Below are 70,804 nucleotides of genomic sequence, written 5' to 3' on the forward strand. Positions count from 1 at the left end.
GTTGTAAAAGGAAGATCGAATTTGGAAATATTCTTCTACGTTGGGTACAATAATATAAAAGGAAGATCGTATTTACAAATGCTCTTCTTTACACATCGCACGTAACAACTTCAGGGTTAGGAACACGATGTAATCTTACTGCGCACAATGTTTCACCGTGTCCGAACCTTTATAAAATATTTAAGCCAAGTCCTGCATTTTTTAATATCTCGACTAAGCTTGGAACTAACATTTAGACGACTAAGTAGAGCGGCTTGTTTTCTCGGCTGTATATAAATACGCGCTTTCAAAACAAAAATACGAGGAATATATTGCTGTCATCTAAACGGTTTAAAACATGTGTAGTCTTCTCCACGGTCATTTTTTGGGTCGTGAAGCGAAGGAAATAGGTTTGGACACCAATCCTTTCTCTATGATCCGAAAACGGCCGTGACGAAGGCTGAATTTGTAGCGAGTCCAATTTAAATTAGCATGAAATATTCCCGAATTTATTACATTGCTGATGAAAACAATTTGAAAACAAACCGCTTACTAAAGTCAATCTAAAATTATTTACCAAAGCTTTATCAAAACCTTACTTTATTCCCATGTTGAAATGTCATTTCTCCTTACTAGCTACTGCGCGAATCCTAATGCACGCTTTGAGAATGTATAGTTTCATCACACAAAAAATATTCAATTTTCTTCAAATCTTCTATGCAAATCCAAATCCAATAATCAATGCGTGGCAAACGTATGGAGAAATAACAAGCTGATCACCCTTGGAAATACAAGAAGGTAGAGTACATACTCAAATCTCTCTTCCTTGCCTCCTCAGAAAAATGAAAACTTTTACGCTTCCTCACCCGGGTACCCGGGAGTGGGGGTGGGGGACGGGGGTTACTTAGGTTAATTTTTGCTGGGTATGTGCCACTGGCCTCTCAGAGCCCCTACCCCATTATAGTCTATTCTGTGGCCGACTGTATACCCCACCTTAGTCACTTCTGGGCACATATGTAATTTTTGCGATCCCAACTTTTAGATTGAATGAGGAACACTTAACTTTTCATCCCCAGTACAAACATTCTGGTACGTTTGTTAACTGCACTTTGGATGTGCAAGATATTATATGATGTTTTGATTTCTTAAGGAATAAACAATAAAAAAAATTTACAAACACAAGTCCAAAAAAATCTCACGTTAAATTCAGTCAAAACAGAATGTTTACCATGAGTACAGTTTGAAAAGTGCCAAAATTGTAATTGAATTCTAACAAAGTAAATTTGAAGATAGCCAAATTTGCTATCCAGGAAAATTAAACGCAGAGAAATGATTGCAATTTTGGAGAGTAAAATATTTGGATGTTGATTGGGAATCATTTTAAAACAATAGGAGACATTCTTGAAGATCTCAAATTGTAACAAATCCGGGATTAATTTGACAAGCAATCATTTTGGTTTTCTATTATCCATTTAAAAAGCTGCAATTCAAATTAATTTTAAACCTTTAATTGACATTTCAGTAGCTGTCTGAGAAATTTGGTTACTACATCACGATAAAATGCCTGAGAAAGGATTATTCAACTCCACAAGAAACTTAGGTTATTGGATAGGCTTTATATCAAGACTTTGAGATAAAGGGTACCCAGTAATAGTCTCTACCACATCAATAGGGAATTATTCAATGAAGCCATTTCCCTGGTATCTCTTCATTGCACGCCTTTTTTTTTTCAGTGGAAGAGTGGAAAAGCAAGAGAGATTTGAAATGCACCCAACAGTTTCCGAGTAAATAAAGAAATAAAATAGCACAGACATGTAATCTACCAACATCACAAATTAAGGGCTTAATTGTCATCTGAAAGGTAGTTCTGTAGTCAGTAATACGTCATTCAGTCAACTGGTTTAATCAGTCTTTCCACAAGTAATCTATCATCAGTTTTGGTCACGAAACCACCCTTTCTGACCAGTCAATTTTCTGTGTCAGTCAGAGGACAATGTAACATTTGATTGCTTAGCCAGTCATGAAATCATGAACGCAGCTACTACATGTAAGCCATTCCCTCATGAAAATGATTTTTTTTGACCAAAAACATCATTAATGAGGAACATTCTGTCATTCATTTATTCAGTCAAGCAGTCAATCTGCCAGTCAGTCAGCTAGTTAGTCAGACAAACAGTTAATCAGTCAGAAAATTCATGCAGTTAGTCATTCAGTCAGCCAGTCAGCCAGCTATTCTGGCAGTCAGTTGGTCAATCAGTCAGTCGGTCATTAAGTCAGCCAGTCAGTCAGCTACAATATTCTGGCAGTCAGTTGGTCAGTCAGTTTATTATCAGTTCATTCAGTCTGTCAAGCACTCAGTTAGTCAATCAGTTAGTTGGGCAGCCAGTTTATTAGTCAGTGACAGACAGTCATTGATGAGTCTGGCAGCAATTTTATAAGTCAGTTATCGGTGGTCAGTTGGTGAGTCAGTCATTCAGACATTCAATCTGTCAGATAATCAGTCAGTCAAGCAGTAATCAAGCAGTCAGTTAGTCATTCAGTCTGCCAGTCAGTCAGTTAATCAGTGAGTCATTCAGTCTGTATGTCAGGCAGTCAGTTCATCAGTCAGGCAGTTGGTCAATCTGCCATAAGTCATTCAGTCTGTCAGACATTCCATAAGTCAATTAGTCAGTCAGTTGGTCAGTAACACATTCAGTCAGTTTGCCAGTCAGTTTTTGGTTAGTCAGTCAGTCGGCAGTCAGTAAGACATTCAGTCAGTTAGTCAATCAGTTGGTCAGTCAGTTAGTCAGTAAGATATTCATTGAGTTAGCCAGTCAGTTGGTTAGTCAGTTAGTCAGTCAGTTGGTGGTCAGTTAGTCAGTAAGACCTTCAGTCAGTCGGTCAGTCAGTTGGTTAGTCAGACCTTAACTTCAGCAGCAAAAGCCTCAGAGCTCTCTAGTTTTATATCTGCACGTTTGAAGTCAATCGTGACAGTACAACTCACTGTACGAAACGCTGGTCAAATTGAACCTTAAAATTTTAAGGTAACACAGTGGTGAAAGTTAACGCACAAATAGAGGAAGAGTGCTGACAGACTATTTCCGATTTGAAAGGGCATTCTTACCCAAAACTTAACTGCAAGAAGCTGAGCAATCAGAAACATACAGTGAATACAGTTAGCACTGCAAGATGAACAACTTTACACTGAATGCGGGGTAGGTTAAAGTAATGGACCGTGTAAGAGGTAGGTACTGAATGGCAAAAAACAACTTTTTTTAGCTCTATTTTCCCCATTTCCCTGTCTTATACCTCATGACCAAGTTTCAGCATTGTTCTATGCGCCAATCAAAAGTTAAAGCGGAAAATGTGCAACACACGCAACCTTGTTAGAAAATTTGTCTTTTACCAGAAGAACTCTCACCATTTCTTTGTTAAAAATCTAATTGATTGAATATTTATTTCAAATTTACTGTACTTCATCATTGGAGTGATTGTCCAAATTCTCTTCAGCATGGTTTGCCACTGTCCTCAACATGCCAAGTCACCATATGGAAAATTGGGTCAGGTCTGATTAGGTATGCCTTAGGTATGCCTTACGTATCATATAAATAGCTGTCACTGGTGTTTGAGTTTCTGTTGATAAGGAAGATCTAGTAAACATGACTACGAAGCTTGCCTAAATTCATTTTTTCCAAGGAAGAGAGAGAATGTACCTTATGCAGTATTCTTGTCCATGAAGTTTACGATCTATTAATGGGAACAACCCTTAACAAAGCAACTATCTGAGTACCTCAAAAGATCATTAAACTAGCTTCAAGTCATTTATGTGAATCCTTAACCTATATTTTTAACAATCCTTACAACAGGGTGTTGTTCCTGATATTCTGAAAATTTCAAAGGTTACACCAATTATTGACAGAGGAGGGGAGGTTACAGATCCTAACAACTTTAAATATTTGAAAAACTTATACATAAGCAGCTTATCAGCTATATCGAGAAGCAAAAAATTCTTTTTCAATTTCAATTTGGCTTTTGAAAAGGACATTCAACTGCTGAAGCTATCACTGAAATCACAAATACTGTAAGGAAAGCCATTGACAATAATTTATACACTTGTGGTGTCTTCTTAGACTTTTCAAAAGCTTTTGATATTGTAAATCATAAAATTTTGTTGGGGAAATTGGACACTTATGGAATAAGAGGTATACCTTTGAATTGGTTTCAAAGTTACCTTTCGAATAGAAAAGAGTATGTGGAGTTGGATGGGATTAAGTCCCAAAATCAGACCATATAATGTGGAATTCCTCAAGGGAGCATCCTCAGACCTCTCTTATTTCTAGTCTACATTAATGATTTGCCAAATAGCCAGAAAAATTAAGTTTCAAAATCTTTGCTGATGATATCGATACTAATGTATTTTGCATCTGCAGGGCGGGACCTTAAAACACTTGAACACGTGATGAACTCTGAACTATCCAAGGTGAAAAGATGGTGTGATATTAACAAGTTATCTTAATCTATCAACATGAGCAAAACAAACTTCATGATAGTTAAATCCACTAGAAAAAAGGACGTCCCAATCAGTCTTAACATAAGAAATAGTGATGGGTCCTTTTATTCATTAGAATGAAAGCAATGTATAAAATACCTAGGTGTCATGATTAACGAGTCTTTAAGCTGGAAATATCACTTATAAGACTAATATTTTTTGCCACAGCATTTGGTAGTGAAACAGAGAAAGCCAAACCTTTGCTTAATCTACTGGGCCTTTTAACAGCTGATAATATTTATCACCTACAAGTCTCAAAATTTGTGCATTCGTGGCATAAAGGCTGTATGCCTGAGGTATTCGACAACATATTTCAATATGCTAGTGATATCCATTGCAACAACACGAGATATACAGCTAAGAAAAATTTTTATAACCTGACCATACCAACAAACGTAGGCAAACAATCAATCTCCTTTATGGCTATAGACATTTGGCAGGATCTCCCAACTCATTTAAAAAACTCAAGTGAGACTGCATTTCCGAAGAAAATTATACTCTTTCTACTGTCAGAACAACAAATGAAATAATTTTTCGTCTTGTTGATGAAGCAACATAGTTCACATAAATATAAGTTCAAGATTCCTACTTTGTTTTGTTTTTCTTTTTTTCTAGTTGTATTTCCTTTGATTTTACCTACTACCTCGAACCTAAATTGTTCAGGGAGCTAACAAGAAAACCAACTGGTTCATTTAGCTTCCTAGCTTGTACTTTATTCTTGTTACATTTAATAATTATATCTTGCAATCACTTTAACTTCCTCGGGTTTGGTGCATAGAAATCTTTTCAAAAAATTTTAGATATGTTTTTTTAACATAACAAAGCAATAGATGAAACAAAAAGTTGTTCGAATGAATCTAAAGCTATCTTTATTCAGTTCTAAAATTCGAATTTCCCCCTTTTTGCTGCTTTGTCATTGACCAATCAGAGCATTCAGATTTAATTTGATTAAAGAAATTAGCACCTGAAAAATAACTGATGCTATTGTTGCAGGCTATTGTTTTTCTGCTTCTTAGCTGAACCATTACTTAAGAACTTAACAAAGTTACTGTGTATTTACCCTTTTCTTTTCGAATAAAAATCTCAACAAAGAAAAATAATTATAGCATCTACGGAAATCTCTCACCAGTTTTTAGCACCAAAGGTTCCCATTTTTAGCAGAAATAAAATAAAGCCACCAACTCCAGTACTTCTAACCATCAACTTTTCAACTGCAATGACAACCCTTGTACTAGGTAACTTATTATTATTATTTTTTAGATTTGCCACCTCATTAGATGAGTGTCATATTTTTCTTCATCTTTATTGCCAAGTGGCAAACTTCCTGACTTCAAACTTGCAGATATAAAACTAGAGAGCCTGAGGCTTATCAGCTGAAGTTAGGAGAAAATCTGTCATAGGAATTTTGAAATTATTTACACTTTTTGTAAAAATCTGCTTTTAAATAATATATAAATGCTGATATCTCAAACGTTTTTATACCTACAAGACAATAAATAACATTTTCTTAAAGTTCCATTCTTTACTTACGACACCAAAAACCATAGAAATCGGTTAAATCCTTCCTGCTGAAAATGTGATTCAAAAATGTAACCAACATGCACATAAATAGGTTCAGGCCACCTTAATTTCTCAAAGTTTCCATCCTAACAACAACATTGTACCCATGGTCAGAGGATGAACTTGTAGTGAACTCAGCTGATAACAAAAATAATCCATGGAGTCTTAAATTTGCACTTCTACCAACCAAGCACGACACTTTACTGAGAAAACTATCCCTAAGTAAGCTTGAAATAGCCATTTGCAGTCCTTTCATTTTAAGTCCAACTGCCGGATTCAGTCAGTCATTCAGTCAATCAGTCAAAAAAGCAGTTAGCAGTATGAGTAATAAATTGTTTATGTCAAGCTGATTGGTTTGGTAGATAACACGTCTGAACTAAGGCTTGCTGCAGAACTTGGCTTTTGGTTATATTTTATTGGCAAAGCTGTTCAAAGTAAACCAATGTTAATCCAGTTTACAACCTAAGTTTGACCCCGGCATTAAACTAGCGAGCACTAATGCTGTTGCTGGTTATGATGAGAAAATGAATCAAAGGCTAAAAAAAACAACCTGGCGCATTCCTCACACTATGACTAAGGAAAAAGTTTGTCTCGATAATAAATTGTTATCCTGGACTAACATGAATAAACGCTGAACAAGCAAGACCAATTTTTTTTTTACCTGGTTCACTGAAGAGGTGGATTACAAAGTAAAATGTACAGCACTTACAGTACTGAAGATAAGCTCTATTAAAATCCTGGCTGTTGAAGTCCTAATCCTGTCTGTTGTGGCATCTGATCTGAAAACAAAAAACATTAATCCAATTGAAATTTATTATATTTTTATTCCTTCTTTTACAAATACAAATTACAAATTTAACAACTCTCCTAGATTCCCCAGCAGCAGTTTCCTTGATAGATGGAAAATTGCTGGCTGAGGGGGGTGGGGTACTCTACAGAGTTTTATACAAGGTGGCTCCACCCTATGGTCCAACCTCGTACCCATTTATAAACGACTCCTGATAAAAACAGTACCCCTTTCAAACACTTTCCATTGAAAAAGGGTGCCCCTTTCACATACCTAATATGTGGCATTAAGTGAATTAAAATGATACAGCCGAAAGATATCTGTTTCAGGGCCCTTTTAATACTTAAATGACAGATTTTTCTACCCTTTCAACTCATAATACATGTATTCCTACCCTTTCATATACCTGAAGCCTGAAAAAGATACCCCTTTCAGGTAGAGCCCTTCTGTAAAGGCCACCATAGAGAATACTTCCTCCCCCCTCCCCCTAGGGGAAATTAAGTTACCCAGTCTCTCATTACAGGTCACTAAATTACTGCTATGAGCAGGGCTCATCCCATAAGAACCTGTCAAATGCACAAGTGACAACAAAGACAACAAAGAAGTCAATGGAATGATAGAGGCAAGGAAAAAAAAAAGGTACAAAACAAAGAAGAACTTCACAAACCCAAAAGCTGCTTTTTGAGCTTTTTCATACAGGCAGTTTGGTAGTTAGACACTTTCTGGAACCCTTTTTTGTGTGTCTTTCACTGTTAGCAAAACCAGATTTTCATCCTTATTACAGTTAAACCTAGACTTACATTAACATTGTCATAGAAAAAAAAAATGAAAATGAAAAAAGCCACTTCCTTTTACATTTTTTTGTTAAAATTTGCTGAAACCACTGACACTCTCCTCAAGGGTATAAATAGTAAAAGAAAAAAAAACTGAAGACAAAAGGATTTTGAATCCCATGTAGGCTGCACAAAGCCAGAATGGGTTTCAAGAGCCAGATCAATTAATTCCTATTTGTTTCTTTTTTTTACTTGAATATGACAACATTAAAAAAATGACTTTTTTAGTTCATTGAGTTGTATGTGTATGGGGGTTGGGGTGATATTTCCAGTAGCCTTATAGCCCTTGAGAACCTCTAATTTAAATGGATCCATGGGTTGCAGCTCTTTTGTTATCCGGCTAGGTTCCATTGTCAATTTTGTTCATTCTTTGAATTCCCAGCCAATCCCGTGAGGACTTCCAAGGGCTGCAAGGTATACCCAGTGTTGACAATGTTGCAAGGGGTGGTAATTAAGTAAAAGAAAAAGTCTCCCACTTTCAGAACTTCAAGGATTGGCATCTCTGACACTTGCTCTATTGACAACCAATCAAACTGCTTGATCCAGCAAAAAAAATCCCTCATCCTAAACTACCAAAACATATATTGACCTTTCCTTTCCTTCTTCTACGTCCATTCACCTACGATCTCTCCTTTACTTGGTTATAAAGTACAGATAATTCTTTATAGATAATTCTTTAACTTAGAATGGTTATAGAAAAGGAAATATAAACAAACATATTAAAGTTATTTACCTCAAAAAAAGCGAAGAGTGATCACGTCCATGAAAGGTAGCATTCCAAACATCAGAATGACTGATCAGAAGCTCTGCTGCCCTTAAAGTACAACAAAATAACTGTTAAGAAAGAATCAGCTTTCACCTGGGATCATTTTCTCTTAGAGACAACCGCTACAAACCTTCAAATTCTGCAAAACTGAGGAAAACCATAACTCGGCGCCATCTTTGAATTTGTGATAGTTCCCAATGCCCTCACTATCTACGCGGTCACTATCTCGCGCGAACCCCTCTCCGCGCTTGGCAACGTTCGCGCAACTTTTGGCTTTTGGAGCAACTTTTTGAGGTTCTAGTACCCGTAAAATTTCTCCCATAATTGCGAGCATCTCTTTAAAGCTAACCTCAAACTATTTTTCTGTTAATTAATTATTGTGAAGAACAAAAATTAAAGATTTAAGTTGACGTTTTGTATATAAAAATATGCAGAATTTTAGGCAACAACTTTTGAAATCTACGAAGCAACTTTTTGATATTCCAGAAAGCAACTTTCCAGCATTTTACGAGCACAATTGGGACAGGCCTAGTCATGCAAAAAAAAAAGCAACAACAACAACAACTACAGTACCGGACAGGGCTTCTGTTCACAGTCTTCACACATGACGGAATGGTGATTTAGGCGCAGTTTCATCTACCGATCGAGGCCTCACCGCAACGATAGGTTTCTGTGCTGCTCTATGGCGCAGAGTGAACAAAAAGGCGTTCATGTTATAATACCACATAGCTTTTCATATCGGCATGAAGAACTATCCGATATACTGTAGACATAGCCTGAATCTACACCGTCTTTCTTTTTGTGTTATTAACACCCTTTGAAATTCCGCCTTTTTAAGACACATGTACACATAGCTTACCTGTATGCACAGAGGGGTGCTAACTCATGAAGTTCTTTCTATGTGATACTTCCTTGAACACAAAAACGCGAGTTGGAGGATTCCGAAATGTCCAAAACCAAAATAAAATTTCCACACTGGTATCTAATCCTGGTAATTAATTCCACGTGCCACTCCTGCACGTGCTAATTATGAAATCAGAAAAGAACAATGCGCTATAATTAAACAGCGTCCGTGCGGCTGTTCGTGCTGCACTAGTTTAATCACTTGCCAAAACAATCTTTGTTAGTTTTATTATTTTGTTTCTAGTATGGTAATGTCTGATGAGATTAAGACAGCCAGAAGATAAATTTCGTGGTTACAATTCTGGGCCACCCTGTATGCAGTTTTCTGGGGTTTTTGAAATCAATTAAGGGTAGGCCTGAGTAAAAGGTAAACTTTCTTAAAGGTTCTCACATGTTTTTTTCAGCAATTCGCTTTAAGGTTCCCGCGCGCGAGCCACGCTCTGCGAGTTCGGGGATTGGTATCAGATGACGTCATTTCAAAAAGTGACCCAAAATTTAGGATATTTTCCATCATCGTTTAATTACTGCAGCCTAGTCCCTAGGCGTTCTCTCTTGATCTGTTGTCCGCACGAAGTCTGGGAGAGAGCGAGTGTCTCTCAGTGACGTCACAGCTCATGGTAGAGTCCAGGAATGACCGAGCCGAAAACGCCTGGGGACTAGGCTGCCTTACTGTTGTCTGTGTGTGTTTTCTCTTTTACCACACCAATATTTTAAAGTATCTTTTAATTTGGACATAGCAGTTTGTATGGGATGGTAAAAGAACCTATATTGCTAGCTTGTAGCGACGTCATGTGAGTCACGTTAGTTGACGAAAACAAATGCGTTTACCTCTGCTTGGAACTAAACTCCTTTTTCATGCAAATTGAAGCTATTGATTCTTTTAAACTCCACGTCGAGCTAGTCTCTGGCTTTTATAAACTATGGATATTCATTGTGAACCTCGGGCTATTTTTATGTTGGTGAATAGAATCCTTCTAGTTGAAAGTTCACACTGTTTCTTATCAATATTGTAAGTGCCAGACTCTCTTCTCCGCAGAGGCTTCTACGTGAGGGAAGAATGGAAAGGAGAGAAGTGTTTGTACTCTTACGAGCAGTTTATTTCACCTTCCCCCAACCCTCCCAACCTCGTTCCCAGGTTCTCTCTACCTGTAAGAGAGAATCCTGGGAACGAGGTTGTCTCTCCCCGAGTGGGGAGGGGAGGCAGACTTTGGATACCTCTGAGAAGAAGTGTGGGGATGTATTTGCTGCAATAGAAATTAAGACAAATCGCTTTATTATTAAAGAGTTCCTTTTATTTTCAATGAAAAAAAATCATTGATTTAATATAAACCTCATAATAAATACTTTTGTTTCTCCGTCCGACTTTTGGTTGATCATGTCTGTGAACACTTTAGTGCTGATAAAAGTTTTCATATTTAAAAAGTCGACTTTCTCGAGGATTGAGACATTTCTGTCCTTTCTCAGTGCGAATTTGAAATGTATATTTTTCACGCTTCATTTTCTCGGTTAAGGTCCTCGATAAACAAACTTCTTGCACAACAATAATTCAAGGCAAGCTTCCAAGAAACTTATCGTGAGTGTACTTTCAAAAAAACATTTGACCTTGAAATCTTCGCCAGGCTGCTTTGAAGCACACATCAAGTTTTCGACCCTCTTCTTTTTTAAGGGTCGCGCGACCAGATGAAGCACGCACCGGGACGCGTGACAAGGGCAGAGCGCAAGCCTTCTCAATGCTCGTCTCACGTTTGCAAGCAGAACCGAGGAGGTTAAGGACCTACAAGCATGCTTGATGTTCCTCGTAGAAACCACTGCATATGATTGTTGCCATAACGCTCAAGAAGATCCTAAGGAAAGAGTAACAAAACAAATTTTAAGATCTGTTCCTTGTAGCCTTATTTACGGCTAAACATGACAAATCTAAACTTTAACGGTCACTAAGGCTTCTTAGATAGTCTTTAGAGGCGTTTTGACCCAAACGGCCAGATCTGAACACTTTTGTTCCACAAACAAATCGGTACGACAGTTGTCAACACTTTCGGATCAATTAAGGTTCAAGGGAAACTGCCCACCTACCCCCCCCCCCCCCTAAGCCAACATTTTACCCTAAGTGAGAAGTAAGTGTTAATGTTGTCTTAGGGGAGGGGTAGGGGGGTTTCGCTCTTTTTCCTGCTCGCATGTGCCCCTTCCCAACAATCAGTGAACGGCCGGAACAGGCGTGATCCTTACTGGGGTGCTGGTTGAGGACGAGGTTTTCTCCTCTTTCCCTCTCCCTCACTTCTTCCTTATTTTTTCCCGCTCTCTGACTTCGCGTCGCACCCCACTATCTGAGCGCCTGAAACAGGCAATCCAAAATCAGTGTGCACTACACAAGGAGTGATATATCACTAGGGTTTTGGAACAGGGGATGCCCAAAACGCAGAGATACCCATATCACTGTAACACTGGTCTACTAAGCAGGAGGCCTGGGCTCAACCCGGCCCGGAACATCAACCGGGGCCTTTAAAAAAGGTAAGTTCACACAGGTCACAGGGAAGTGAGGTTAAGCGGTTGGTCTTGTCTCCTTCATCTTTTGTTCTCCTCCATTAAACATAAAGGTCAGGAGAGGGTAGGAAATAACCCCTCAGTAAGGAATGTCATGATTGTTAAGCAAACACTCGCTAACAGTTCTATAAGAAATGTATGGAAGAAAGTGAAAACTGAGTCCCGCTGAAGAACACCTTCTTGTGAAGTGGGTTCCTTGCAAAAAATTATTACACGTTTTTGAGCGATGCACGTCAACCGGAAGTGGACTTCCTACATCATTTAACAACCCTTTTGCCCAAATATTTGGGCAAATCGTCTCTAAAAGAGTTAAGACACCTAGAATTACAAATTTGGTAATTAGGGCTCACTTCCGGTTGACTTGCGTGTCTTAAAAACATCTTTGCTTGAGCTCCCTATTATTCAATATTATACAGTGTGGAGAATATACATGCTGATGTTCGGATTAAACAGATAAATTTTATCAACCTGTTGGACTATCATCCAGTCCTTTCTGCTGGGTGAGGGAAGGTTTTGTTCTGCTACTTTGGTATTGAACTCTTTTCTGGTCAATGACCAAGATTTGCTGAACATATCCAGGACCACGGCTCGATACTAACACAGATGGCAAAAATACAAACGTTAGAATTCAGCTAAGACGGTGATACATGGTGCATTCTGGGATCGTTTGGGTAACACTGTGAGCTGTGATTGATTAATCGGTACCTATGGAAACCAGTGACCAATCAAAAACCCGAATCAAACCTATGGAAACCAGTGACCAATCAAAGACCCAAATGCTTCCAGACAGCCTAATGATGACGACTGTCTAACTATTGAAATTATGAATCTATGAAAATCATATATGTGAACTGCGGAGTGAAGAATTGTTTGAAGGAAGATCATCGCAGTTATATATATTGTAGGCAGTGTTTTTTGTTACGCTGTACACCATAGCTCTAACGACCAAGTACGTGCATAAAACACTTACACACTACCATTTAAACGACTGCTTTTCTACTCTACATTTCTTAAGTGCCGTTATTTTTACTAAATAGTATTTTACAAGCGAAAATTAGTATTTTTCTTTTACTGCAATGAAACAAGACGAATCTAACATAAGGATATGGTCGCAGTATATCGCATAGCTCTTACGCCGGCACAAAAACCATACCAGATAGGGCTTCTGTTCACATATAAGGTCGGTGGTTTTTAGCGCGATTTCTGTGACGGGGAGAAGTTGACCCGCGCCAACCTTGAGAGTGCATCGTCAGATATTAGAGTGATGGATAGGTTATGTGCCACACCTAGCCTGTTCCAGGCTCCAAGATGTGCAAGTGGTGCAGTCATTCAGTAAGAAGTTATGCGAAAAACGCGCGGGAGATGGCCCCTTTCACAGGTCGCGCGCGTCTTATTTTCGCTTTGTTTGTTTTATTTACACCCCCACTATACTATCTGAGAGCCTGGTAAAGGCTATGTTACACATTGGTACAGTGTGAAAAGGTATTCGGACAGTAGCGGAAGTGAATAAACAGGAGCACGCGCTGGAATCCGCCGAGACGGAAGTAAATGTACAGGAGTGAGAACTGGGATCTAGTTCACCACACCCTCTCGGATAACTGCTTCTGCAGGAAGTTCGATGTGTGTGAACGCTGTTGCTGTTCAGCTATCCAGTTTAGTGTAAATATAACCTAAATCATCATCTTCACCTGATCTGACGAATCTCCTATGCTTCTGAAGGCAAAGAATCTCCGTGACTGCGTGTCAATACTCAGAGCTGCTGGTGGCCACTGTAAATCAACAATGAAAGAACAAAGATCAACTCTCAAGCGAACCAGTGAAAAGTCTTTAGGGCCAAAGTACGTGGTTTGCGTGGATCTTCAACCGCCAAACGTGACTAAAGCATCATCCTTTGACGCGCTTCATGCTCGACCAAGGAATGTACAAAATTATCACCAGTTTTGCGAGCCATTCTTTACAAAGCAGGAAGTAAACAAAATAAAAGAAAACTTTTAAGCTCATAGTAGAGATTTCAGAAAGGTGTCTTGATTTTCAATTTGCCCTTTTAAGACGCACCATGGTGGGTGCCCAAGTACAGTTCATTTCTACAAGTATCAACAGACGATGACTACGACTTGCGCCTCCCTTTTGCAAACGTTTCGACATGCAGCCATTAACCTACGTGCAAAGGGAGGCAACAACTCCCACCATTGTAGGGCGGATGCAACAACTCCCAACAACGTTTGGACCTGCAGTGCATCATGGGAAGGGTACAACCCAGAAGACTTTGGAGATCACCTTTAATGCGCGTGCGTGGCCCCAACAATGTTGGAAGTGCTGTACAATTGGATCCAACATTGTTGCGCTCGCTACGCTTCGGCGATCACGGAACAAAAGAAATGCTGGGAGTTGCTGGCTTAGAAGTTTGGCCGGTTTCAAACTTTGCGCACCAACTCCCAACAACAAGCAACAACATGCAACAGGGAAAGCAAACGGATACAACGTGTAACATCAACAATGATGGGAGTTGTTGGCCAACAATGATGCGTCTGTTTGCACGGGGCTTTAGCCAGGACAGAGAAAAGTGGTTTACAGTCATTTGGATACAAAGTTGTTTTGATTGAAGTTTGTTCACGCGCAAACTATACTTAAAAAGATCAAAATTTCACCACTTGAGTTCGTATCGAAAAGACTTGAATAGAAACAACTTTGTATCGAAACGACCGATTTTCAGGAAAAAATACGCTGTCTTGGATTGAAGCCTAAAAAGTCAACATATTGACAGACCGTAATGAACCACTCAACTACAAAGTGACAAGTTTGTAGAGGTGACCCTGCATTTCTTATAGTAATGAATATATTTAACAATTTTTTTTCTAGTTCTCAGAAGGGAACAATATCCATAAAAACGTTCTGCGCTACCTTCAGGTCAATCTCTGTCGCTCCAGCATTGATTATCGCTTTCTCAAGTAAAACATCAGGTACTCCAGCACACAGAGGATCTCCAGGACTGCTTGCTAACAAGAAAATAGCCACAGTAAGCATAGGGTCTGGAAAGGGAGTCATGATCCCGCATACCCGCTCTTTTTTTACGGGAATCCCGATTCCCGAATTTCTGTCATCGCTATCCCGAAAATGTTTTTCAGTTCAGTAGCTGTTGGGTTTGGTACCTCGTAATAAACGTGAATTAAGATATCTTTCAAGATAGAAGAATTTTCTGAAATTTGAAGAAAATCAAGGCAACCTAAATACCATAGGATTCTTTGGCAGCAAGATTCACTCTAGCAATCGTGAGGAAGTGAAGGGAATGGAATGAGGATAGGTATTTGGTTCACGGAGGAGGAGCGTTGCGCGACGACGCTAAAGGATAGTACTTACCTAATCAGAAAATAGAAAAATTACCACACGCAACTCACCTGTTTGCCGAAGAAGCAAAAGCTTTTTAAATTCCGCAAAACTTAGAACAGTTCGGTGCAATTTTTCTCGAACAAATTCCTGTAATACTTTTAATGCGTCCGCAAAATGTTCTCCATTAGCCACTGGCATGGGCTCTTTCTTGATCGCATGATTAACATTATTACTAGTCACTTCTTTGCAGTCTACTTCCATTGGAGAATGTTCCTCTGAATTTGGTCCTTCGTTCGTTAAATCATTGTTCATAATATGATTCACTTTAGATTTCGACGGCTTGGAAAGTTTTTTATTTTCTGTGCTGGTAGAAGGATCAGCTGAAACGGAAAGGAAAAATTGTCCTGAGAGAAAACTCTCCAATCTGGAGGTGGGGAGCTACCACGTAGGTCATAACGGGAAACCTTAATATAATATGACCTCGCCTATTTAACTTACAAGATAGCTGTGCAAGATGTTGTATGCGGTTGCATTTCCACAACCACCCTTGGGGACTCCCATATCGAAGTGACCGGGTTGCTTGTCGTCTCGCTTTGGGGTGTAAATTGCAGATTTTGGTCTCACTTAGGGTGTTTGGGATGGAAAGTCACTGTATTTGCCCATTCAGGTATCCCTTAGTACTGTGCATTAAGAAATTTACAAAAAATGCCCCGACACTAACCACAATGCTCAAAACTAAGGTCGAACACCACGGGTCTCACTGCCAAGTTTTGAACATTTTGACATCATTTCTATGGTCTGTAAGGGCATAGACTATGGAAAATTAATTGTCGTTGATTTGTTTTGACATTGACGGTGCTTGGTGTCGATTTCCGTTAAAGTTTCTGGGAAATTTGTGAGCTCAAGAACGAGAAAAAAAAAAAACGCGTCAACATAATATCATTTCTATGGTCTGTACTCTTGTTGACCGAAGCTCTCCAGCAATCAGCGCGTGAGAAATCGCCAAGTTATTGTAAAATTTAATTAGAAACCCGTCTAACAAGCACCACATTATAAGACCAGACACATTCGACTGTACTGTACAGAACTTGACCAGGATTCAAATTAACACTTACAACTGTTTATCCGTTTGATGTCTCCTATCTTTTCATGCTTTGGGAAATTAAGCTGTTTTTGAAGCCTATGGGAAAAAAGAACGATAAAATTTCACATCCCAACAAACAAAACGTTTCAACATTTACAGGTCTCATGTCGAACTAAGTGAATGAAACATGTACGTTACAAATTCTCACAAAATACGGTTGAGCCTCTATTTAAACAGAACCTCTTCATGTCGGTGAGCACTAAACAGAGGTTTGACCAGGATTTATACAAAAAATTGCAACCATTTTTTTAAGGACTTTTCAAGGACCACATTAGATTTTCAATCACCACCTACCAGGACGGTAATTTTACAGATTGTACAGAAATGCCTATTCCTAGTCCATTCTAACAAGACTTTAAGGCTTGAACTGTTTGCTTAACCAATTTCTCTACATTTTTCAGTACACTTGTCTTAAATTCATGATAGTTAATTCTTGACTAAAACAAAAAACGCGTTATGTAAATCACCCTTAACTTCTCTTAGTTATGATTTATATTCTGTTTTGGACAACCAAAAAGCATTTTAAAAAGCACTAAGCCACTACGCTGAAAGTTGAAGAAAATTCAAGTACTTTTCAAGGACTTTTACAGAAATGTAAGGACTTTTCAACGAAAAATGGAATTGTCAATTCAAGGACTTTCCCTAAATTTAAGGACTTTTCAAGACTGGGTGAACACTGTTGACTGTAAAAAACCAAAATGCACTAAGAACTGATGCAAGGCCAGATGCCTCTTCAAAACACAACCTTGTTATGTTATTATATTCCTGTAATTTCCTGTAATGTCCATCACATAGTAACATCAATAACTAAATTCTGAAAACAAAATTAGTAATTCTTACGCTTGGCATTTGGCTTCCCATAAGGTAAGCTGTTGTTTATATACATCTGGATGTCTGTTGAAACCAAAAAATAAAACAAAAAATCCCTTCACTTCATATTTATTCCAGGGAAGAAGAGTATCCCGGATCTATCCCCCTTCACATCAAAATGCTACATTTTTTATATCATGTGGCTAAATGTAATTTAGGAGAGGTTAAACAAAAGACAAAGCTGGCCAGCAGTCTTAAACTCTTATAAGACATGTATGCAAGACAGTCTCAGGACATTTGCAGAACCTCAGTAAGTTTACAGTGATTTTAGTGAGGTCAATTCTTTTTGCACACGTTACCTTTTGCAGGCATTTACTTCAGTCATTTTGCTCCAAGTGCTCTATCACTCTGGACATGTCTTGGTAAGTACCTTGTGGTACTTAATTTTGTGTTTTTCACAATTGTAAAAAAAAAATCGCTAAATTAAAGACCTGGGAATAAAAATCCTTGTGAAATTTAAACACGCAAAATTTAATACCCAGAATTTGCAAAGAATGCTGATTTCACATATGGAGTACATAATCTAGCTATCATCTTTATCTGAATCGCTAGATTCATACAAAAAAGAACAAAACAAAGAAATATGCATTTTTTTTGTTCCAGTTTATCTAGGAAGTTTTAAAGTTGAGAACAATAATAATTTATTGAATCTCGAAATTTAATGCCCCTTTAATGCCCCTACTTGAATTGCAAAAATAAACCCCCTGCAAAAAGCTGTCATTCCAAAACTGGAAAATTAAGTACCAATAAGAAATCTACAAAACTCTTGGCTGAAGTTTTAAGTGCAACAGTGCCTGGTGGTTGCCGCTCACAGGGTTTATTTTTATTTACTTATTTATTGAAATCAATATTTATCCAGGAGCATCCAAGTTAGCAGACCTAGTTTAAATGGAACCCTGACACAAACAAAACAAAGACATTAAAACATTTAAAAAACTGCATTATTCTAAAAGATTTCAGCTGCTGTGGGTCTCTGGTGAGCACCAACAAGTATAATGTTAGTTTTCTCGAGATTGCATTAAAAAATTGGTGTGAAGCCAGCCAAGGACATTAGTTAGGCCACTAGTTAACTGAGTTTGAATTTCACTGACAGACTTGATTAGATAATAAATACGAGTATCATCAGCATAAAGCTAGTCAATGCTACATCCTTGAACTACCAGAGGCAAGTTATTTATATATTGATAAAATAGTAAAGGGCCAAGTACGCTAACCTGGGGAACCCCGGAAGATATAGGCAGCGGCTGAGGTTCAGACAAGACCCCATTGGTGCAAACACTTTGGGTGCGCATGGTTAAATAGGACCTAAACCACTGGACAGCAGAGGGACTCATTCCGAGTGAATTTAACTTATCTAACATGATGATACACGTGTAAAAGGCTTTGCTAAGGTCTAGGAATATTATGCCAGCTAATAGTCCTTTGTCAATGTTCTGCAGCAGAGTGTTCGTCACATAGTTGTAACTTACAGTTACCTTCCACGCTGCCTTGTAGCTCCCTTACTTTGCCCAGGCGCCTTTCCACCACAAATAATGTTGGTGATAGGTTTAAACAAAAAATGACTGGCACAAACGCTTGGGAAAGTAACTCTCGACAATGTTTATAGTTCAACAGTAACAACCAGCTTTGTATGTAGTAATGGATAGCACAATGATGACTTACTTTTGTATAAACTCCACGTCATGAGGTAGCACAAACTCCCAACCCACTGCAATTCTCATTCGAGCCATCTAAATCACAATAACAATAGAAAAATCAATCAACAAAGTTTCAATAACATCCATCATAGCTAATGTGTGTGTGTGTTTTTAAATCGATTAAAAGTCTTTCTACAAACCTGATCTAACATTTCCTTGATGTCCTCAGATGGTAGCTAACCAAAATAAAAGACAAAAAATTAATACATTTTTATAGAGTAACCTCTCAGCTGGAAAAGGTATGATTTAATGTTTAGTCTACCATGTTAAGACTTATTTATTGTTGATAGAGATTACAGACAAATTGAAGAATTGAATCATTAAAATATAGCAGTAAAATGCTTAAACAAGCAACAAATTATTCAAACATTTAATTGTTCATGACGAGATCTAAAAATTTTTCAAGAGGCAATCCATTTACATCTTGGCCTTCTTAAGCCAAGATATGCATCAATAACATAGTTGCAGTGTTACAGAATAACTTTTTTTGTATTGCTACCAACACTGAACCATTACATTACTGTTTCTTTTGACGACACAGAGACAGTGTACATCATTTGGTCTTTCAAAGTAATACTGATGGGTATGATGGGGTTATAGTATCTTTACATGTCTTACCTTGGTGACTGTCTTTATGTCTTGCCGAACAACTACTCTACTCTGGTTAAATCTCCACATCTACAAAGAATTTACAATTCAGGATTTTTTTTTTCGTACCCAGAAACCTTACTTCATGTTATGGCAGGGTAAAAAAAAAATAAAAGCTGACAAGATTAAGGAAAGAGCCAATGGACTAATTTATAATGGCACATCATAATTATTTTAAATCAAATTCAATTACTTCTGTTAAAACCATATTTAACTTACAGCAGACCATGTTTAGCTGGATTATTTTTGCAACCCCATTCTAGACTAGAGTGCTTGAAAACTGCATGCTTTGAGTAGTTAACTTTGCATCTGATAATTATCTTTAAACACAGAGACTGAGCGAACCCCGGTCACTATAATTATGCTGTTAGTTTGAAGGTTGAAAGAGCTGGTTACTCACTATATAATCTCTTCCTCTGCATAGAATATCTGCAGGTATTCCACTGTTAGGACTAATGCTTCCCTCAGGATACAATAACTCACTTTAGGAGAAATCCAGAATTACGTCAGCTCAGATATAATTTTATACATATGATACATTATTATATGTTTTGACATGAAGTACTACTGAGAGTTTTAACAAGTTGTGCTGTACTTGCACTCGTACTTTGCTGTACCACATTCAAAGTTGAATGAAAATTCAAGGACTTTTCAAGACTATGCAAACCCTGGTCACCATAATTATGCAGTTAGTTTGAAGATTCAAAGAGCTGGTTGACAGATTTGGTTTTTGTAATATCAACAATACCATACACCTTTCAATTAGTAACTTTAGTTTCAATTGTTAATGTTTAATTTTACCTTTTAACCACCCAACAGCCCTGTACGAGAACAGCATACTGTTGAACACATTTCAGCACTACAACCTCCTTGGCTGCTTGAGACAGTGTTCGAGCTGGAGACAGCAATCGACAGAGCTGAGAGAAGCTGATTACTTTAGCTACAGAATGTAAAATCCATCCACCAATCAATAAGTCAATATAATAAATCTTTTTGTTTCCTTAACTAGAAATGAGTTATCTAAGCTGAACTGAAAAAAAAGGTTGACTTGTAAGTGACTGAGCATCATTTTAACTGGACTAACAGAGTTTATTAATATGTTTTAACCACAAAGATAAATCATGTGATGTGTTGTGACAAAACTTGTCTGTTGAATAGTTATTATTTTTATCAGGTGGGTAGTGTTAACTTCCTTTTGAACAACAATAGGCTTGGTGGAGAGAGACAACATTGTAGCAAAATAATATTCACTTCTTGTCCACCAAGAAAATGATATGACAGAAGAGACTGGTCAATAAGCAAACAAGCTGTAGTTTTTTTGAGGTGACACACGTGTGCAACACCAACAATCTTCCTCCACTTTATTGTGCTTTGACTGGGGAGAGTCAATTACTTTATCAGATGCCATTTAATCTACATGAGTATTAAAAAAGGTGCAGTCTGCCTATACTACTATCCTGATTAGCCATGTACAGGGTGTTTCAAATACATGAAGGCAGATCTAAAAAAGGCAATGACTTAACACTGTACTGTTTCAAATAACCTCACCGTTAATAAGAAGGGCTTTGACTTGATCAGGTAAATCCATAGTTTTAAGTTGTGTCATTGACAAAACATTGCTTGGTAAACGGGGTTCGGAGCTGTTGGAAAAATTTATGATAGCAACAAAGTTGTAAAACTAGCAAAAATTAGGCACAAAGGTGAGTTATTTCAGTGTGAATGTCAATGTCAGCATTGTAAGGACAACAAGATCATAGCAGACAATGAGACTGCAGTAAAGATTTTAACCCACTTATATGGAATATATAATATTTATAGAGAGCGGCAACTATTCATAGGTATTTGTACATATGTACAATGCCTAAAACATTTTCAAAAAAAAATGTAATCCTTCACAGTACAAACAATAATCTTGTACATAACCTAAACAAAATCAGCTGAGCATTATGCACAACATAAATAAAAACACAACATGAACATATGCAAACTGGAGCCATCAAGAGGTAGTAAAAAACCAGGGTTTTGGTCATAGAGGGGCAAATCCCTCACCCACAAAGCCAAAAATTCTTAAACCCCAGGATACAAAGAACGGCATGCTACCTTGTTAATGCTTCTGACTTAAAAGTAGAATTCAAGAGAAAAACTTATTTTTACCTTTCTTCTTGACTAGTAGAGGGTGTCAATACCTTCAAGTAATCGCTAAAATAAAGAACTCTTTGTCAGGTCAAAGATCATTCAACAGCTTACCAGGTTTTTCACAGGAATTCAATATAGCTGGCTACTTCATATCATGCTTTTATTTCTTTTATACTGTTATTGCTTTGTACATACAGATGACTCCTGATAACATGAACCCTTGCTAACTCAAACCTTGCGCTAACCTCGAACCAAAATCAATTTCCTCTGGAAAAACTCTAACTCTAACCCTTGATAACTCGAACCTCCTGCTAACTCGAAGGAATTTTTGTTTCCCCTCAGATCATTTCCAAATAATTTTACCCGCGATAACTTGAACCATGTTTTGAGCACTTCCAAAGTCGGGAAAAAAACAGTGTGTCGTCCGAAACATTGATTTTGAATTTCCCATTGACGTGTTGTAGGCACATAGTTTACAAATGGAAGCAGATGTTTTTTGTCACAAATCTAACGTGAAACAGCTTTACTACTCAAACGGTAAATGCATGCTCTATTTTTAGGCTATGTTTGTTACGTTACATTCTGATTCATAATCTAGAAGTATCTTTCAATTTTCACTTAATATTTCTACAGTTAAAAGTGATTAAAATGTTCACTGTACAGTAAAAACTGGTTTTTCCCTAACTTCCAGCTATTTGCTTCGAGCTCCCGATAACTCGAACTTTTTTTTTATTTCCCTTGAAGGTTTGAGTTGTCAGGAGTCGACTGAATTTCATTTATTCATTTTTGCAACTATACTTTCATTGGTGGGTCCACACCAGCTATTACACGTAGCTGTCAGAAACTCATGAGGGGTTGAAACATGTAACTCTCATATGTTTGCTTTGTCCGATGCTTGTGAACATTCATTTTTGCATGTACACAGTACAGCTGTACCATAGTTGGAACAAGAAGAAAAGATAACTGACGTGATGTAATCTTGCTTCACGTTCCCGCACCCACTCAAAAAATTGAGAGATACAATGATGGCGACGGCTATGATAACGTCACTTCAAAAGTACATTAGCACTGCTTTAAACTTCACCACATTTATTCCACCTCGTTCAAATCATCAAATGTTAGCGAATTTTTCTGGAGTTGAGTTCTAAAGGACTGTATCAAAATTCAGGAAAGGGAAAACAAGGTCATTGTCCTGTGTTTTGCCCCTATGCGGCCGTCCTATGTAAAATGTGAAATTAGGCATTTTCATGTCGTAGTTGTGCAGTGTCATCTAAAGAACAAAAACAAAAAAGCGTGATGCACGTGCAAAGTTGTTGTTAAACTATTGCTTTTTTGAGGCCATAGCGAGGATTTCCAAATATGGTACTTAGAAAATGAAAATTCACGAGCATTGAATGAAAGTTACACATTTCGACCCCTTACGAGTTTCTGCTGCCATTTTACTGATGTACATAACAAATAAAGTACATTTGAAAGTGTACCTTGCATTCACTTGGAACTCAGGTGAATAAGACTCCATATTTTGGCAGAAAAGTAGGCTATGCTCACTTGCAGCCTCGTGATCCTTGAGGTTTAAAAAATTATAATAATTATCAAAAAAAATTCACCACAGTACATACACCATAATCCTAATTGCCAGCAATACTACTTTCCTATCACATTTACATGTGTATTAATTAGCCCTCTTTGCCTTGGTTGCGAGAATAAGGTGTATGAGCAGAAATTGATTTGTGTGTGGTTGTAACAACATATGTAGTACACTCTGTTCAAAAGATTTGGAGCAGATAATTTTTAACAAATTACTTCTCTATAAAAGGAAATTTTAGCAGTAGAGAAGCAAAAGAAAGTTGTTTTGAAGTCCATTGATGCAAAAATAATACACAGTGCAATGAACATTTCAGTGACAAACATGGTACCAGCAAACAAAAAAACTGGACAGTACGGCATACATTACAAAATTAATCCAGGACCAATGAAAAAAAAAACCCTTTTTACTAGCTTGTATAAATAATCAAAGGGATATTAAGCAATACTCTTGACTTATAGATAGCTCAGAAAAAGCTTTCTTGGTTGGCTATCTGCTCAGCTTTTTGGACCTCCCCTCAGCTAATGACTTCACCTAGAAAAGTGTTACCTTACTAAAATACATGATGCTATGTTTGAGGCCAAACTTTGGCAGTTATGTTATCAATTAGTTTTGCATGCTATTGAGGAGCATTTATGATTTTCCAGGATTACAATACAGCACATACCTGTGGATTATAAAATTGAACTTTTCTCCACGGCTCCTCTGCTTTTTTCTTTTCCAGGTATTTGAAAGACGACAAACGTTGAGCTTTTGCCCGATCTGTTTCAGGGCGGGCAAATTTGACCTAAAGAAAAAAGCTCTTAGTCTTAATCTTCACTAATTTGTTCTTTTCCTATTAAAGTCTTGGAAAACCACTTGATGTTGTGCTGAGTTCAGATTTGCACCATAAATAATTAACCTTCGTGACTGTCTACAGAGTCACACTTAACTATTGTACATAGCCAGCTGGTTTGCCTCCAGCTGGTTGGGATTCTTAACCCTGTTATGTTTGATTTGAATTATTTGTTTCAGTCATTTGCTCAGCCTCACTAGCATAAGTGCTATAAATACTGTTGAGGGTAAATAAAGGAGTTATTATTACTTAACAAAATGAACAGTAAAGAGCAACATACAGAGCTCGAAAAGGTACTGTCCAGTAGTCCAGGACGAAAAGATTTCTTGCTGGGCAAGTAACCTTTAAAGCTTACTTGCCCAATGGGCAAGGGTACGCCAGGCAAGTCATCTGCTAACATAATCATTAATTGAGATGAGCAAGAAGTGGCCTTTGGCAAGCAAAATCTTAGAGCGGCTAACCCAAAGGACAAGCTGGAACTCAAGTTTTTATCGAGCCCTTAACATACAAGTAACTGGCTTACTACAGGCATGTTGAAATCTAATTCAATTTCCAAAATATTTTGTATGCAGTCTTCAGTTAATTCAAAGACAAGGCTGTGCTCAAGAAGAAAATGAAGGAAGTCAAGTGCTCTGAAGCTATGAAATTCAAGGTGCCCAGAAAAACTTAAGATTTTCTTGTCACCCACAAGCAGAAGAACAGCACCACACGCCAATGGGCACTGCAGCTAAAACTGAGACCAAACAGCCATCATTTCGCGATGCCAAGACTGGTTTCTCCATGAAATGATGTCTGAGAAATGAGCACAGAATTCCATACTGATGATGTGTCCCTACTCAAATCTGGGTAGTGCTTCCAATTAGCTGGAGGAAATTCCCTATGTGGCACGTGTCAGCTGTTTTCTCAGGCTACTGTGGCTAGAGAACATCCCTCAAAATGGATGCTCTAAACTTAGAGTGGTTATTCACTCAGCTGTTATTTGAAAACAAGAAAATCAAAACTAGAGCATTGAAGAGTAGTTAACTAAACATACTGTTAAAGGTTTGGCTTCATCTTCCTCATCTTGTGAATCACCTGTTGATAATTTATAGACAAAAACAACAAAAAATTACTCAAGATAGTACTTAAAAGTCTGTTATTTTCCAATACAATCACCAACTATAAACAGGGCTAACACCGCGCCAAGATTTAAAGTTGCTGGGTATATGTAATTAGCAGATGGATTAAGATGTTCTCTTTTTTTTGCATGCATGAAGGAAGCCAGAGGTCATCCTAATAGTAACCAGAGGAAGTCCCTGGTCCCAAGATGGGGAGCACTTTGGAGAATAAGGGGGTTATTAACCCCATTTTCCACAACATTCTTTCGACTAGAGACTAACAAACTAATAATAAAGACATGCGATGGCTAGAGATTAATAAACTTTAGTTGTTCAAAAAATGAGTTACCGGTATACAGTATTTTGCACCTGGCCTTCAGTTTTTTAATTACTTACAGACCTGGTTATAAAATGGTCGTAAAGTGATTCCAGTTTCTACATGGCAACTGTTATCACGAAAACATTGCGTAACATTTAATCTTGTAATGCATACCTTCTTCTGTAAGGCTGGTGTTCTGCCGTACATTTGACTCGCCTTTGTTGAGATACTCAAAACTGGGTCTGAGTTGAAGTGCACCACATATGGGTGTTAGATGAAGCTCTCCTAAAAAACGAAAACATGACTAAGCAGGGTTTTCATTAAGAATTCTAGTAACAGGAGAAACGTGTAACGTTACAGGGGAATATCTTGAAAAAGGCTCCACATCTGAATAAAAATAGTCATAGGCTACCGAACGTTAGCTGGAGACTTTTGTGTAGTTCTCCGATCTGGCTAATGAACACCCTGCTAAGTTAACAAACACTACCATGGAGAACTACTGCTAAGGAGGTTCACTTGGATGATAAACAAAATAAATGATAACTGCAGTAGTAATAACTGAAGGTTATAGACTGCGGGCGACAATGAACCAGGGTCAAAACTCTTTTGCTCCAATGCTGTGCTTTTTATGTGATAGAGGGTCACAACAAGCATGATCAGATTACGAGAAATAGAAGGTACAAATGTGCATGATAAGATTGAGTTCTATCTGTGCCATTCATTCTTAGTGGAAGTCCAAATGAGACTGGCTACATATTATGTGGCTTCCTTCTCTTGCTGCCCACAAAAAAATCAGTTGATAAAAATTAATAATTATAAATAACAATAAATAATCATTAATTTAGTAATTAAATATACTTGGCTAACCGGAAGTGTTTAACAGAAAATTAGTGACCCAGTCTACTGTAAGTTGCACTTATTTATTTTTCACATAGAACAACAGTTACTGTTATCCTACCTTGTCTTAGAACACCAACAGCATAACGATTGGCATCCTCAGTGGCCAGAGATGATGTAAGAACTTGCTTGTCCATCTTATCACTATGATAAAAAACAAAACTTTTGACAATTTTTGACAAATGCATGTAAATTTTAGTCATGTTAAGAGTGATAATTATGCTATTGAAACTGTATAGTTATTATTTAAGACCAAATTTCTACAAGGTCTTCACTGGCAACTGACTGTGAGGATCACATACCCTAGTGGTCATACAATCTCAGCAGAAAATTTTTATCTACTAGCAGGTCAAGCCCCTCTTCTCATTTCAGAGATGGTATCCTTTGTTTTATACGGGGCTTCTGATATTTTGCGCGGTCGCAGACCCACGAAATTCAGGTATTTCCGCGAAATTCCCCAAAAAACGCGAAATACTGCGAAATCCACCAGAAATATTTCCAAATACATGTCAGCAAAACATATTTAATACTTATCTTGGCCATGAGACCTGTTTTATTCACCCCAAACATCCAAATTTATCTTGAAATTTCGTCACTGCAACGAGTAAACAACGTCCCAAAACTACCAGGCGTTTTTAGATGAACGTTGCGAAAAACTGGGCACTAACCATAATGTTAATAGCTTTAGCATTCGCTCATTTCTCGAGCAAACTTTTGTTGAAAGAGCAAATAATTATCACTGATAAAAAAAACGTTAAACAACGCTGGTCATGTCGACGCAAAATTGATCGATTTTAGCGAAATTTGCCCAAAACAATCCAGCGCAATTGGCTGTTTTTTACTGATTGTTTCTTAGCGAAGTTCCTCCCTGAAATTTCCTACGAAATCGGCCAATTTTTCTTCGAAATTTGACTTTTCTCCAGCGAAAATCCCGCGAAATTGGCCGATTTTTCTGTGAATTTTGACTCTTTTCGTGCGAAATCGGCCGATTTTTCCGCAAATTTGCCCCTGAAAATCCCGCGAAATATCAGAAGCCCTGTTTATAGCACAGGCAAAGGACAAAGGAAACCGGAGTTGCAAGCATTTACACGTAGCTAAGCCAATGAAGTTCTGTACAGTACCTTGTAAAAAAGGAACTTTTCTCTTCAGAAGTGGATGATGAGCTAAGGCCATCAACATCGTGAGCAATTTGTTCTCCTCTTGGTCCGTAATAGTTGGCACCACTTGTGTTTATTGCAAGTTCAACTTCAACCTACAAAAGTGATAATAACTGAAAAATTATTAACCTAGCTTATAAGACCACAAAAAGTTAACATTTCAAGTGATAGTCCTTCATTGCAAAAAATGACCAAATATCACTACATGTAAGCTTTGAACGGTCTCTACATCATCCTGCCCTTATTATGATAATTGCCTGCTTCTTTGTAGGTCAAATTAATATTACTGACCAAGCTGATAAGACCACAAAAAGGTTAATATTTCCAGTAATGGTCCTTTATTAAAAAAATGACCAAATACACTGTATCATTGAGCTTTAAAAAGTCTCTACATCATCCTGCCCTTTTCTACGTTGTGATTATTAGCTGCTCCTTTGGGAAGTATACTGCTTGATTTGGTTTAAACAAGCAAGTTGCACAAAACCATGCTTAGTTATTCTTCTACTTCACATGTAATTAACAGTAGTGATGTTCCAATAGTGATATTGTTACAAATAGTTGTGGTAAGTCCTGCAACTCATCTTGTGAAAAAACATGCATCCCAGTCCACAACCAATGAGTCCCAGTAAAAAAAAAGAGTCTGAAATTAAAAATGCTTAGGCCTTTATGTAACCAGACAGTTAATCTGAAGACCGACTCCAAAACTGCGTATTACAGTATACTGAAATTAAAATACAGTCCCTCTATTTTAAAGCACAACAAAGGATAAAGGAAATATACGTTGTTAAACAACAGCCATAATAACTGCCACAGAAATTATGCGAACGGGCCGGATATCTCTACAAATACAGATGTTCAGATCAATCTATCGATCTTTGTATCATACAGGACGCATGCCATGAATAATTTTGCACCTTTGGGGATTTTTAGGCATCAGGGATGCAGGATGCCCACGGCAGGTAACAAAATCACTGTTCCGATCATCAATTCTAATGGATCATCAATCCAAATTTTTAAGCAATGTGATAATTATTGATTGGGGAAAATGTTAAATTGATTATCGTTGGAAAAAAGTAAAATCCCACACGACAATCAGGGACAAAATTGGTTGAGACAATTTGCCCTAAAGGACATTTCAGAGGTCTGCTGGCTTCAAAAGGAAAAAATGAAGCTATCCCTTCCCAACTCCTTCCATTCAATGTTGTACATGTAGCTACACTGTATTTTATAAGAAACAACAAACACCTCTACTTTGAATGGATGGGAGGGGGAGGGATGTGGATTGATTTGTTCTCCAAAGTTTTACCACATGAAGACAGTGTCTCAACAATTTTGCTGCTAATTGTAGCCATCACCAACACATTTTGACAGAACTACATCAAGGTATAATACCTTTTGCTGTTCAGGTTTGATTCGGGCTCCAATATGTGGAACATTATCATAAGTCATGGTTGCTGGACGAACAGGATACTAAAGTAAAAAAAATAAAGAAACTTTAGGTTCATTAAGACTTATTGTTTTACAAGGCTTACTTTATTAACTGCCTGGATATCTACAGGTCACAAAAAGGTAGCTCCAAGTTTGGACCAAAACCAACTATATACACTTGCATGGTAAGATGTGGTCTTTGTGTAAATGCTATGGAATATTCTTAGGTGAATGTCAAGAAGCTCTGCCATTTGTTCTAATGTATTGGTAATTCACTAAAAATAAAAATCAAGGGAGCCCGTTACTTATGAGCCCAGTGGTTACTCTTGGAAACAAATTCTGTCAACTATTTCTTTTCAGGAAGTGGATGGAGATCAGTCTGAAGCATTTGTGTGCAGATATTGTGGCTCAAAGGGTAAAGTACTGACCGTAATAGTGTAACAGACCAATCCTAAGGTAACTGCACTAAATTCAGACGTAAATAATTTCTTTCGTTCAAATACACTAACTGGGCCATTGGTCATGAGTTTAACTCAATCCTTCACCCCTCAAGCAAGGCCTCGTTAACTTTTGTCTTCTTTTTGATCAAGAATGAGAAAAGGAGGCAGTGCCTGAGTTGGGTCAATACTTTCAAGTCACCACAGCTAAAACTTCTAATAATCAGTCTAGTTTTCTCTTATCAAACTAGTGTTTTTCAGTGCGAGCATCTGTTTACTGATAAGCCAATTATCATAACTGAGCCGGCTATTCCAAGCACACAGCTAAAAGGCCTGGGTTTGAAGGACCTTAGGCCCGGTTCAGACGCCGCTCCACTCATGTGCCGAACCTAACTGATGAATTAAGTATGGCAGAAAAGCAGCATCTGAATCAATTTGGTAGTGCAGTTTTAGTATGGTGTGGCAAAAGCATTAAGTTTGACAGAATCTGTCGAACTTAACTTAGGCTTGACACATGGAATGCCATCTGAATCAGATGTTGTGCCAGTGTAGCTCCAAAGTCGAACTTATTCAATTACATTGTAGGTTCAGCACATGAAAAGTACAGTGTCTGAACCAGGCCTTAGTTGAACCATGCAGTCTTCCCGGGGTATGTCAAAATCAAGCAAGCAAAAGAAAGGTCCTGCTAGCTGGATGCCAATACTTCAACAGACTGTTAAATGATAAAGCATGAACTTTACTCTGGTGTGTTCAGCTCTTTCAAGGTTACATTTTAGCCCAACACAGTTCCCATGGTCCATATCCCCCCCCGGGTGGTTACTCGTCATCTCGCCCCCACGTCATTTCACCCCGGTTACTTAGCCCCCTATTCTAGAACGAGGAATATTATATTTGAAGCATGCATGTTTTTGTTTACGGCTTAAAGAATGAGGAATATTACATTTGAAGTGCGCTTGCTTTGCTTTATGGCTTATAGAACAAGGAATATCATGTAAGAAGCATGCTAAATTACTCGAAAATAGGGGGCTAAGTAACTGCAGCAAAATGACTTGGGGGCAAAATGACTGGTTACTCCCTGGCTTAACGAGGTTCACACTTGCTCCTTTCAGCTTATACTGTATGATTATTAAAATAATTACACACTTTTAATATCTTCTGTAGCTGTACAGCACATGCACAAAATGAGATGAATAAACTACCACAGTATTCTTTTATTGCTGTCCAAGATATCTACTGAAGGCTAAGGAGGCTAAAGCCTCTTAAAACAAAAAGCCGGTAACGTAGGATTGACGTGCAATTTTGTGCAACTGTTTTATTTAGGCTTTAGCTTATATAACGTAAGGAGTAAGCGAAGCATCCTAACTATGCTAATATAATTAACACTTAGCTGTAAAACTGCATTACTAGACTTCAAAGCGGGAAAAACAAAATAACATGCTCAAAGCTGCAAGTTTAATTTCCGCATGTTGCAAGTTTGGGAAAGAATTCAGCTGTCCTTACCTGAAACAAGTAGAGATTGTTGGCCAAAGCCTGGGCCAAATAAACGTCCACCTGTTAAAGAGAGCAAGATATATGCTTTATGAACAGTACTGTCTCTTTAAACTGTGCAAGGATCTTCAAAATCGTGAGATAAACAAACCTCCGCAACAACGGGGTCGTCATCCTCTTCGTCCGCCATGTTTTTTCACCATTGTGCACAACACATGCGCAGTACCCACGTGCAAAATTGTTTCCAGACGCTCGTCCCAGTCTACCCTGGGTTACAGAGGTTATTTTTCTCTTAACAAACAGTGAGCACGGCTTAATTCATGCTAGGTATTTCTTAGGTATTTCGGGGCGGCTGTACACAGGGTAGTCAAGTATGAACTCCAGCAACAAGAGAAGAGAGTTTTGGTACTCATCCATCTCACGCAATTTGCCCAATTTTCATATGAATTGGTTGTGCTAAGGGTTCCAGGGTTACAGCGGCACATCCCCACCCAAAATTCCTTAAGTACTCCCCAGGGACTAATTGCTTATAGCTTGCCTGGTCTCGGATAGGTCATCCAAACACGTGACCGTAGATTGCCGCTCAGCGGCTGCTAGTGCGAAAGCACGGCCACAAAGAGAGGCGGCACCCACGTTCCAATGGTCTTTCCTCCCCTTAACTACGTCATATTACGTCGTCCTAAAGTTGTCAAGGGAAATATTTTGGGATTGGGGTTGGAGGAGAATGTACCAATGTAAGGAAAAACGAAAGTCACGTTTGAAGAATTTCGATTGATATATTACTCCTGTCAATCCATTTAGCCAAGTCACGTCTGTGGACGAACAGAGTTTTCAGAATCACGGGGTTTTGCTTCTAGTGTCCCTCTCTCTTCCCTTACCGCACTGAGGTAAAAGTCATCAAGTTATGAAACGTTAAAACGTCAGGTGGGACAGAGATCATAGAGTGCTTTGGCATCAGCGACGGCAGAGAAAACGTCACTTTTAAACTGAATTCGGGTTTTTTCAAACTTTGCCGCGTTTATTCAATTCGCTGAAAATGTCAAATGTCGGCGAATTTCTCTGGAGTTGATTTCTTGGGGACCGCAGTCAAGTTTACTAAGAAAAAGAAAAATTCGTCCGTCGACGCTTGTTTACGTCCTCCAGAAAACGTAAAACTGGCATTTTCACGTCTTAGTCTTGCAGCTACCGCAAAGAAATGTACAAAAAAGTGAGATGCAGGTGCAAAGTTGTTGTTTCGATCAACAAAAGTATTGCTTTTTTACGTTCTCGCTGTCCTCATCGTCGTAGTTGCTAAAGCCCCTCGTTATTCAAGACAGGCGGCATGAGGCATGTTGGTTGCTAATGAAAGGTTAATTTAAAAAAAGCAAAACCTAAAACTGCCTCGAAAAGAAAGAGTTTCTCTCAAATAAAACAACAACAACAACAAAAATTTCAAATAGATGGTGCAAACGGTGCACAATAAACAACTGAAAACTCACTGTATTTTCGGCTAGCAAAACAGTACAAGATATTTTTCTCCAGAGGGAAAACACATTGTAAGCGATGACCGAAAATTGAAGAATCGCTATCTATGGTACCAATGCATTTCAAAAGTCCTATTTTACGCCCGACAATCCCAGTTTTTTCATGTTCTTCACTGAGAAGCTTCATGTGATGGAGTCAACTAGCATAGCCTGCATGTCTTCCAGGCTAAGTTTTTTTTTGATATTCGATAAAAGAAAAGCAGGGGGTACGCAGGTGCTTTTTAAACAGTTGTTAGTTAAACAGTTGTTTTCTTTATAGACTGTCGTTTAGCGCATCCCCGTCAACTCTTCTTACACAGGAACACCAATGCTTTGCAGTCCAGTATCTCAAAAATGGGTTTGTCGCTGTTTTCTTTGCCCTGTGACATTCACCTTGAGCCTTGGTTAACAGATGCTCTCATTGCTGCTTTCTGTCTCTTTTCTTGTCGGACATGAACTTCTTTGCTCGAAGACGCTTTTCATTGGCGTGTCGCATCCTGAAAGATAAGCAGAACGCAAGCCTTAGCTCCATGAGGCAAGGTCACCAATTGGGTTCTTTAATACCGTCAACCCGACCTAAATTTTCGCTCAATCCAGTAATCCCGCGTGCATAATTTCAATCACGAATATCACCCCCATTTTGCCTTAAAATTCTGAAGCCGGCTTTCAAATAAGCCAAATACCGGATCTCGCGGTTTATTTTGGGCATCCCGCATTCCGTGCATACTTTCGATCCCGAATTACACCCCCATTTTGCTTTAAAATCCCGAATCAGGTCCCAAATCTTAAGCCCAGCCCCCTTTTCTTGTCTATCACCTCCCGTAAGTGACCACTAAGCATTGCGCGTTCGGTCGTTTCGCCCACTACTCGTTTCGCTAACGTTCTGTTCACTAACTTTAGAAGTCGTTCCGCGTACGTGTTGGGTCAGTTCCCTAACTGCCTTCGCCTGATAAGTGGCTGAAAGAACGAAGTATATGCATGCGTATCGCACTTTTTTTGTACCATGGCTGAGAGAACGAAACATATACATGCGCAGCGCTCGTTTCGCTTCTTGGTGAAACGGCATAAGTTGTTAGCGAACGGGACGTGAGTGAAACGACTCATAGGCGAAACGACCGGTCACCCATTTTTTTGGGTGGCCGCTTTAAGGGAAGTTCCACGTAGTTTTCGTGGCCGCTTACTCGAGCCAATCAAACAATCCCTGTAAAGTTCATGCTATGCCCGTAAGTGAAATCATAGATATAAGGGTGTACAGAGTAGTTAAAAGGGTAACAAGAAGAGAAATAAATTTCTTACAGTTTTCGTACATAAGCCTTTTTCTCTGGTGTGGTTTCTTTGGGAACAAATGATGCATCCTCAATGATGGTTTCCAGTTTCTGAATAGCATCTTCCAAGTTTTTAAATTGGGTTCTGTACTTGGTAGAGCTTATAACTAGCTCACCCTCCTTGTTGATGCGATTCTTTTCCTGTTGGATGTAAAAAAATTTTGGATTTATAGTGCAACCTGTATTAGGAAGCCTGTGCCACGGATGAAACTTATGTCTGCGAGCCAGTACCAAACCCTGTTATGAGCCAGGATTTTAGTATGCACAGTGATTGCCCCATTAGAAAAACCATTGTCGATTTGCCAGTCAGGTTAAAGGACCTTCAAAACGCACTTCTGGTAATTCGTTGAGTCCGCTGGGAGCCCAGAACAAGGATTTCGGCACTGCTTTGCATATGTTACTAGCTACGGTTAGACAACATCTGTAATGTATGCTGGTAATAGGTAGTCACATGTGGGACCTATGCTGGCATGCAGTTACTACTATGGAACTGCAAAGCTCTTGGAGACCTATATTTTTATTGGCCTTTGGAACACAGCTGTTTATGTTTTTAGGGCTAGGAACATTGATTGGGTCATTCATCTGTTGCTTTGTTAGCTAAATAAATAACTCATTCTGAGAGCTTTGCAAGCCTATTATATCTTTGTTTTTGGCAAAATTTCCACTGCATACAGAATAGTTCTGTGTTCTGCTAATCTGACCAGCAGTAAGGATCACAGTTTCAAACCTCATTTATGACCTTTATGAAGAGTGATTGGGAAGTGGAGAGTCGCTCAAAACATCTTCCTTACTAACTGGCAGTAAAGCCTTAAAGTATTTTAATATTTATGGTCAGTGAACAAAATTACTTAATATTACATGTTTTTACAACGGTTAGAATGTTATAGTGAGGGGTAACCAGGATGCTATAACATGGTTTGATAACGATGAGGTTTATGTAACTATACTTTCGTCTTACTCTCTCCAAAATCTTTTGCTGAACATTTTCAGGTATCCAGTCTGCACTTAACAAATGAAATCTCAAGTCTACCTTGGTATTAACTGAAAAATATCACAATTAAATGAGTCAGTAAAAAAAATACTCGCTCTTGTCGAGTTGCTTTATCATACTGAAAGTGGGTTAAGTTCTGGCCACATAGGCCTCCTAATGATTCTGTATGCATAAGTTTGCAAAACCAAAAAAAATTGGGTTCAGCAACTCAGTTTAAAAGGTGGAACAGTCACTCTTAATTGAGAGGGCGTATCAAAAAACCCTAAGTGACTACAGAAAATTATCTAATTGATGCCCCCTCTCCAAAAAATGCCTCTTGTTTTTTAATGTGCACCCCCCCACCCCAACCCCCCAGCCCGAATGCCAAACTCCTCCTCTCTATTAACCACCAAAAATTAAATAAAACTGGGTGTCTATTAGATCATATACGATATTGTTTAAATGTTATATTCTCCTTCTAAATTGCCTTGTATTTGCTTGTGAAACAAAAGGAGAGTTTGGCATTACATCAAAGGCCTCCTAGGGCCTCATTCGAGGCACTCTCTTCAATTGTAGCCTTGTTACCTACAGTATATCCTCAGTTGTCTCATTTTTGCAGCCAGACAACACACACCTTTGTTTACATTTTGTCCCCCAGGACCAGAGCTTCTTGCATACTTTATTGTCAATCTGTCTGCAAATCAATTGCACAATAACATCCATTTTAAAACAGCTTTAAATTTCAACCTAAACCTTAAACTCAACAGCCAATGGTTTAAGTTGAGTATTCAATTTTTGTCAGTTTGGAAGGCAAATAGATTCCTCTACCATACTGTCTTTTCAGTTATCGATCACAGAGAAAAATCATAATTTTGGTACGAACATCCATGACCAACACACTGCTGCTTTTTTGTTCTGACGATACTGTTGCAACATTATGATGTCACTCGGGATATGTACACCGTAACTGAACAGATACACAGGAAATTGTTACCTGTCTGTTAAAACATTAGTTTTTGTTTTATATTATTTGAATGGGCATTCAACTTTCATCTGTAGCTCTTTACAAACACAGATCACAACACAGGAAAATAAAAACAAGGACAGCAGGTTTACCAAGAGGAATCTTTCCTTTATAGCTTATACCCAATCCATTTCGATTCTGAAAAACAAGGACATGACAGAGTTAAGAAAGACTCGCTTAATACAGTCAAACTGTATAAAATGAACCTGTATTAACTGTGATGAACCCAGGGCTGTCATTGAGAGGCGGGGGGAAGGGATCTTAAGTGCAATAGCCCAATCTGTTCAGCTACCCTAAGGTCAAGTTCAATCGCTAAATGTTTACGTTTGAAATTTTAAACCGCATGGTTTCTGTAAACGGTAAGAAAATCTCATTTCAAAAGGCTTAATCTGCTTAAAAATCAAATAGAGACAGCCTGAGACCTTTTGTAGCATGCATGCTGCAATGCAACATGTTTGATCGAGGTGCTTTTAACGCTTTACCTCATTTTCAATGCTCCTTAACTTAATAAAAGAGGTGTGAAGATATAGAGTTCCAACGTTGTTCTGTCGTGTTTCCAGAAATCCACGAAATGTGATAACATATGAATAGGAACGATGGAAAAGGCTACGAAACATTTCACTTCATGGCCGCCATTAAAATTTCCCAGCAACCCTAGCGTAAGTTAAAACATATGTAACGCGCGGCAGCTGCAACGTGCTATTTACAGTCACGCACGTTACCGTCACGCAGAACGTCTAGGAAGGTGGCTTGATAGGGTTTTTCCGGGTTAATACCGCCCAAGTTTGACTAAAACTACGTCGCCATTAGCGAAAAGTTGGAAAAATATTAGATAAAGATGAAAATTTGTTATCATCAGGGTTACACTTATTACAATGACATCGGAGTCGTCATAGCAACGAAATGACGGAAGATTCAAGCATTACCGATTTTACTTGCAGCCGTATTTCTCAGCACTAGGAACTGTTCTTCCAAAATCGTTAACAGGAACTTTTTTCCTCCAAGATTTTGCTTAAACGTCACGAACGTCGAGGCGGCTATTGGAGGAAAACGAGGCTCCTACGTGAACGATTTTAGAAGGACAGTTCCCAGTGCCGAAAAATACAGCAGCAAGTAAAATAGGCCATGGCGACATCTCGTTGCAATGACAACTCCGATGTCATTGTAACCCTGATTATAAAAAATTTTCATCTTTATCTAATAACGTGAACTGTGGTGGTTATTTTTTCCAAATGTTTGTTAATGGCGACGTAGTTTATGCTCAAACTTTTAAGTACTGACCCTGAAGAACCCTTTCGAGCCACCTTAAATTTATTTTTTCGTAACTGTTCGCTCGCACAAAGACACTCTGCCTAACTACTTAATTTCAATAAGCAAGAAAGTGTGACATGTTTTTCGGCTTCTCTCAACAATTTTGTACCAACTATGACAGGATAATCGGATAGAGACTTATAAGATCTAGGGCGTTGACACCTACATTGACCGTCCAGTGGCGGATCCAGGGGAGGGACCCAGGGGAACTGGGCCCCCCTCCCTTATGCTTTGACCAAACTGAGGCCCAAAGGGCCGAGAAAAAATTTTTTTCTAAGACCGGGCTCCCCACTTATCTCAGGGTTTGGATGACCCCCCTCCCTCCCCCCCCCCCCCCCCTTATCTGAAGGTCTGGATCTGCCACTGCAGTCCTGATTTGTTCAGAATGTTTAAGCGCAAAAAACACACTGAAGTCTGTTGTCTGCAGGAACCAATAGATTAACTAAAGGACAGCAACTGTAATCCTTAAACAGAACCAGACATATTCTCTGTCCGTTGAGCTAAAAGCTCGGGAAAAGAGGAGAAAAAGGCGAAGAGGGGAATTATCAATGACAGAACTAATTAAAACAATTATTGATGACATCACACTGCAATTAAAATCAAAGAGTTCATAGGCGCGCGGTATAATCAACCGCTAGGTTCGTTTTTTCAGAAATATGGTTACTTGACGGAACGGGGACATACATTTTGTTTTTTGATGATTTTGCGTGAATTACCACGATGTTAAAATCTAACATCAGCCTTGTGAAAAAGAATGAATCATGGGTCCCAAGGAAAGAGCAACAAATTGCTGCCATAGAAAAACATGGCTACACTTTAGGCAAAACTCTTGGAGAGGGAGCTTACGCTAAAGTCAAATTAGCTGACTCCAAAAAACACAACTGCAAAGTAGCCATCAAAGTCATTAACAAGAGAAGAGCGCCCAAGGATTTTCTAAAAAAGTTCCTGCCTCGTGAAGTCCACCTGATGCATCGCTTGAATCATCCCAACGTAGTGAGTAAAATGAGAAATATTTTTCTCCAAGAGATGATAACTAAGATAGTAGAACGTATTCAATCATTCCAAAATTTTTTACCCGTTTATTTTGTCTCATCGCTATTTTTAACTGTGGGTTCGATCGGGTAAACTACACTAGCCTGTTCCAGGCGTTTAGATAGTAGGGAGGCGTTAAGAAAAGTGAGCAAGAAAAAACAGCGACTCCACCACTTCCTTTCTTCCGCTTACCCCCCACCCCGACCCCTCTGATCTCCATTTCGAACCACTCTCCACTACCTGAAAGCCTTGAACTGTGCATGAAATAAAACCAGGAACACTGGAACAGAGTCGGAATACCTAACATTAAAAATACGTCAAGACTGAGATAAGAAAAGAGAACATCAGTGTTTCTCCTGATGATAGATAGGTTTACTATTTGTCTCTTTTACCTATTATCAGTTCTCTGAAGTGTTCGAGAGTGTTCCCTTGTTCCGGTGTTTCGGATCTCGCCCAATGTGAGGGGATCCGTATTTTTGCCTGGGGAAACTGGAATATTGGGCTTTGGACTCCGGAATACAACTCAAGGAATCCGGAATCCCAGTAACATGATGGCTTAACTATAAGAAGACTCATTCACTACATTGCGAAACACTGTTTTCTGTCTTTTATAAAGGGGTAGTTTCGTCGGAATCTACGAATTGAACGCGTGTGTTTTTCTTGCAGATCAAACTACATGAGGTCGTGGAAACGTCAACCAAAGTGTACATCATTTTACAGTTAGCATCCAAAGGGGATTTACTAGAATACATTAACAACAAAGCTACGCTGAGCGAAGACGAAGTGCGCGTACTGTTTTGTCAGCTTGCCGCTGCCATGGCATACTGTCATAAGGAGCACGTGGTTCACAGAGATTTGAAATGTGAAAACATTCTGATTGATGGCGAAGGAAAACTAAAAGTGACAGGTAAAAATAAAATAAAATACTGAGATGTGAACTGTGCGTTCATTTAGCAAATGATATGAATGATTTTGTGAATCGAGTTTACTGAAAATAAAGTGTAGACTAACAGTTGAGCGCGTGGAACATCGCATGAGCATGCCCTCCCCACAGAAGGCTACTTTGTGTGCTCTCACCTATACCGAGTACCCGAGAGGGTACTAAGAAAGGTTTTATACGGGTAGACTCCGCCAGCGTGGTCTAACCCCTTACCCTTATATGTACCATTTTTGACAGACAAGGTACCCCTTTATAATTAGTATACCTCCTATTGCCAAATAGTACCCCTTTCACATATCATTTTATCCATTTCAACTGCTGTAAATGTCTTTGAAATATGAATAAATATGTCGACTTCAACTGCCATAAAATCCTTTAGTAGCCCTTTTAAGTCATTTTATAGACCGAAATGACAGATTTCCGTACCGGCTTTTATATACTTCGACTGCAACCTCTGCCCTGGGAGCGAGGTTGACCTCGACTGGTGAAATCCCGACCCATTCATATACCTGCAGCTTGAAAAAGGTACACCTTTCGGACGGGACCTCCCCGTATAGGCCATGCCATTATAGGAAGTACCCCTTGGGACCGAGTATTGCTCGCTCAAATCTCTTTGTCAGTTTATATCCTTAACAAAAGAAATCATGATCTCAGTTGAGTAGGGGAACGCTATTGCATTAGCAGTTTAAGAACAAGTCAGTAGGGAAAATCCAAAGAATACCCGTTTATGCCTTTCACTTGGATTTCAGACTTTGGTTTTGCAATAAGTACGATCAAAAATCGTCTGCTGGAGACGTTCTGTGGTTCGTACGCCTACTGCTGTCCCCAGATCCTCAGAGGAGAGCCATACGACGGTAAAAAAGCGGACGTGTGGAGCATGGGAGTGGTTTTGTATGCAATGGCCTGCGCAAGGCTGCCGTTTAGCGACGAAGATATGCGTGCTTTAGCTAAACAGGGCTACCAGGGCAAGGTCAAGTTTTCCAAGAGAGTCAGTAAGGGTATGTGGATAAAAAGCAGTGGCGGATCCAGAAAAAAAAAAACATTTTTTCGGACCTTCGGGCCTCAGTTTGGTCTAAAAATAAGGGGAGTCCGGGCCCCTCGGCCCCTCCCCTCGATTCGCCACTGAAAAGTAAGAATTGTTTGGAATAAGGGAAAATAATCTAAAAGCAATTCAAATTCATAACGTACAACACTCAGAAAACTTACTTCTTAACAACGTGGGTTCATGGGTGGGTCTGGTCAAATTTCAGGACTTCATCCAAAGGTTTTAAATCACTCGTATAGCTCAGAATGCTAAACACAAACAGGACCTCAGTTACGAGGGGATTGCTTACCGTCTATCAGTGGTCTTTGACGATTGTTGATCCATAGACTGAAATGCTAGCTTCCTCCAGACGACCTTACGCAGAAAAATGCTATAGTGCTGTAAGTCACTCCCAAGCTTAGGAGTTGTCACTTGAATCATCGCATCAAAATGTTCGTCTATCTTTAAAAAGCACTCAATATTTTCAGGCTCCTCGTGACTTTTATCCGCACCTTTTACAAGTTTTTTCAAAAAATAATTGAATTTGAGAAAATCTGTTTTCCATGCAGAGGAAAATGCTGGACTTTTCTTGCGTGAAGGTGATAAATTTACTCAGAGACCACAATACTGACCTCTTTGTCTCCTTCTTTGCCATAGAATGTCGCGACTTAGTCCGCAATATGCTAAATGTGGACCAAAATGAACGGTTCTCTGCGGAGCAGGTATTTCGAAGCGCCTGGTGCATGAAGGCCCTCAAGGAGAATCCTGATCTGCGGTACCTCGATGAAAATCTTCATCTAGCTTCCTTTCGTAAGCCTTCAGAATGTGTTCCTCAAGAAAAAGATGAAATTGGTAGGTATAACTTTAATAAAATTGGTTTGTTATTAAGGCCGCTGAAGGCAGCCTCGAGGACAGTGCGCTCGTCTCCGTTTTCCAACGGGGTCTAAGCCCAAGTCCGCATTCGTTTATTGTCTCCATCATTTTTAGGTGAAGGCAAGTACTGGCTGAACAAGGCTCTAAGAGACGAACGCACTGTCTACGAGGCTGCGTTCAACTGCCTTAACAACAAACCAGATTTGGGCTTTGGATGAGCTAGGACTGATAGGATCTTATTTTGGTGCGTTTTTTAGGATACCATATAAATTTCAGACGTTCTTAAATAACATTTGAAAATGGAAGTCCTGAATGACTTTCACGTGATGTGAGGAGGCCAAGGATGGCAGGGTAGTAGGGGGGGGGGGGGGGGGACAGAGCATACAAATTTTCAGCCAAACACTGACTGTAATCTTTATGGGGTAATTTCTCTATATCCCTTATGGCCTGCGTAGTGGATATTACTGACATGCGCAGGCTACCCAGGTTATTTTCCTCACGTTAATACTGACGAAATACAGTGTTCTTGACTGAAGCCCAGCCTGAGCTTTGTTTTTAAATCATATTCCCTAGTTTTCTCTGTCTAAGCCTCAACGTATCGTGTATAAAACGATGTGAGCGCAACACCCATTTAATGTCCTCTTAATCTCTGGTCAGCGTCAAACTTTTGATTTTACTTAAGATCGACAACGCGTAACAGACAATACAGTTAACGACGAAACATCTCCCTTAAACATGCCCTGCATGCGAATGATGAATCCTTCATATTTGACCTCTAATTACATGTTTTGTTTCATTCTATCAGAAGAGGAGGAATCTTACCCAGTAGACGTTCAACCTATTCACCCTAAAATAGGCCAGAAATCTAAAGTGGTCAAGTGCTTCACTTTCGTACCAAAGCCTTGTCTGCCAAAGCAGAAACATGATCCTGGGCGACGTCACACTATATCTGGTTTCGAGATACATGATAAGAGCTATGGACTGAATTTACGCGATGACCTGCTTCGAAATTTAGCTCAAAAGGAAGTGAAAGAAAAGTCATTACATAAGTTTGAAGAAGAGAAGAAGGCATTGCCTGCAGAGTCTTATAACAGGCATAAAAACCGGAGAAGGAGTACACTTGTTACGGACGTGCTGCAAACGGTGACACCACCCAAGGAAAAGAAAAACGAACCCTACCAAAGGAAGGCGTCCTTAGTATCTGACGTCATCAAATTTGATCCTAAAACCGCTGCAGAGAGACGAGGATCAATGGCAGGCTCCAAAGCAAATCCTCACAATCAACCAGAAACGATAATGGAGGAGAGTACTAACTCTCCTGAGACGTCGGAGAATGCACCTGAGCCCGCGACAAACCAATGTGCAAAAAGCCCAAGAAAGCGCATGCCTGGCGGTCGTGAGTCCCGTTTTAAAGAAGTTGACAAGCTTAAGTATACTTCCGCAGCGAGAGCAGCTAAGTTGGCTTTTAAAGAGGCACACATTTCAATGCAAGCTAATCGAAGGCTGTCTTTGCAAGGTCCCGATCATTATTTGACTATGCAAACCGTAGTGAAGCTACAAGGGATTGAAAAGGAACCAAGTACAAATACAAAGTTTATAAACTGGAAAAAGAAATTTAAAGTAGGCTTGGAAACAAATACCTAAAGTTAGTTTCTTCTCTTCACCCTTTCTGATTACATCCACAAAAGTTGAAAGTACCTTTTTGTTGGTCGCGCCGTAGTGCAATTCACGATTTTCCTGGGTATGTCCTTAAGGATCTGCGGAAAGTGGGAACTTTTAGGCAAATCTGAAGATTTTTTTCACGTGAATTTGTGTTGTTAGCGCCTCTTTTCAAAGACGGCGTACTTTTAAAATACCAAACCAATCAAACTACTAAACAATTCAGACAATATCGTACTACAGATGCGTCATTTAAACCGACTCCCACTTATAAGTTGGATCGAGCAACATAAGTTGAACTCAGGTTGTACTCTGAACTCAACTTTAAGTCACGTTGTACTGAAACTAAGCTTATATTATTTGAGTGCAGTCACTGCGTTAATCAAATAAAAAATTGTATTGCTTTGGCATTTAGATAAAATACCTCAATGTCACGTTTGTAGACTTAACTATTACGCATATTTCCTTGCGCGCATCTTCGTAGTCAGACAAAAGAAGTATGAAAACTGACGAATACTGACCTTCATGCCGTTCATTCACTAAACCGTTCTGGAAATTTCCGGAAAAGTTTTTAACTAGGGTTTGAAAGTGAAAACTACGGACTTGTGAGTTTTCAGCCAAAACCAGTATTTGACTCTGCGCACCTCAAGAAAAAACATGATGCATTGCAAGTATTTTCGTTTGCCGGAGTGAAAAGTGTTCTCTAGGCTTTGGCGGCGAGAATTAAAGTTAGCGCAGGAACAATAATTTGAACTCCACAAATTTAAAGAAATCACACTCTTCACGTCAGTTCTTTTATCCTCCGCATAGGTCACGAACTGGTATTTCAAAAATAAAAGAAAAGGAAATAAAGTCAGCTGTATAAGGTCTGTCTCCACTCCGCTTGTAGACTTAGACAGTTTTCCTATTTGCCCTTCCCATAGTTCCTTGCGCGCTTTCTTTTTCCCTCTCCCACCCTATTGGCGAAAAAAAGAGGCCTTTGTGCTCTGAGTAGACTTTCTTAAAGTCCTTTTTGGCTTTGGCCATCTCAGTTAGGAGCTTCGCGCTCGTTCTCGCAACTTAGACACTCAAAACGCAGTCGATTTGTGGACAAGTCTACAAGCGGAGTAGAGAGACGCAATCCAGGCTCCTTAACTGTGCAAGAGAGGCATCGTAACTGATACAGTTATGATTTCAAGACAAGAACGCAGAGTCATGCAGGTAGCTGTATTTGGTCATAACTTCACGGTTGTCAGTGCCACAGAAGAATCGTGCCTCACGGCTGAGTTGGAATTTTTACATTCCCATATTGCTTTGCAGTCTCCCCGGTTTGGCTTTCCGACAATATTAGTTGAAAAAAAAACTGAATTTTTTTGAATGTCCTTGAGCCTCACAAAGCATATTTCACTAAAAGAAAACAATACACAATGAAGAGAGCACTCGTTTCAATAGTGCTTACAGCTACTCGTATACGAACGATAAGCACGTTTTAATCATGTTAATAAACTTAGACTTTATTATGAAAGCGGATATTCGAGTAGAATTGGATTATGGTGGATTTGAAACAATTCACTGATTCTTAATGTAAATCAGCCTAAACTTGTCATGTTTAGTAAGTAATTAGGTATTATCCTTGTACGAACAATGTTATTGCACACATTAAGGAATGACACTTGAGTTAAGGGCTTTTCTAGGCGAGATAACAACACTATGAATTCTCCCAAAATTGATTATCCTTGACAATCAATTAATAAATTTTGTGTTCATAACTCAGACATCATTAATTCATGGCCCGTAAAATCTTGAAGGTGACATCATGTTTATTGACCCGCAGCAAATATTTGTAGCTTGCAGTTAAGTTTATCTGTGACAACAATATTCCCCTCTGGGGTCACTGCTAAGGCTTCAGGACCAAGGAACTGACCATCCCCCTCCCCACTGGTACCAATACTGCTCAGAATTCGACCAGTGAAGGACAAGATTTTCACACAGTCATTGTTGTAGTCACAAACAAGGAGATACTTGTCCTTGTAAACTGCGATTCCTGATGGCGCGCTTAAACCGTCTCCGCACGTTCTTAGAAACGTGCCGCGCGTGTCGAAAACTTTCACGCTGTCGTTGTCCGTGTCAGCGACGTAGAAACGCCCCTCGTGATAGATCGTGTAGCAAGGGTAGTTTAGTCTTCCTGGACCTTTGTTTCCAAACATGAACAGGAAGTTACCTTCATGGTCAAAAACTTGGACGCGTGAATTTATGGTATCTGTGACAATGATACGGCTATGGGCGTCTACGGATACCCCATGGGGACCTCTAAACTGTCCCTGTTCCTTTCCATGACGACCAAAGGCACGTATAATTGTAAAAGCTGGAGACAGAATGACTACCCGGTTTCGGGCTTTTTCTACTACCACCATGTTTCCGGCTCGATCGCATGCGATCCCGGTAGGGCAGATAAATCCAAATTGTTTTCCGCTTTCTCTAGAGTAGTGGTCGTGAACTCGAATGATCTTTCCTTCTCCAGACAACACTTGTAATCTGTCATTGTTGTAATCTGCCACAATAATATCTCCTTCTGGGTCGAAAGCCACTCCAACAGGTTTATCAAACCGGCCGATGTCTTCGCCTCTTTGCCCAACAGTAAACAGCAGTTTAAACTGTGGTGGTTTATTGTTGACGCAGGGCAGTGTTTTGACTCCCGTATCACATTTGTCACGGTCAATGGACATGCTATGCGCTTCAAAAACTCCATGTTGTGTGTTTAGATGGTTTTTGAGGCCCACTAACGGTGCTGTTTGATGTAAACTGGAGTGAATTTGTAAACTGTTTTTCTCAATATCCCTCCAGGAACCAAAACTTTTGATCGCGGCTGCCTTTTCCTGCGTTTTGCAAACGTCCTTTTCAGAAAAGCGTCTCCAGTAGATTTGTGTGTCTTTCGGCAGGTTTTTGTGATCGTGCAGATCGTTCCTTGGAATCTCGTTGGTCACGTTTTTACAAAGATTCGTTTCTGTTAGTAACACCCCGTTCTGGGGTATCAAACTCTTTGCCATTCTCTCCGATAACTCAGCAGCCGAACTGTTATGAAGACCGTTGACAGACGCTTTAAATTCAACTTGCTCAGACGAAGTAAACTGAGGTGAGACCGATGGAATGCATCCCTGCAGCATATTTTCGTGTATAGAACCCAACACCTTAAGATTGTTCGGCATTTTCTGTTTCTGAGAAGGTCTCGAACTCAGTGGCGAGAGAACTTCACTTCTCAAGCTTTGCTACGCAGTTGGCGAGACTAAAACTATCATGGCCTATTTACGTCTTTTCAAACACTGGCACGTTGACACGTTTCATGATGATTCTAGAGGTACTGTCAATGTTTGAGAATTATGAGACATTTATTACCCCAGATTAGCATTGGCAGTTCCACCTACCCTTGACGTGCGGTATTGTGTATTGTTAGACGCTATGCTTTTGTACTTCTATTGTTTGATTGGTGAATAATTTAATTGACTTGTTTTCATGTTTGCCATTTAGAAGAACAATAAAAGGCTGTTTTATTAAATCGCTCTTTAGAAAGCCCAACTCTCATTAAAATGTATTTTTACTTTTTAATACCCGTTGGGTAATGACCAACCGTCACATTAATCGGCCTCTCTGTGCGGACGGAATTATCGAAATAAACTCCATATCGCCGCCGACCAGCCTGGCCGCCCACAGTCTAGTTTTGAGAAGAATGCCAGCAACGTGTAGAAGGAAAAGAAAAATCGCTGTGGCGACATTATGAATTTCTAAGGATTTATAGAAAGAATTAAAGAAAAATCAGATATAACGTTTTTTGCTAATAATATTTGAAACTTTGAATGCTGGCTTTATTGATACGTGTTAAAGTGCTAGCCTGTTGAACGGAAGCTCCAACCCCCTATAGTTCCTGAACGAAACAATTGAGGTACAACCAAAGATTATCTGTGAATCGTTTAATCTTTTTAGGAAAAGGAAAAATGTAAATCACGTCCAAGCCACTTTGCTTCTTGTACTGAAATCTTGTTGATAAAATGAACGCTTTAAAAAACCTTGCTTGAGTTTAATTAATTATAACACTTACCTATTATTTGTGTTAACAACCCATGACTAGGTGCAAATCATTTAAATTCGGCTAATTTGAACCTTCGTCTATCAAAAACGGCAGTAGATGTTCTCTCTGTGAATGGATTATCTTTATTTGGGGAAAGTTTTTTTTAGTTTGCGTTGTTTGCCGTCTTGACACCGCTAACTGAACAGAGAACAAAATTTAGATGTTGGGGTTGACGCCATATTGAAAAAGAGTGCGAACGCGCTTTTGTTTTAAAACCGGCTGAGCTCTGTTTAATTTCAATAAACAAACCTGTATTGTTGAGTAAACAATGCGTGAATGACTAATAAACGTGCGGCAACATAACACAGTTTATGTTTATGTTGTACCTGAAGGTGTGAAGTCGTGATTTTAAGCTTGTCCGATCTCAGGGGGTCATCTATATATGGACAAAGGTGTTTTTAAAAAGGCAATATGTTTCCCGGGGATGGTACTCCCTTATATAGGCTATATAGGTATGCGAACGCCAAAGGGTATGGTTTTTTAGCCCAGTTTTGGTCTGAAATAGGGTATGGCAGGAGCTTCTGGGTATGGTTTGTGCACTCTAGTCTTGAATTGTTTTTTTTTCTTTTTAGAAGAAGCTAAAGTTCTTCATAATTAGGCGATAAGACTATACGCAACCTGCTTTATAGCGTAGAATTTTAAGCTTGAAACTTTGTATTGTTTTGTACTTAATAAAAGCGTCAGTAAACATTGCCTTTAACATTGGTGAGACCTAAAAAACTGGTTATAAGGCAGGTCTGAAATAGGGTATCAAATTTTTGCTCAGGTCTGAAATAAGGTAGGGAAAATCATAGATTTTGGTCTGAAATAGGGTAAGGGTTTCAGGAAGCGTGCCGCACACCCCCATCCAATTTTTCTGGCAGTACGCCCCCGGGATATGTTTACAGAGCCTCTCTACGGGATACGTTAGGCGGTAAGCCAGCCTCGTCCCTAGGCATTCTCGGCTCGGTCAATCCTAGGCCTGGGCTCTAACGTGAGCTGTGACGTCACAGAGAAAGACTTTCCCAGACTTCGCACGGACAACGGGGCAAGAGAGAACGACTAGGGCTGAGGCCGGAAGCTACCATCAGTTACTGTTTTAAAGGGGAGGGGAGGGGGAGGAGGCTCACTCCACATACAGACGTAATTTTAAGAAGGAACCCCGCCCACGGGGTAGGATCTACGACTGTAATGATGAACGCCAAAGGTGGCAATATCTAGAGAGCTCCGTGGTTCTTGCTTCTTGAAATTTGAATATTTTTGCTACGAAATACGGTTTCCGGCCAGGAGCCCACTAGCGTTATAGCCGTTGTAAGTTCAAGGACAAGTCAAGGCGTTTTTAATGCTAAGCAATCAGTTTTGGTGAAAACAAATGCAGAAAAAATCGAAATCGCCTTTCAGCTTTATGCTTACAACTTTCTGAGTGAAGGTAAGAGTTAATTTTAAAATAGCATGTTTGAATATGGAACCGTGTAGATCCCGCACTGCGGTCTTCTATACCCCAATTATGGCTCCTGATAACAGGGGAATTAAGGCGCCCAAGGAAACAATAAGCGCGCGTGAGAGAACGAGCTGCGCGTCCTGTACTCGCGCGCACGCAGTTCCCTATTGGAAGCAACTAAGCAAAAAATAATTATTTTTCCTTCTACATTCTTAGTGTCATTGATTTCAATTCGACGAATGTGAGCTGATGAGTATTTCATGTAATTTTAAGGAAGAACTATGGAGCGCATGTTGTAGAATACAGGCCCAATCCTTCATTGACACTCAGCGTCCGCGAGTGCCCATAAAATCTTCCCATCCCCCGAGCTTTTGTTATCCAGTTTTTCTCAGAACTCCAATCTCAAATTCCCCGCAAGCCTTTCCACTTTGCCCTTGACAAGCTGATTAGAATATAACGGCAGGTAATGGGTTTCATAATTACTTGTATCAACAAACAACTGATGCCTAAACATCAACTTGGGTTACCATAAAGTTGTTTATTTTCAAGGGATTGATTAATTAACAGTGCCGAAGTCACGTATCCTCAAACTCTGTTTTGCCCGCCCAAGAGGTCGAGGCAAGAATAGTTTGAAGACTTGAACAAGTGCAACTCTAACTTTTGAGACCGTAGGTGAAATCTTGTGGCGAGATAGTCTGTTTATTTACAGTATCTTCACCTGAATGCCTCCAAGGGCTAAAGGCTTTACCATTTAATGAAACCTTTTCAATTACAGTCAACTCCGTTAGTATGGATACTGAGGGGCCATATAAAGTGTTTGTATTAACAATTTGAATTTGGAGAAAATATAAGGGCTTTCTTTCCCCAGGGACAAAGCAAACTGTCCGTAACGAGGTGTCAGTGTTAGCGGGTGACGTACGAGCGGGGGTTTGACTCTTTCAGCTGTACTTTCCCTTGTTTTTGTCAGTTGTTTTTGTTTTTGTTTTTTTATTATTTTTCCCATTTCATATCCGCACTCTTTTTGCATTTAACCCGTTAAGTCCTAAAGAGTAATCGACACCAATTTTCCTCCATCAGTGTCAATACATAATCAAGAGAAAATGTTATAAGAATTAATAGGATGATCACATCATGTTTTGATCGCTTATCAAATTCTAGTTCTTTTGGAAATGAACATGTAAATCAGTGTGGAGAATTTGTATTTTGATATTGGGTGTTATTGCGCCGGGGAGTAACTCGTGTAGGAAAGAACCTCGGGATTTAAACAGCCATCTCAGCTTCCTGTGCTGAGAAATATTCAGTGATTCCAGGATGAACGAGCGGAGCGAGACCGTTCAGGTAAAACTTATTCTGGATCGTAGTCAGCCGTCTCCTCCCCCTAACCGGTGGGGAACACGGTAGCATAAATAATACGAGATGTCAAACCCGGACCTGCCTTTTTTTTTTGAGAAATAAGAAGGCACGCTGGGTCTCACACACAGTGTGCACGTGCGCACCTGCTCTGCAAGGCAACAATCTTAGACAAAATAGAGGGAAAATTTGGCTCATAATACTCCCCTCCCCCTGCCCCCAAATTAAGTATGGGAAAACGGCGCGTTTTGCCTTCCGCACGGCTTCATCCTTGATTGGGGGAATGGGGGTTTCATGCTGTTTCATTTTATCAGGTCCAAGATTCGCGAGCACGGTGACTTTTGAACTTCGCGAATTTTAGATAGAGCGACTGAGTGCTGTTAAGAACTGGTCTTGCTGAGGCGTGTCTTGCGTCCTTTAACCCGGAAATTCACGTACTTGATTAGGAGCTGAAGAGACTTAAAAGACGCACGTGCTGGCCTGCTTGTGCATAGAGGCGAGATATCTTCCAATCTTTAACCCAGTTATGTAAATGATAATTCTAGCGACGAAAGAGCTAAGGATGAGCCAAAACGCATAAGGAGAACATGGCTTTGATCATGTTTTGAAAGAATCTTGCCACAAGTCATTCTGTATACTCATCTGACTTATTTCTAGTACCAAAGAGTCGTTGAACGCCATCACTCAAGCTTTAACGACAATCGGCTTTATCCTAAGCAAACAGGTACACCCCAAAACAAGCTTGATTACAATTGAAACGTTTATTCAATAAATAACAGAATTAGATCCGGGCTAAACAGGTGTCAGTTTTCTTTACCTCGTCAAAACATTCGAAAACATTGATAAATTCATTGATTTTACCTGTTTTATATTAATAATTTTTAAATAAACAGTTTCTTTTCAAAAAAAACTGATGTGCTAGCGCTCTCCTCAGTATCCGCAGCAAAACATTTCGCGCTGCAACCTCGAGCGTAGAAAAGCCCTTATACATGTAAGCCAATAAAAGCCTACCACCTAAAACTCCTAAACACACCACTATCTATTTCATCAAATATTCTCCATTCTAATTAAATAGTCGAAATTTTTTGATCAAATTTCATAGTTATTCATAATCAGTGAAAATACAGTTAATGTCTTATACAGGCGTCTCCAAAGCGTGTTTGGATTTAGCAAATCGCGTAGCTGAAACAGACCCCTTTTTTGTATCCCCGGAGACTACAACGCTGCTCAAATGCTCACGAAGGAGCTGGAATTGTTTTACAGCAGGGCAATTTGTTACGTCCAATATTTCGACAAAACTGAACCTCTGGCAAAATTCGACGATACCATCGCTTGTCAGAGATCGGGAGTGGCTCACGTTGATTGCTTTCAGTTTTTGTGATCTCCAGTATGATAAACTAGCTCCTAGATTTATTAGAATATCATCATCCACTGCGTTTTCTTTTCCGATAGCGCAAAGTCCCAAGTATTCTAATGTATGGATTTTTGCAATCCGAGGTAGGGCTTTTGTAAGCCCCGCTTCACTGACCAGAGGGCACCACCCTAAATCGAGGTGTTTCAAACAAGAATTACGCCAAGAGATTTCGGCAAGTGTTTCGTCCTCTAAGCTGATCCCGTCTAAGATGAGTGTCTTGAGCTCTTTGCATGAGTTCAAAAATGCCTCAACGAAAGTCCCACTGAGGAAGCAACATTTGCGAACACTGAGTACTTCCAATTTCTTGCAGCGCGCAAACAAAGCCAAGGTGCTGTCTTTGAGCAACAAGCAGTGACTAACGTCAAGTTTACGCAAATGTTTCATGCTGTCGATAACTTCCTCCATGCTTCCCTCCGCTAGAAGGTTTTGAAAAAAGGCGTCGGAAAGACCCAGCCATTTGACTTTACTGAGAACTTTTCCAATAGCGCGATATACGCGCGGGTTGCCATGCGAGAATCGGATATCAAGATATTCGAGGTCACCGGGAAAAAACACAACTTCTTTGCTTTGAGTTTTATTGCGGTCTACAGCAAAGGTCACGCTTTTCAATTTCAACTGGCGCAATTTTTTACAATGAGTTGCGAGAACTCGTAGAGAATCCTCTGTCAGTAAGAACCCGCTTAAATCCAGACAGCGTGTTTTATTAGCAAATCGGTTAACAGCCAGTGCTTGAAACTTTTCCGAGTCGACCAGAGGTGTGGAAAATCTCTTTAAATCGGTGGTTTTCCACAACAGCAAGTCGTAAGATAGCCTTTGCCATAGGCGACAAACTTGACAAGCACGGAGAAGGTCCTGAGTAGGCAGGAAACTGAAGATTTTCAAGAGTGTTCCTTCGTCCAGATTAAAAACCGGCGCAACTTCGTCCAAATTTAAATCAGCTTTGATGGGGGGTAGGTAAAAATAACTGCTTAACGTAGATAGTGTTGAGTTGAGGGCTTCGTCCAATTCAGCAGAAAATTTCTGCATAGTTGCTAAAAGCTTTGCTGTGCCGGTCTTCATCGTGTTCATGATGCCTTCTCTGATAGGGAAAAATTAAAGTAATGAAAAAATATATTTGTAAAGGTGCATTTTAACTACCCCAGTCAATAAAGTCATAAGACATAAGATGTTCTCGTGTTTCCGTTTTTCACGTGATCGCGACTGTGAACCAAAAGACTCTCTTGCGTGAACAGAGTAGAAAGATACCTCATGCACACACATAAAATTAGACTACGAGTAGGATCCAACTTCTAGTGGATCAAATCTTCCCTGACCCAATTATCTTCACGTGATCACCTCATGGGCCTCTTTTTTATTGTTTACCGTGAAAGCTGCTTGCCTTTGCCCAATGATTTTTAAAAATCACCAATCCGCGACACAGCTGCGTTGCTGAAGAGCACGTGCAAAATAAGTTGTAAACGCGTGCCACATTCAACATTGTGTGAGAATTTGCCCACGCTTTTAAAAGATGAAGTTTTATTTTTGAACTTTTTTTTCTTTGGTTATAGCTGAGACTATGCCAGCGCAATGTCAATTTATACCCCGCAGTATGAGAGACCTGCAAAGTAGATGTATCCGTGGTTAGGCGCCTTCTTGCAAGAGCGTGATATTTAAAAACCCTTCAACGCCTAAGCTCTGATGAGCAATTCTCCTCTCTGGCTGCAATACATTTTATTATACATTAGTTAGGAGAATTTGGGGTTATATCAATATGACATCAACTGGCTGATAAATTTGCCTATTCTTATCTCTCATCACCTGTAGATGTATTAGGTATAATAAGAAATTACATGTCAATGATCAATCTCCTTACTGACCCTACATAAATGATACAAATACGATTAAGAGCTTACAGATAAATAAAGATTGGGAATAGAAATTAATGGCAAACAATGCAACGGCAAACATCACTGGCATAGCTTGCAAAGTATATTTATGAACTTTTCAGATTAACTCTCCCCGATTTTTTTCGAGGGGAGGGGGCTTCTTTACACAAGCTAACTGAACGGGCGTTACTATGTATAAACTGGTTAAACAATAAAAATTGAATGAATCAAAAAATGTTTGTTGAGCATTTATTGCGGAGGAAAGAAATGTCAGTAGAATTTTTTGTGGTGTTTGCGGATATATTTATCTAAAGTTATATATGGTTGTTTTAAGCAAACTTACCCATTATCTTCGTTAAGTTATCTTACTATTTGTTCTCGTAGTTTTTACTTGTAAGTTTAATATGTGTTTTCCGGGGTATTTTCCTCTAACGTGAATGTATTCGGCGGAGACACAGACGTCTCGCCTGCACCTCCGAACTAACACTTCTTTTCATACAAAATGTTGAAAGGCTTTCGCGAAGATAACGAAGCCTTGTTTGTGTTGCTAAGTTTAATAGTTTTGACCCAAACTTAACCCTTCTTAACAGCTTTCCAGGAATTGACTACCTTATTTATTTGTAACCCTCTTTGTTGCATTTCATTCAGTTTTCAACCGAACTCAAGGCAGTATACAGTTTTTACTTTAATTAGAAATATTCAGGGGCACCCAACGAGAATGGGACGGCAACCTGTACCGTACAAGGTCTAAAAGGTTGGATCGGACTGGTCGGTGTCGGAGATGAGCCAGTATGTGTTACTGATACAACGGTCAAGGCTCTCTGACGAACCCTAAAAAAACCTGCATGCTTTATTTTTAAGAGTAACCACCGCCCCCCCCCCCCCTTCCTACCTTAAGTTGCAGAGCAAGTTTTCTTGATATGTGTGAGGGACCACGGCAAGACGTCCTACGACTTTCTGGCACGTTACTAAAGTTATACCAAATGATTCTTCACTTGACGAAATGCCTGCGAAACCTTAGACGTGGTTAAGGGGAGTTATGCTACTGAATATGCGGACGCGGGTGTTTATGAACCATACAGGCATGTTTCATGTTCTTTGAACGAGAGGAAGGTTTAAAAATACTCATTTGGTTCTTGAGGTCCTCGCACGAGACCTAAAAGAGGCATTGCACGTGTAGGAAAGTCAACAATAGTTCGAAATCATTCAAGATGAACACGTTTTTTACAAAATCGTTTTCGCACATGAAGCAAATATACGTTCCCGGGCATTATAAGTCATACCTTTAGTTTAGCCAAATTAAGACGAATTTGAAACTGAAACGGTCAGCGCTGTTTCTAGGGTTTCTAAAGTGCCCCTCAGTTTCGCCTTTGTTTGTTTCTTTTGGCATTCCTGTATTACTCACGTGTTTTACGCTGTCAAGCGTGTTTCACGCCCTTTGAACTAGAAATTCATTTCGTTACTGCAGGTCCTCCCACAGAGACAGAAACGTGGCACGTGCAGGAAGTTCGAAATTATTTAAGAAAATAAACTGAGGTGTTGTATTTTCAATGATTTTGTTTATAATTATTTTCGTTGGCTTTAAACTACCGATGTGTGAAGGATAAATATTTTTTTAAAAAATCGTTTCGACACACGAAGCAAATACCGTAAAATTCCGAAAATAAGCCCAGGGGCTCAGGATATTTTTCAAAGGCCCTTTTTGAGGGACTTATATTCGGAGGGGCTTATCTACGGAGGGAAATTTGCGTTTCAAATCGATTGGGCTAGCCTTATAGTTGGAAGTAAATTTACCGTTTTTGCTTCGTTTTACTTTGTATTTGAGGGCAATTTTCCAAGTACAAGCCCCCGTGGAGGCTTATATTTGGAGGGGCAATTTAACGGAGGGTTTTTTGCGTTACCGGTTTGGGGGGCTTATATTTGGAGGGGCTTTTACATGGAGGGGCTTATTTTCGGAATTTTACTGTATAAGTGAAACATTGAGCCAAACTGAGACGAACTTCAGGGGTGAAAAAAAAAACAGTCCGCGCTGTTTCTAGTGTTTCGAAAGTGCTCCTGAACGCAGTCGGCGTTAAAATCTTAATTCCTCAGTGTAAAACTGCCGAAGGCGACTTTTCTTTACGGAATCTGACAACATTCAAACGCAACGCCAAGAATGGATATCGATTAAGTTGATATTAACGGCTTTGTTAGATCGTTGGTTGGTTTAAACTGACGTTAAAATAGAAAATAAACTTACAAAATGTAAAACTGCTACAAAGCGACAAAATAAACCGAAAATGAAACTAAAACACAGACTGAGACTTACATTGTGTAGCACTGTAAACCATGAAGAAGGAAAACTCTGCCGATGCAGGAAAAAAAATGCACGATGTGCACTCCACTAGGTGAAACTTTAAAAGTGACTAAATAATTCTGGAACCTAAACTTAACTAAAAAATCAAAGATGCAAATCAGAACGAACTACTTTTCCCGATGGCGCCTGCTTACTTTTGGCTATTGTTCTTGGGTGTTAGATACAACACCTCAGGTTTGGCTATCTACGTTCCTTTTGGGTATCCCAGTATTGGTGGATGGCGGGGGGTGGGGGGGGGGGGGGAAGGAGGCTTCAGTATGAACGGTACAGGGCAGAGTCCTGTACGGGGACATGGCTCGGGGAATCAGAACAGACACCCAACCAATTCTGTAGTGATTTACATAATGATTGCGTGAAAGATATTTGAATTGAATGGTGTCATCGACATACTGTAGCCTGATGATGGCGTCCATTAACGATACCTGTAAAGCTTTAATTGAGGCCCATCTCAAATAAACGCTTCTTGGCTAATTAGTGCCCCCTACGGTATGTTAACTTTGAATTGGACGGCCCCTCTCTAATAAACGCCCATGTCTAATACTTCCCCCCACCCCCACCCATAAAAATTACTCCAAATGCTAGAAAAAAAGCGCATAAAAGGAGCAAAATCATTCAATGATCTTCAATTTAGTCAGTTTCTTGCTTGATTAAAGGTTTGTACATTGAATCTTGGTCAATATCAAGTTTAAAGAAGGGATAGGCTAACGATGACAGTGCAATCGTCCTGAACGAAGATTCTGACATCGAGGATAAGATATAAAACAGAGAAAAAGCCGATTATAGCGTGCAAAGCGAGGCGCGAGACATCGCGCGAGCGAGCGGAGAAGCATTCGCATCTCCTTTTGTGTGTGGCTCTCGCGTGAATTCTCTCGACTCTCTCAAAAGGAGAGCTTGCTCGCAATGTATGAGGGATTAGACGTGTCAATGTTTAGACTGGATATTTTGCTGTTGAGGAACTTAATTGGTATTTCTGGTAAAGCATGTTAGACATCGTAGTTTTTTTGAGCTTGCTACAGTTAAGAGAAAAAAACCGGCAAAAAGGCGTTAGTTTTTCGCGTTTTTCAGGCGCCCGAAGGCAAGCTCGAAGTGAACGAGGAGCGCGAGACAAGTGCATTTTTCCCCGTCGCGCGTGTCTCGCGCTCTACACCCGCTCTGTGCTTCGTTCGCCTGAAAAGCGCGAAAAATCGCCGTTCTACAGGTTAGAGAATAAACATCTGTCTCTCTAGTTTCAAAAAAGCTTCCTATCGAAAAAAACACCCCTTCTTGGACCCATGAAACTAAATCTAAACTCCCTGTTTGTCTCTTAGATCATTTAAGGTAGCCAAAAATATTAGAGAAGAAGGAGCGTCCAGCTTCTTTTTCATATTCCAGGTGTAATCTCCTTCGATTCGTAGCCGCTAGGGCTATAGTCACCAAATGCTCCCTGCCACCAGGCGTGGGGGCGGGGAGCTTGCGCGACTCCGGCTCGAGCAGCTGTGAAAGAGACCACGCCGAGGGTCGAACCCCAAAATAAACATATTCAACTCTATTGAGTGTCAAACAAAAATAATAATATCAATCGGCTGGACTTGCGGTTAAGAAAGTACTACCGCAACGGGTCTTTTCTAAACAAAAAGAGGCTTGATTACACTTTCAACCTTTATTTACATATCACCATAGAAAGGAGCCGTTAACTGGGTTAAGAAGTACCAGTTTTGGCTTCTTACAGTAAATTAATTTTAAATACATGTATATGATCAACTGGCAAAGCTTTTGATATAGCAGATTGTAACTCACCCTATTTTACTAAACTTAAACTAAACTGGGGTCGAAATAATCGTATCCTTTCAGTAAGATATAACTGCTATATGAGACCGTATCTTCTGCTTTGTTGAAGAAGGAGAGGGGTTAAAAAAGATTTAAAGGTTATATCAGACCAGATTGACTATGAGCAATGTCTCAACGTCCTGTCTCGTCATTCTGTTTGTCGATGTTCGTTTTCGTTATCTCTCTTAACACTTCGAGCGCTACCCACAAGAAAACTGAGAGGCAACGTAAACGTAGGCTCATATGCCAAGCGCAATACTCACGATCTTTCTTCTCGATCGAACATTCTCATGGTAAGCCGGGGTGATATATATGTCTATATGGAGCAACAGAGTTTAAGGCGACCCAAGCGGAGTTAAAACACTGTTGAAATACCGGACATCAGATCGCAAAAACTGGTTCCGCTCAATCATATGAACTGTGAGCTATTAATTTTAGCAGGAAGTGCGTAACCTTCTTAAGTATGCGATGATATTTTCACGGTGCCCCCTTCAAAGACACATTGACAGAAGTGAAAGATGTTCTCAAAAAAAACAAGTAAAACCTGTAAAACGGGGCTGCACGTAGAAAAATAATTTATGAGAAAACAAATCTCAGATAAAAATTATCAGTGAAAGCTGTTTAAAAAAAAGGTCTTTCAGAAAGTAATACAAACAAGTTATCGCCTATAAAATCTAAATCATCTGAATCTTGCTTTCTCTCAACTTTTCCTTTGAGAATATTAGGCGAAAAATACTAGATTGCTTGTTAGTTTTAGCGTCATAGCGACCCAATTGTAATAGCAAACAAAAGTTGAAATTTAATCATGGAGTATAAGAATTATCCGGTTTAGCTTAGACTGGAGTTTCTAAGGTAAATTTGCTGTTGGCAAATTGCACAGCACTGACATATCCCTTTCTTCTCTTTCCTTTTCCGCATGCCTCTCCGGAAATCTCAACAACTTCATTATTTTCATGAAAAATCTGATTATCGTGATCGTTTTCGTGCTCTTTTCCTACTTGGGTTGAATGTGATTTTATAGCAGGGCAATCTGTTGTGTCTAACATCTCCACAGGACTACACGATCGGCTGAATTCGTCCACCCCGTCTTGTGATAAGGATCGAGAACGGCTGACGTTCAATACTGGCAATTGTTTGGATCTCCAGCATGATAAACTGGCTCCTAGATTTATAAGAATATCATCATTCAATGCTTTTCCTTCCCCAATAGCGCAAAGTCCTAAGTATTCTAATGTCTTAATTCTTGCAATCCTGGGCAGGGCATACTTTAGTCCCTTCGGGGTGACCATCGGGCACCACCCTAAATCAAGGTGTTTCAAACAAGAATTACGCCAAGAGATTTCGGCAAGCGTTTCGTCCTCTAAGCTGATCCCGTCTAAGATGAGCGTCGTGAGATTCGTACAGGAATCCAAAATATCGTCAACGAAAGTCCCACTGAGGAAGCAACATTTGCGAACACTAAGTACTTCCAATTTCTTGCAGCGCGCAAACAAAGCCAAGGTGCTGTCTTTGAGCAACAAGCAGTGACTAACGTCAAGTTTACGCAAATGTTTCATGCTGTCGATAGCTTCCTCCATTTTTCCCTGTGCTAGAAGATTTTGAAAAAAGGCGTCGGAAAGACCCAGCCATTTGACTTTACTGAGAACTTTTCCAATCGCGCGGTACACGCGCGGGTTGCCATGCGAGAACCGGATGTCAAGACATTCGAGGTCACGAGGGAAAAGCACATCCTCTTGGCTATGAATTTTTTTGCGATCTACTGCAAAGGTCACGCTCTTCAATTTCAACTGACGCAATTTTTTACAATGAGTTGCGAGAACTCGTAGAGAATCCTCTGTCAGTAAAAACCCACTTAAATCCAGACATCGTGTTTTATTAGCAAGTCGGTTGACAGCCAGTGCTTGAAACTTTTCCGAGTCGACCAGAGATGTGGAAAATCTCCTTAAATCAGTTGTCTTCCATAACAGTAAGTCGTAAGACAGTTTCTGCCACAAGCTACACACTCGACAAGCACGGAGCAAGTCCTGAGTAGACAAGAAACTAAAGATTTTTAAGAGTGTTCCTTCATCCAGGTTAAAAATCGGCGCAACCACCGCTGAATGCTTGGATTCCCTAAAAAAGCCAGTAAACACGGTGAGTGCAGCGTTCAGGACCACTTCCATTTTAAGAGGAAACTGGACATCAGCGATGAGCATGGCTCTGCCAGTCCTGATGTATTTTGAGATGTGATCTTGGTGACTGGCACAAGTTTCTGAAGAAAGATACCTCCTGCATACGTGTTTTTTTTTTACTCGTAATCCGATGAACAGTGCTCATGCTGCCTGAACATTGATTGATATGAGGCTCTCAGGGTCTAGGGTTTCCTTCCCTGCACGTGAACAGTTGTTACCTCACACGACTTTGTAAACACATCAAAAATTGTGAACGCATTTTCAAGAGGTATTGAGTCGGTTGGACACATTATGGAACATCGATTTCTTAGAAGCAAACTATCCATTATTTAGAAGGGCATTCGTTTTTCTGAGAATAATATTAATAATATAAAAATAAAATACTGGACATATTAGGGTTTTATTTTACAGCCGGTTACGATCGAAATTGAATAACCTCTGAGTCTACAAAACAGAAGCCAAGATTGCTACCACGTGTACAACGGCAAGTACAATAAGAGCTCGTGTGTGTGATAGAGAAAGCCGGCGAACACAAAATGCGAAAAGGGTAATCACAATCAACATGGAAAAAAACTCTTATATATGAATCATGCGCTTCACTGTTTGACTCTATTTGTTGTCTTTAGCATTTTCTGTATCGTGCCTTACTATTTTCGTAAGTATTCCATTGTTTTCAAAATAAACACGCCGAGATGGGACATTGAACTGTGGGGAAAATTGGAGGAGCTCGCAATTCAAGATGTGCGTTTGACCTTTTCATCCGGTCAAAGTGAACGTTCTAGTTTCGCGGTTTACATCGAGAGGAAAATTCTCAATTGTGGTTCGAAAAACTGGATCAGCTGAACAGGCTTTTTCAAGACGCGTGCTGTCAAAAATAAAAAGAGGGAATGACAACGACTACAAGAACAAAAACAAAAACAACAAAATCCACCAAAATACTGGATCTAAAAAGGAGGCGCGCTCCATTAACTCAGCTGGGAAACGCTATTTACAAACGGTCCGGCGGGCTAATAAATTTTACTGTAGACAACAACAAGTAACTACGTTTTTGACAATAGAAAAGTCTGAAAAATGAAATCTGACTCAAGTTGTCTGCAACCTGAGAATGAACCAAAAACGTTCAGAACGTTACGAATATGCCGTGGCTTACACGGATAGGGGAAGGAGTACTTGACTAGACAAGGGGTTTAGACTCTGAACTTTGTTTAAGACAAAATGTTCTCATAATGCTTCTATATTAGGCAACACCTCCTCTTATATTATGTAATTCTGTTTTGAAGATCAGAATTACCTTTCGCTACGTAGAAAAAAAATGCTTTGCTTGTTTTTTTTTCAATGAACTCATGAAGAACTGCAAACGAACGCCAGGAACGCACAGACGCTTGACTGCATGAGTTTATTCCAGTGAATGAACTCCAAAAAGAGACCCTGTTAATTGTTTGCTATCATGGTTCAAGACGCCAAGTAGTAAATATGTATACCCGGCCTGTTGAAGAACCCTGTTAGCGGCACGCGCTCTTTAAGTTAAAAGGAAAGTTCCGTTCCCCCGTCTTCCCACATAGCGAGTCACACGATCCCTATTAACAAAGATTTTAAGGTCAAACGGTTTCGTAGGCGTGGAATTTTGGTTGTAGACCAGTATATATTTCGCAGATGTGGAGTTTTTGGCTGTAGTGATATTATCAGAAATTATTCGTTATTAATTTGGACAAAAAAGAAGAACATTACAATGACTAACAGATTCAAACTGTTTAAACGAAAACACCTATATCCTTATTGAATTCATAAATCGACGTAAAATGCCTGAGTTCTAAGGCGAGCGAAGATAAAAGCGTCAAAGCGTCGACTCTCGAGGTGTTCCGTGCAAAATGACAAACATATTTTGAAAATATTTAGGTAATAAACCAAAATCAGAAGACTGAAACGGCCAGTACCGCTATTGCTAAAGCAGTAGAAGAGGAAGTGGGAGGGGTTTTTTAACACAGTTTGTACCGGTCTTTCTCGGTGTTCGAAAGAATTTTCTTGTCCTCTCTATGTGTTTCCTGTACTGGTTAATCCGGCCTTCTGCAGAGTTATCCGTGATTCCGTGCAGGAAAGCCCTCTGCAAGAGACGGATTGTTATACTTCGCACTTGATCTAATGTTGTTTCATGCCGGCCGCGGGAAGGGATTATACTTTAAGTAGGTAAAACTCACGATGGTTGACAAAAGAGCTCCAAACCCCGGCTTTACCTATTACCAGTTTTAACCAAAAAGATACACTATTACATAACTTCCATAACTTAAATCAAAGACCCTTTACCGTTCGTAGTTAAAGCATATTACCAAGAGGCGGTTGAGAGGGGGGGGGGGGGGGGGGGTTGTGGGGAACGAAAAATATGGCGAGTTATTATGTCATGTTATTGTGAACTCCCTTGACTACCCTCTTCTGAAATGAACGCTCCCTGTAGGTTCGACACATTTTTTAGTTTCAACACCTATTTTATAACAATATAATCTGTATGGATATTGCTACCAATCTTGCTATTATTTACGTTTGGTAATGAGCTACCCTGCGAGCAGAGACTCCTCGAAAGGTCGTGTTTTGTATCGCTCATTTTTCTTCTAAATTACCCGCTTCCTTGAAAATGGATCAGTCATTAGGTTTGTATCTTCGAGAAACGTTAAAGACTCTCTTCTAAGTGAAAATACCTAAATACCTATCTTGCAGTTTCCCTTACGGTACCCTTTTCTATAAATCAAATAGTGGAATCACCACCACTTGTATACCTCTCGATACCACTCTCCTGAAAAAAAGCTACCTCTTTCGGGTCGTTCAATTCTCGCGGGGTCCATTACATGGAGTCAACCTCAGTTAAATTTCTGCGATGAAAGACAGAAGGTCCGAAATGTTATCTATCTGGCTCACACGTCTAGTTAACTCTTTCCGCTCGTTCGACCAAGTGAAGGCAGGGTGATTTTTTCTCTCTATCTGTCTATGATGTTACCATCTAAATGAAAACTCCTTGGCAGAACTTTTCAATAGTACTTTTCAAATCATAGGATTTTACAAAAAGAAATTTGGAATTTTTTGTGAATTTTTTAATTTGACCACTATTAGGACCGAGCAAAAGGGTTACCTTGGCCAAGAACACGCGATGTCTGCCATTAAAAGGAAATCACGTGCAAAGTTTATTATATAACCGTTAGAGAAAAGGAAATAATTAAATTTAAATTTTAAAACTAAGAGAAGTTTAAGAGGAAGTACGTTCGGGAAGTACGCTCACGTTATGAAAATTGTGTTGGCGGTTCTCAGCATGAACATGATCAAGCAAAAATTGACATGGACTGTAATAATGCGAAGAAAATAATGCCAAGAGCGGCAAAACACCCCGGAAATATTCATGGGAAATTCAGACGGGAGCGTGCTGTGTATGTTATGAAACCTTTCCTCTATTTCAGAACAAAATACGTGATTTTTTCCTCGATCCTCCTGCTCAACCTCGTTCCGAGGGTGCTACCCTGATCCTACCCCTCCATCCCTGTCGCTGAACAGCTGTTCTTAAGAGACGAATTATCAAAAGCAAACCCAATCCAAAAAGCGCAAAAACGTACCCTATTTCAGACTTGTAAAATATCTGTACTAGACCCAAAACCAGACTCATGGGGACTCTCCGCGCCGCATATGCCTATACCCCGGAGGTTTATCTAAAGGAACACCCCCCGGAAGGGCCAGGGCGCAATTGCCCATTCCTGAAAATAAAAAAGTAAGCGTGCGCGTGCACGTGCATGAAGCCCGATACGAAGGAAAGTAAAAGGTTACCCTCCATTTTTTTCTGTACACGTGCGACGTCAGGCGAGTAAGGGGTTTACCCATGTTTTTTCCTTTTTCTTTCTGTGCACGTGCTGGCAACCCGATACATACATATGGCTTGTAAACAAGTTATTTTTGAACTGTTCCTGAATTGCTAAAGACCCTTTCATTGTTTAGGTTTTCGCAGGTTTTCGTGCTCTTGCAACAAGCAAATTGCCATTGTAGTATCCTCAGCTATTTGGCGAGTAAATATTTCTGATCAATCTCTTTGTTAAACTGTGTGTTCGTTTGATAGGAGCAAAGGAAATGTAGGCATTCAAGTATGCTTAATCCACCGGAAATTCATCTTTGTAACTAGCGATTGCTCCCCAATGCAATACGTGACCACGAAATGCGAGCGCGGAGCTCTGGTCACGCGGGGCCGATGGATTCGCGTGTCTTCTCACTGGAATCCATGAAGTCACTCGTTACTTCTGTTTCGCGGTTGTTAGAGCAGGGTAAATTTGTACTAGCCCTTTCTTGGTAACAAAGATGTCTTTTTAAAATCCTTCTGAATTAAAAGTCTAGTACGTGAAAGTATGTAAAATAAAATTTCCTGATTAAAATAGCTTAATTTTGTTTTACGCGCATGCGCTTGTCATGTCTATGTCAATAGCGGTAAAATAAAAAAAGGGATAAAATTTTAGCAATAATTCATTGTTCCATCAGTTTTTTTTATGATGTAGTTCTGACTTGGATAGCGAAATTTCGACTAGCTTGTCCGCAGACCTTTTGTTTGTTTGTTTGTTTGTTTGTTTTTTGTGCTGACGGTCAATAAATCGCCCGTGGTTTTTAATTTTCATAAGCGTGACTGTCCACGATGTCTGAAGAAAAAATATAGAATCTGCAACCATTTACGCACAGTTGCTGGGGGTCTTCAATAGACATCCTGTCCTTCGACTGGAAAAATATCCACTTACTAACGTGCAACTGCTTTTTATTATAAACAGAGGGCATAAACAATACGGAGATAAAAATCTTACTATGTTACTCTAACACTGCGAGCAGTCTCTCTTTTTCTTCAGATTTAGTGAGGGGAGTGCACGCGCGCGCGAGCGTAGACGCGAAAAACGAGGGCGTGAGGTCATTTGCATGTCTTGCGCGTTTTGCTAGACGGACCAAGAAAAAGAGAGACTGCTCGTAGTCTATGTTAATCTAAGAATTACCATTGTCAACCAATCAAAACAATTCATTTTCAGACGTGCTTACTTGCGGTAATATTACTAGCAAGGTAAAAACATATGTTTTTTAGATCTTGCTCAAGAGCCTTAACTGAATAGCGATAATTAGTGGTTCGCATTTATAACAGGTATCATAAAGAAAAGGCCGTTTTCTTGGCGTTGCGTCTAAAATACACTCCATTTCTGATGAAAAGTTTCTCAGCTCGCCCTCATAATTTATGCATGACCTAAAATATTATCAGTCTCAAAGTCATAATTATAGTTCAAGTGCTTATCTCTCAACGCAACCACACATTCTTGTCACAGTAATATTACTTAAACAAATCTATTACAAAAAAGAGAATATGTAGGTCACGGCGGGCTAGAAATCAGTTTTTTTCTGAACAGCTCTTGTCGTGTGCGCGGGCAACTGATGAATTATGATAACACACATGCAAAGTAAAGATTTCTTAGGGTACTTTCCATTTGTCAGAACTGACTGACCATTCCCGTTGTACTGAGAATTTCACTTTTAACCAAACCTATCCAGCCAGATCAGTCAAATGCTTAACAGTATGCAGGAAGGCAGTGGGCCATCTGAGGAAAGTGATGGTTTTCGGCCAAAACCCTTAGACAAAGCCTATTCCACTTTCAAAATGACTGGTCCGGCCAGCCAGTTCTGACTTTTGGAAAGCGCCCCCGGCCTTCGTTCGTCGACTTTGTCAAAAGTTCACCACTGCACGCTTAGCTTACGAGTCCTCCATCCAAAAGTCAGAGTCCTCCAGACCACTCCGGCCTTTTGTCAATAACACTAAAACGACAATTTCATGTGATAAACTCGGTAATGTCAGTCATTGTTCATCTAAAAGTGTTTATATTAAGAATAATCTCTCTGTTTGGCTGCGACCACATACAACCAGTCTCCTGTTCTACTGAATATTTGTACTCTATATTTGTACACAATAGGTGTAATTTCCACCACAGAGAAATTGAAAAGAAAATACTCATTGCGCAATTTTGTCCTTTTTCTACGGAGAAAAAAACATCCATGTTTTATTTTTACTTGCAAGCAGAACGATAATCCTGAGTTTCTGACACCAAAAGCGCGTTGTGTATCATTATTGTCGAGTCAAAAGAAACGGTGGATTGGCAATAATACTACGCGTTGTTAATTGAGGCTACAATTATGGAATCTACACAAGAGAGAATAATTTACATTTTCAATAATCTAGGTTGCCATAGCAACAGTAAGTAAAACCCTGTTAACTTTAAGAGACGAGGTAGGTGACCCTTTTTAGTATTGGCCTATCAAGAAGAAGTGTGCCGTTGTGAGCCACCTTAACGTAGATGAAGAGTCGATGGAAGAGTAAGTTGTTTCTCGTGAGCTATACAGGTGCCCCGGGATATGTCGCACGAAATTGAGGGCATATGACTTTTCGCAATCAAGTCATCCAAGTTCACTTTACCAAAGTAACTGAACAAAATTCGCCCGCTAGTTATCCTACGCACACTTCCAAGAAAAAAAAAAATGCCATTTTAATTTCCTTTCTTGTAAGGAAAACACAATGAACGCCTTGCATGCAATTTTTGCTCATTTTCAAGGTGACGTCATTTTAGAACAATATATCAGAATTGGTTTCCTTAAAAATTGTAAACTAGCTTTGTTTTTAAAGTGTCAATGTATTTAGCACGCAAGATCAAATAAAAGGATACCCGGTTTTCAAAGGGAGATCGTAGATGTAACTTCATGCATCTGGTTTTAGGTAAGTACCATCCCATTGGGTCCAATAGCTAATTGGTATCAGCTAATGGGTCTAGGCAACATCCCTAACTATCAGAATTAACAATAGATAACTTAGTCATTTATCAGGCCATCAGGGGTACCTAATGACAGCTTTTTGTAACCGGCAGCGCTAATAAAATCGTTCGATGAAAAAAAAGGCTCAAAATCCTGAGCCGGATTTTAAAAACCTCAAATTCTAATGAATATGTTGCTATTAGTGTACCGTCTTTATTAATGGGGTTTGATTACAATCTCCTGTTCTACTGTATATTTGTACTCAAGGTTGTCTGGTGTCAACGTGAGATTTGACTTGGCAATTTTATTACTACTTAGTTTCGTACCGCACGGCATGTACGGCACTCCTCAGATAAAATTGCTAACAAAAAGTTAGCCTGCTTCCTGCAGGCACGCGCGTAAATTCCTTCTTAGCAGCTTTACATCTTCCGTTGGCACGCAATAGTTTTTTCACTCAAATTCCGCGCGCGCGTTTGTAGTCTTAGCATATGTTATAACGAGCTTTTTGTTGGAACTCTAGTCCTTCTATTGAGCACTCTGCCGATAGGCGTGCATATGCATCAACTGGTATATTTGTACTTTATTTTTGTACACAATAGGTGTAATTTTCACCACAGAGAAATTGAAAGAAAATACTTACTGCGCAATTTTGTCATTTTTCTACGGAGAAAAAAAACCATCCACGTTTTATTTTCAACATTGCCAGCCGAACGATAATTCTGAGTTTGTGACACCAAAAGCGCGTTGTGTATCATTATTGTCGAGTCAAAAGGAAAGGTGGATTGGCAATAATACTACGCGTTGTTAATTGAGGCTGCAATTATAGAATCTACATTTTTAATATTTTAGGTTGCCATAGCAACAGTAAGTAAAACCCTGTTAGCTTTAAGTTTTTATTAGTCAAAGATCAGGTCGGCCACCCTTTTTAGCTTTGGCCTATCAAAGTAGAAGTGTGCCGTTGTGAGCCACCTTAACGTAAACGAAGAGTCGAGTAAGTTGTTCTCGTGAGCTAAACAGGTGCCCCGTGATATGTTGAGGGCGGGCACTTTTGGCAATCAAGTCATCCACATTCGGTTTGCCAAAGTAACCCAACAAAAATTCACCCGCCAGTTATCCTACGCACACTTCTAAGAAAAAAAATGCCATTGTAATTTCCTTTCTTGTAGAGAAAACACAATGAACGCCTTGCATGCAATTTTTGTTTATTTTAAAGATGACGTCATTTTGGAGCAATATATCAGAATTGGTTTCCTTAAAAATTGTAAACTAGCTTTGTTTTTGCATTGAAGTGTCAATGTATTTAGCACGTAAGTTCAAATTAAAGGATATCTTTTGAAAGGGAGATCATCCAAATTACACCGCGCGATGTAGATGTAACTTCATGCATTTGTTTTAGGTAAGTAAATTGTAAACTAGCTTTGTTTTTGAAGTGTCAATGTATTTAGCACGCAAGTTTAAATTAAAGGATGCCTTTGCAAAGGGAGATCGTAGATCGTAGATCGTAAAGGGTCCAATAACGAATGGGTATCTACTATACTAATGGGTGTGGTCAACATCGCTAACTATCAGAATTGATAATAGATAACTTCGTCATTTATCAGGCAATCAGGGCAGTACCCAACGACAGTTTCCTCCTAAGTATATTGTAAACACCTTTTAGGCTATCAATAGAAATGCATTCTAAGCCGTGGCGCCGTAAAATTTGTATCTATTCGGTCATAGATCTAGAATTTTGATGACAGGGAAACGCCTACTTTTGAAAACGCATCAGTGTGGACAAGGCCTAAAACTGATAAAGAACGAGCAAAGGAGAAAAAACTGTTTTACTTTTCTTCGGCTCGTACTTCAACAAAGTAAACTCAATAACTGTTTACAAAAATCGATAAACTCCTTCTGTTTTAAGAGCCGAGCAGACCTATTTTCCTGTGAGAGGTCTATTAGTCAAATACCCTGCGAACAAACTCAATTCATATCGAGAAAAAGTAATCTCTGCTCTGCGGGCCAAAGATAAGTGGCTCTGTAAAGAGCAATTTCTTGCGACTTTTGCTGCTTTAATTTTAAAGAAAAATTTTAGCGGCTCATGTACCAGCGATTTTAGGCGCAAGTTTTTTGGCAATTCGTTGCAATTTTGTAATCTTTGATGAGCGATTTCCGTAGGCGTGTGTAATGAACACACTTATCGTCTTTGTTAGCTCTCGCAAAGAGTCTTCATGAATTCGAACCAGGCCTGTACAATACGCCTCGGCTGGGGGAGGGCAAGTCCCCCTCTGCTTCAGTACCTCCCCCTGCGCAACGATATCTGTTCTATATAGGGATATCTGTTCTAAGAGTTACACTAATTTTTCTGCGATTTTAGTACTCCTCCATCCTACTTCAGGTTACTCTGAAATACACTTCTACTTTGAAATACACTCTGAGATCGCTGAGATACATGTGAGTACATGAGTACAGAGTGAGACTATTAACCGGTAGAATTAATAATAAATTGGAAAAAAGTAATTTAATTAATGAGCGTTCGCTTAACCGGGAACCTGTCCCTTTAAGTCGCCTTAAGTCGCCTTAAATCGCCTTAAGTCGCCCCAAAATACGGCGACTTAAGGTCCCTAAGTAGGCCAAAAGGAGATGCTGAATCCGGCCCGTTCTTTCAATCGATTGTTGCTGCTGAATTCATTGCTGTTGCGATTTTACATAACGGTAAGTGTTTCGGAATGCCGGTTCGAGATTGTTTTTAAAAAGGAAACGCGGAGAACTAAAAGAAAGGGATAGTTTAATGCGGTAAAGTTAAAATATACAATTGTATTTACAGATTTTTAACACACAGCTGGAGTAATATCCTCTTTAAAATCTCAGCCTCGGGTACATTCTTATCATATTCTTAAAATTGAGTAAATTTAAGCCTCAATATTCTTATAAAATATATTCTTTTTAAAAAAGAGTGCGTGTAGAGGACATACGCGAGAGGGATAATAATCCCGACGTATAAATTACTAAGACATTTTTCAGTGGGACTAGCTACTCGAGTACGGACAGACACTAAAAGTACTTTTCACATTTTCAAGTCAGATATATCAACCATGCGAAGGAGCGTAAAAGATTTTTAGAATTTCGAAAAGAAATAAGGACACTGATAGAGAGTTTAAAAAAGGAGGGGCAGTTACTGTAAATAATTTTTAGCGTCTTGAAGGTGTCTGGGTATCAGATGAAATGCTGTTTTCAAAGCAAAAGTTCCATGGGGTTCCCCGCTATCTTTATTTTTTTCAGTGGAAAAAAAAAACTTAGCTAACATCGAAGTACCTTTTTCCAGGATTGTCATTGACCAAACTTGAAATTATTTTTCAATCTGGTATGTCAGTATACGAGTTATTACTGGAAAGGACACTGATCGTTATGTCGAGAGTTAAAACCAAACAGGCGAAAAAGGTATTTTTGGACCTGAATTTTAGTTGCAACTCTCATTAGTCGATGGATAAAAGAGGAATAGTATGCAACACGAAACTGACTTCTGTTTTCTGTGTCGAGTAACGAAACAGAACCACGACACGTCTTTGAGGTGCACGTGCATCTGATAGAATCGAGCTAAGATAATTTTCTCCTGAGTGCATAGATTATATATTAAATCAGCCACGAGCAAGTCACAGTTCGCTGTAACGAGCGGGGGGCAAGCGGATGCATGCAAGCGCTCGTTCCGGATCACATAGCAGTCATGATCACATGAAGCAAGCACTTTTCTTAAATGCGACAGACATTTTAAAAACTGAGCTTTTGAATCGCTTTCAGGCGGCTTTAGTGCTCTAAATGTGGATAACACTATCCATCTCCTGAGTCATTATACAGTGGATGATCACGAATAGCTCTGCAAGCTATACCGTAAAGATCATTTAGTCCGGTAAGCTATCCCCGTTTTCGGAAAACCCTCCAATCCTTTGGTTATTATGGGTATCAAGAAATGTGACTGCCCCTATTTGTCTTTTGTAAACTTTGTAAACAATACTTTTTAAATGCAGAACGTTTTAATCTATTGTTGTGAAACTTCACAATTTGACCATTTTAAAGCACAAACGAACCAGTCTGGTTAAAAAAAAGGAAAGAAAAAGAAAAAACAATATTTCATGGGTGGTACAGCCGGCTAACGATATTCTGTCTCTATCGACTCGAAGTGAAAAAAGCCTTAAAATTTTACGACTTTAAAATACCAGTCTTTTTGTAGCCTCAAGTATTATGACGATGAGGCTCTACCCTGCCTTTTACCACTAAACTCTGAAAGTGCCTCGAAAAGAAATGAGATGAAATGAAAAGAAATACAATATATGGAGCAAGAAAAAAGACTGAACCCATCGGTAACTCATATGAAAAATTCAGTCGACTTTCTGGGTCTTTTTACCATCAGACATATTTCTGCATGGCCTGTCATAACATATTTTCTTTCATTTACATGAATGGATCGAAATGGAGCGGTAAAGCCATAGGTGTCCCAAGATTACCTTACGTAAAGTGAGCTTGGGACGCCTGTGGAAGAGCAAGCAATGTCGTACCCTTATGGGTCGTGGCAAGAGAGAATGAGCTTATTCTTATGAGAAGTCGCTGAGTCGGGTTTCGTGTACTTTTTACTCCCCTGGCTCCCTGATTAAAAAGAAAGTAATTAAGCAAAGTTTATTCAAACACTGGGGTGGCGCATTCAGCTCGGTCAAAGGCTGGTAACAGCCATAGGGGGCCCTACGTCTAGAGAATTTAAAATTAGATTATTGACAAAATCTAAAATGAATATGAAAATGTAAAGTACGACACAAATTTCACTGATAAAACTAAATGAACTAAATGTCTTGCTCGGCGGCAGGGAGTCTGTATGCTTTCAACGTTTACTATATATACCAGAAGTTTATGAAAAAACAAACGCGCCGCTAAAAAGAAA

General features: G+C 39.5%; 6 protein-coding genes across 6 annotated transcripts; 1 reads left to right on the forward strand and 5 right to left on the reverse strand.

Annotated features, from left to right (window-relative positions):
* Window positions 1–10,661: 10,661 nt before the first annotated feature.
* Window positions 10,662–31,169, reverse strand: LOC140940272 (DNA-directed RNA polymerase III subunit RPC5-like). Its single transcript, XM_073389195.1, has 23 exons — window positions 31,114–31,169; window positions 30,975–31,025; window positions 29,002–29,079; window positions 27,574–27,704; window positions 26,514–26,596; window positions 25,730–25,840; window positions 25,173–25,213; window positions 23,972–24,091; window positions 23,201–23,283; window positions 21,738–21,782; window positions 21,132–21,223; window positions 20,385–20,523; window positions 19,984–20,065; window positions 19,554–19,613; window positions 19,076–19,111; window positions 18,901–18,968; window positions 17,209–17,262; window positions 16,340–16,404; window positions 15,293–15,604; window positions 14,799–14,893; window positions 13,586–13,666; window positions 12,366–12,491; window positions 10,662–11,200 (listed from the first exon to the last, which is right to left on the reverse strand). Exons 1-23 carry the CDS (start codon window positions 31,150–31,152, stop codon window positions 11,123–11,125), a joined length of 2,070 nt encoding a protein of 689 aa, XP_073245296.1. The 5' UTR covers window positions 31,153–31,169; the 3' UTR covers window positions 10,662–11,122.
* A 1,281-nt stretch (window positions 31,170–32,450) lies between these two features.
* Window positions 32,451–36,420, reverse strand: LOC140941273 (large ribosomal subunit protein mL62-like). The gene is made up of 6 exons (XM_073390253.1): window positions 36,266–36,420; window positions 35,876–35,921; window positions 35,394–35,453; window positions 34,748–34,830; window positions 33,761–33,930; window positions 32,451–32,961 (listed from the first exon to the last, which is right to left on the reverse strand). The coding sequence occupies exons 1-6, from the start codon at window positions 36,398–36,400 to the stop codon at window positions 32,883–32,885; spliced, it is 573 nt and encodes a 190-aa protein (XP_073246354.1). The 5' UTR covers window positions 36,401–36,420; the 3' UTR covers window positions 32,451–32,882.
* Window positions 36,421–37,756: 1,336 nt separating this feature from the next.
* LOC140941497 (uncharacterized) lies at window positions 37,757–43,038 on the forward strand. Its single transcript, XM_073390499.1, has 5 exons — window positions 37,757–38,087; window positions 38,793–39,033; window positions 39,816–40,064; window positions 40,748–40,942; window positions 41,769–43,038. Exons 1-5 carry the CDS (start codon window positions 37,815–37,817, stop codon window positions 42,605–42,607), a joined length of 1,797 nt encoding a protein of 598 aa, XP_073246600.1. The 5' UTR covers window positions 37,757–37,814; the 3' UTR covers window positions 42,608–43,038.
* Window positions 43,039–44,088: 1,050 nt separating this feature from the next.
* On the reverse strand, window positions 44,089–45,961 carry LOC140940521 (uncharacterized). Its single transcript, XM_073389507.1, has one exon. The coding sequence runs from the start codon at window positions 45,805–45,807 to the stop codon at window positions 44,422–44,424; it is 1,386 nt and encodes a 461-aa protein (XP_073245608.1). The 5' UTR covers window positions 45,808–45,961; the 3' UTR covers window positions 44,089–44,421.
* Window positions 45,962–50,240: 4,279 nt separating this feature from the next.
* Window positions 50,241–52,104, reverse strand: LOC140940975 (F-box/LRR-repeat protein 12-like). Its single transcript, XM_073389933.1, has one exon. It carries the CDS (start codon window positions 51,974–51,976, stop codon window positions 50,630–50,632), a length of 1,347 nt encoding a protein of 448 aa, XP_073246034.1. The 5' UTR covers window positions 51,977–52,104; the 3' UTR covers window positions 50,241–50,629.
* A 4,649-nt stretch (window positions 52,105–56,753) lies between these two features.
* Window positions 56,754–59,275, reverse strand: LOC140941244 (S-phase kinase-associated protein 2-like). Its single transcript, XM_073390226.1, has one exon. The coding sequence runs from the start codon at window positions 59,128–59,130 to the stop codon at window positions 57,769–57,771; it is 1,362 nt and encodes a 453-aa protein (XP_073246327.1). The 5' UTR covers window positions 59,131–59,275; the 3' UTR covers window positions 56,754–57,768.
* Window positions 59,276–70,804: the final 11,529 nt, after the last annotated feature.

The sequence above is a fragment of the Porites lutea genome, chromosome 6 (genome assembly GCF_958299795.1).
Source record: "Porites lutea chromosome 6, jaPorLute2.1, whole genome shotgun sequence".
Classification (NCBI taxonomy): Eukaryota; Metazoa; Cnidaria; class Anthozoa; order Scleractinia; family Poritidae; genus Porites; species Porites lutea.

Excerpts from the sequence above, each read along its gene's own strand:
- LOC140941497 (XM_073390499.1), top strand. The coding sequence starts at position 37,815 with ATGTTAAAATCTAACATCAGCCTTGTGAAAAAGAATGAATCATGGGTC. Across the intron at positions 38,088-38,792 it reads GCTTGAATCATCCCAACGTA|ATCAAACTACATGAGGTCGT; the intron begins GTGAGTAAAATG and ends TTTTTCTTGCAG. Across the intron at positions 39,034-39,815 it reads AGGAAAACTAAAAGTGACAG|ACTTTGGTTTTGCAATAAGT; the intron begins GTAAAAATAAAA and ends CTTGGATTTCAG.
- LOC140941244 (XM_073390226.1), bottom strand. The coding sequence starts at position 59,130 with ATGCTCATCGCTGATGTCCAGTTTCCTCTTAAAATGGAAGTGGTCCTG.
- LOC140940975 (XM_073389933.1), bottom strand. The coding sequence starts at position 51,976 with ATGAACACGATGAAGACCGGCACAGCAAAGCTTTTAGCAACTATGCAG.
- LOC140941273 (XM_073390253.1), bottom strand. The coding sequence starts at position 36,400 with ATGTTTCGTAGCCTTTTCCATCGTTCCTATTCATATGTTATCACATTT. Across the intron at positions 35,922-36,265 it reads TAAGGAGCATTGAAAATGAG|AATCGAAATGGATTGGGTAT; the intron begins GTAAAGCGTTAA and ends CTTGTTTTTCAG. Across the intron at positions 32,962-33,760 it reads AAGGCTTATGTACGAAAACT|GATGCGACACGCCAATGAAA; the intron begins GTAAGAAATTTA and ends CTTATCTTTCAG.
- LOC140940272 (XM_073389195.1), bottom strand. The coding sequence starts at position 31,152 with ATGGCGGACGAAGAGGATGACGACCCCGTTGTTGCGGAG. Across the intron at positions 21,224-21,737 it reads TCTACTAGTCAAGAAGAAAG|CTCCGAACCCCGTTTACCAA; the intron begins GTAAAAATAAGT and ends TTTTTCCAACAG. Across the intron at positions 19,112-19,553 it reads ACATAAAGACAGTCACCAAG|CTACCATCTGAGGACATCAA; the intron begins GTAAGACATGTA and ends TATTTTGGTTAG.
- LOC140940521 (XM_073389507.1), bottom strand. The coding sequence starts at position 45,807 with ATGCCGAACAATCTTAAGGTGTTGGGTTCTATACACGAAAATATGCTG.